A 72,089-nucleotide genomic window follows, 5' to 3' on the forward strand; every position below is an offset into this window, starting at 1 on the left:
TGCCTGGATTTTCCTTCTTCCCTAACTGTGCACGTATTCTTTATGTATTATTATTCACCAAGAAATAATGCTGATCGCCATTATTTATCTAAGAGTCACGCCATACTTCTCCAACCATGCCCTAAGAACTTGCAAAGACTCCCTCCTCCCTGCTTCCCACCATCATCCCCTGCCCCCAGTGCTCCAGACTATACGCTATAAGAACTCACCTGAGAAGCACCAGCAAACGCCATTAAGTGCTTTGAACATATTCTCAGAGAGATTAAAAAGCCTATTCTTTTCTCTTGAGAGCTCTGGCAGACTGTAAATTATCAGAACCTTGCTCCCTTCTCATTAAATATAAGCACTACATGCAGGAAGGGAATCATGCATTAGGTGGGCAGTTGAATTAAATGACCTACAGGTCTTGCCTACCTTTGGAATTCTAAGATCCCAATGGCAATTGTATCTAAGCCACTCAAAATTTCATACCCAGATCATGTATATGGAAATTGATTCTGACTGGTACCTTCACAGACTTTCCAATGAAATAGGCAATAGGGATTAGAGCAACACTTACTATCCTTGTTTGTTGAATATGTAAGTTTCATTTTTATTTGCTCGTCAGTGCCTTCCATGGTCCCCTTTATTTTGCTATGGAAGGGTAGGGTTAAGGTTCATGTAAATGACTCTTTGATGTCTAAAAATGCCTCAGTTACAAATACATACTTTGTAAATGCTTTCTGATACTGCTTAAGAGAGTGGAACTGCAAAAGCTGCTCAATGAAAAAAACCAAGACATCTTTCAAAATGAAGTTAGCTTTACCTTCTTCTGCTACTAAATATGAGATTGTCTCACTCTGAGAAATTTTAAATCATACACACACACACACACACACACACAATTAGGAAAATAATGATTTTCTAATGTATTGAGATATGATTGACATAAGCCACTGTGTAATTTTAAGGTATACGGTGTAATATTTGATATACGTACATATTGCAAAATTATTACCACAGTAAGGGGAGTTAATATATCTGTCACCTTAGTTACAACAGGAAAACATTTTTAGTCATATCAAAATCTACCACCCAGAGATGACCAGACCTAATTTATAAATAGCCTTCTAGATATCTGTCTACACAAATAAATATATATGGATATAAATAGTTATAATTTTACATAAGTGGAATAATTTTATATATGTTATTGTGTCACTAGTATCTTTCCAGGTCAAAAAATAGAGTGCTACATCATCTTTTCCAGCAGGCTCTTGGTATTCCAGCGAATAAAGGTACTATAATTTATTCAGCCAATTCATCTCTCATTATTAAAAATACACTTTCAGGAAAACCTAAACTCATAGATACAGAGAATATACTAGTGGTTACCAGAGGTATGGAATACGGGAGGTTGGTGATATGGGTGAAGGGGGTCAAAAGGTATAAACTTCCAGTTATAAAATCAATGTTGTGGGAATATAATACACAACAGGATGACTATAGGGAATAATACTGCACTGCATATTTGAAAATTGCTTAAGAAAGTAGATCTTAAAAGTCCTCATCACAAGAAATGATGGTTTTTTGCAACTATGTATGGTGATGGATGTTAACTAGACTTATTATGGTGACCATTTTGCAGTTTATGCAAATATCAGATCATGTGGTATACCTGAAACTAATATGATGTTAATATGTCAATGGTACCTCAATAAAAAAAAAATTCAGAAGCTGAATAAATCTAATGGTACATGTGACGCTGCTTCAGCAGGCCCTGAGGTAATCTTGGCATGTTTCACCCCAGACAATGTAAACATTAGCTTTGGAGTCACTTAATCAAAGCAGGAGAAAGTTACTCGGTCATACTCTCAGGCCCCACAGTCCAAAACCAAACCAAATCCACACAGAGTTTAAAAGAATGACGAAGACAGTCAAAGAATAAGCTCATACTTTAGACTCACTGTAGTCAGGACACCTGTCCCCTCTTCCTCCCCGCTGCCCACGGGAACAGGACCTCCAGCTGAACCAGCAGGTTATGGGCTGGTGGCAATGCTTGGTGCCACAAGGAGAGGGGAGCCAGTCCTCGGGCACACACGGTCAGCAGCTCCCTGGCAAGTCTGGCACAAGGGGAAGGGCGGTCACTCTTCCCAGATGGCGCCTTCTATTCCTTCTCATAGCCAAAGCAGGAAATGGCTATGCCAGCATTGGCAAGAACATCATGCAGTTGGCAATGAGAATTAGAATGGTATCAGAGGATTTACCATTTTCAGGTTGTCAGTATCACTCATATGGAAAAGGAAACTAGGACCACAGGTGAACAAACTAGGACACAGTCTCACAGAATGTGCCTTAGAAGTAACGTGGGATAAGAACACCAGAAATCTGTGAAGAAAAGATCTAAAACTTAGATAGACTCTGACTGGGTGCACAGGTGGACTCAGAGAAAAGAAAGAAATTGCCAAGATGACAAAGATCTCTCAGGAAATCCTGATGAGACACATGGCTTTTGACACTCCAGGAGCAATGCAATTTTACTCAATGCCTCTTTTGAACTCTTGCTTCTACTAAAAATTAATGAATGCTCTGATGAAGGCACTGGCCATCTTAGTGGGGAAGCATCTGGTACCACTGACTATGGATGTATCCTTTGAACCATTGGTACCTCCATATGTAGATTATTGTAAGAATAATAACTACCCTATCTCATAAGACTACTGTGGAAATCCAAATTGGAAAAGGTTAAAAAGATGTCAAAACACAATTTTTTTCCTACTCCTATATGACATACTTTGAGATGAAAATATTACCCAGCTAAGGCATGAGGGCAAAGATGGTGGCCATGATTATCTACAAGAAGTAACTTGCCCTGGAACACACACAGGCATGTTCAGATACTCCCAGTCAGATATTCCCTTGAAAATAGCTGTCTAAGCAGAGGTAAATATGGAGATTTCTTTGAACTCCTCTACATGTCCCAAGAGATGGTAGAATGTGATTTAAATAGTCAAGAAGCCCTGAATCCTAAAGGCCAGGGATACCATCTTTTCCTGATGTTGAACTCAATCGAACAGCAAGACAGTAATGTTGAGTTAGGTGTGGGTGTGTGGTGGGGGTAGGGGGTAGAGTGAAGGGGGGGGAGATAAATTCAGTCTTCCAGGCAGATATTAGTTTAAAAAAAAAATGGACATGTTTCAGTGTGTCCCTTTAAATATCCACACTAACTAGGGAGGAATCTGATTTGTTTATTCCACTCTAAGCAGACCCTGGCATCCTGTCGCCAAAAATACCCTCGCCTCCCCCTCCTGCCTTCCTGGCATTGTCTGCAGGTGCCTTCGCCCTGAAAATGAAGTCCTCTGCATGAGGCTGGGACTGGCTCGCTGTGTTTGGCAGGGAAGGCGGCTTGGCCCAATCTGCACATGCATTTGGGAGATTTCCAAACAGATGCATATGCATCTTCACTTTCTTGGCAGGAGGGCTGAGAATTTAAGAATTCTTGTGGGGAATTTAGATTGCTCTGAAACCTTAACCCATCGTGGAAGCGACATGAAAGAGCTCCCATAAAAGACATGACCTTTTGCCTCCTTTTGGAGTCTGTTGCTGGGTCTCCTGCATTCGGTTGCCTTTCATGAAAGCTCAGGCGACTTTCTTTGTGAATGGGTGATTTCCACTGTCCTGAGCTCTCCAGGGTCTATTTTGTTCCTGACAATGATTTCCATTTCATCTGAATCTATTGTCATGGCCAAAGATGTGTTTCTTTATTCAGAAATTACCGTCAGTAGGGATGAAAAAAAAAAAAAAAATATATATATATATATATAGCTCGAAAGCCATGTGGGGGAAATGAAAAAAATTGGAGGTAGATAAATTGGAGTAACCTATCATTTTATTATCTGGAGCTATATGCAAATGAGGACAAAACAAGAAGTCCCAACAATAACTTGGGTGAGCCCGAGATGGATCAGTGGCCTGATTGGCAAATGCTAAACAATAACTCTTATTCCTCTGAGTCATTTAATCCCCAAATGATCACAGAGAACAAAGAAAGCCCTGCAAATCAGGAAGATTTTATAATTTCATATCTGCCTGTATTTGTCTGGGCTAAATACAGTCAAGAGCTTTTTAATATTCTCCCCAAAGGATACTTTGAAAACTCACCAAACAGGAATTACCCTGTAAAAAGGCAGAAATACAATGCTCTGCAAACAATATTTTCTTAGGCTGGGTAAACTGCAAATAAAACAAACACATGGAGAAAATTAAACAGTAGTTGAAAAGAATAAGGAAGGAACGCAGCCTCCTTTATTTGACATTGCGGATGCTCTAAAGCCATATTTCACCCCATCCTTCCTTGATAAAGACGCTCAGGAATGAATTAGGGGTAGTTTTATATCTGCCTGGATGGTCTGGGCCTTGTTCTAAATTTGCCTCGTGGGTTGTGATTTTCGTCCCCCCTGCCATCCTGTCCTGTCCCTCCTCCCTCTTACCTGTGGAACCTGATTACAGCCTGACACTGATACCTCCCAGACCCTCAGACCCTGGGAGCACAGCAGCAGGCCTTTAGACATCTGTACTGACTCACTGAATCTATTCTTCCGCTCAGTAGGATGCCCCGAAGAAAGGTTCTCAAGCAGGGCCTAACAGGATCTTTATGAGTTGGGAGTTTATTTTTCCCTCTTTAGGGGCATCGCTTTGCTAGGAGATAACAGAGATGCTGAGACCCGCAGCAGCCTCCCTCCTGGCACCCGGGATTTCTGATCAGCCAGGCCCAGGGAGTGCCTCCTTCCGTGGAGGGAGGGCTAGCCTGGCCTCATAAAACAAAGGAAGTTTCTTCAAGTAGCTTATCTGCATCAGCAGCACTTGATTCTAGATAGGCTAGTGCACCAACAATTCCTCCTGAAAGAATAACAGTGGCTGAGGAGAACACACTTCCAACTGTGAAGCAATTAGAGAGCTGTTGAATGGCTGATTGCTTGCGTGTGGTCCCCTGGTGGAGCATGCTTATAGTTCTGCAATTGGATAAAATGGATTGGAATGAGCGCTGTCATAGAGAACTGCCAGCTGTTCTACTGTTAATAAAGACACTATTTAGCTATTAATACATCCCATTATTCCACGTTGTGCCCATTCAAACAAAATATCTTTGTTTGCGGAGGGGGTGTGACTGCACCTGTTCTTGATTCGGGAAGCTGTGGCCTATGGAGGACCCCTTGTCACTCTCTGCAGCAACTGTCGTTTCCAGGCAGCATGTGCTGGGGGGAAGAAACAGGGCGACCAGACAGTGGGATTAAAATCAGAAAAAGGAAGGCTCTAAGTTCAATGGAGCTGCCATTTCCCCCCAACAGTTGCCATATAACACACAGCCTGGTGTTCAGGGCCAGTCAGAATTCACTCGTAAGCAGATTCCATGTGGCTAATGAATCCCTCCCTTTCACAGGGAGTTATTATGTTTTAAATATTCCTGGCTGTGAAGCGGGATTCTCATTCTCGATGGTGATACCAGCGGGTGACAAATGCAGCCTTGTCACATCCTCCTGTGGCCTCTCTCTGCGTGGACTGGGTAAGAAAGGAAGGAGAGGGCGAGCTCTCTGGAGTCTCTTCTCAGAAGGACACTAATCTTATCACATCAAGTCCCAGTCCTTAGGACTTCACTGAGTTTAATTACCCGCTTATAGGTCTCATTCCCAAATAGAGTCACATTATGGACTAAGGCCTCGACATAGCAATTTGGGGAAGGAGACGGTCCATAGCATTGGGTGATGATTTCCTTTTGTTTCTCTTGAAGGGATGAGAAGTAGAAACTTGCTGTTCAATCCTACAGAAATAATGAGGGTGACTTCAAAAAGAGGAGACAGCCTCTGGAAGGCTTTGTGTCCCTGACTGGAGCCCACTTGGAGCACAGAACCCCCAAGGTACTCACTCCCCTTAGGGCTGCTTCCTGAGAGGGGAATGGATGGGTAGGAGTTTGGGAAGGAATCTGATGGTCTTCTCAACTGTAAGAGATGCACCTGGAGGTAGAGACTGTGCCCTTTCTGGTCTAGAGATTTGGAAAGGCTGGCTAGAAGTGTGCAAAGGGACAACAGGATGAAGGAATATTAATCATGTTGTTGTTGGTTTTTAAAACTTTTTGGCTTTTATGATGTTTTGACATCTTAAAAATCTTGCTGGCCAGGGAAAGACTGCCCCTTCCAAGGCTAGCCAATTCTTAGAAAGAGAACACATGGGAACATACCTTTCCTATGCAAACCAACCAATTCTAAACACCAATTGCCCAAACACCTCTTTTCTCTAATTCACACACCAAGTTGAGTTCATCCCCTTCTTTTTGTCAACCCAAGGCCAAGAAGCAGATGACTAAGCATCCACCCAGTCCTGAGTTGCTCACCCTGTTCTGCTTTATCTTTCCCACAGAAATACAAGTGAAATTTCTTTTCCAGGCTTTCCCTTACTCCTGCTTCTGCCTCCTGGTCAAACCCTGGTATTTCCCCATGAGGCCCAGCATGGAATGGCGTACCTCCTTCTCTTAGGACATGGAAGCAATAAATTCTTCGTTCAATGACATTGATGCTTCTGTGTTGTTACTCAGTCACCAATATAAACTGAAATCCCGCTGTTCTTTTTGAGATGGGCTGCCATGAGGCACCCTTGACAAAAAAAGACCTTGACAAAAAATGGTCCTTGTCATTTCAGCAGAAGATTGGAGGAAGGCAAGAGGTAGATGAGCCCGTAGGGCATGGAGGCTTAGCTGTGCCTCTTTCAGTTGTCTTTGGTGAGTAGGGTGCTGGATCTGAGCATTGCCCCAAGGCAAATCTATTCACCTACTCAAGTCCACTATGTCAGCAGAAGTCATCAGCAACATCTAGAACTAGATAAAACCAAAGATCTGCAAGCCTGGGGCTCTTCTTGCCATGGACATTTTAAGTGACCAGTAACCGAAGGCTATCTTTGCCTCCTGCATCTATTCTCTTCATTCCTGCAGGAAGAGGTTGGAGGAGAAACCAGCGAGAAGAGAGAAGAGATGTGCTAGATGCATTTCGCCTCCTCTCTTCTTCAGGCTGACTCATTCTAACTTGGTATCTAATCTGTCAAGGAGATATTTAAATTGGAGATTGGAGAATTAAATGTGCTGATCTGAGTTGGAATTTACAGACTGGAGTTACAAGCAGACTGGCCTATATTTTCCTAACCGGAAGGATGGGGAAGTTGTAGAGTCCATCTAATATAAAAATCAGAATTGCACAGAGTTGAAAGTAGGAGCAGGAAAAAGAGTTTTAAACTTATACCATCTTATATTTTACTTATTGTTTCTTAGCAGCCTTACTTCTTTATGAGGGACAAGGTGTATAAATAATTTAGGAAAGACTAAAAAGTGAAGTACCTAGTATAGTACCTAACAGAAAGTAGGCCCTCAATATAAATTTGTTGAATGATCACTAAAATCTCCCCTTTTCTCTTTATGAATTTCTACAAAAGATCAAGGAAATGTGTGTCTTTATTAACTTCTCACCAGGAACTCTAAGTCACCAAAGATACAGAAAAGATGGCAACCAGAAGAATCTGATAACATGTCTGTAGAACAACTCTCTAGCATCATAGCATCTCAATTTAGAGCAATTTGTCCACTCCCAACCTTGCAATCTGCTGCTCTGGCTCTATGGCAGTTTTCTCAGATGGATTAATTTTGGAAGCCAACTGAACATGTGACTTCTCCACAGAGGTGCTTCCTTTCAGGCTTAACTCAGTTTCTTGCTTCATCAAGCTTCTGAGTGATTACCTCCATACTGGTATTTGTAGCTCTTGATGTACTTGTCTCTCTTTTCCCAAAATTATTCCTCAGTTTCAGTTCTATTCTTCTGGATATTTCTTTCCTATCGATTCATGTGGGCTCTTCACAACACGGTGGCATGATTTGTCTTTTAAGACACATGTCTGAAGCATATCAGACCAGGAATCAGGAATCAGATTCGATCCTAAATCTGCCAGAACCATGGACAAGATCACTTGTTTGTTCCTCAATCTATGTACTAACTGCTACATCGACTCTTTCTTGACCGTTGAGTAGAGAGAATGCTTTCCTTTGCTTCTATTTTAATGTTTCTCATTCTACATTTACACCTACTTGTTTATGTATCTATTCCCTCTACTAGAGTGTGAGCTTTGCAGAGTGAGGGTCCTGTGAACGGTTGGGTTCCCAGTCTGTACTATGTATTAGGAGTTCAACAGATGTCTTGAAATAATGAATGGACAATCAATACCGGATGCACGGTATTTGATCTAGTTCTTAGGCTCCTAGCTTCTATTGCCACTGTGACAATACTGTGTTGGGTGGAATAGCATGGACTCGGCTCTCCTGCATCTATAACCATTATCATCATTGGATGAATGTGGCCTCTGACTCCAACACTTGCCAAAGCAAGTTTCATTTTGTATTCCATCTCTCCTCCACTTTCCACTGTGACAGCTAGGCCTCACTAGATGTAAAGAGACAGTGAGAGAAGAAGGATGATACACATCAAATCTCTCTACTCTGACAAGATAAAAGGCTTTTGCTCTCTCAGAGATCAGTGAATTAAAGGAGACCTCAGGGGTGGCCTTGTATTTGGTCCTAGACATCTTTTAATCCAAATGGTATGTAATTCTTCTCCTCAGATATATGGGTTCTAACACAGAAGGTCAAGGTAACCCGATGATCTCAGCACCTAGAGCAGCAATGGGACCAAAAACAGAACAAAATGTCCATAGTAAAAAAGGTGTGGAAGTGGGATAAATGGACTTTGTAGAACAAAAAATGAAGGTAACCTTCTTCCTAGGAGAGATTTTACTTCTTTGTATTCCTCGATACCTATAATATAGAACTTTGAAATATAGTAGGTATTCAATACAGTCTTACTGAGAGGAGAAAAGATATATCATGAATACTTTCTAAAGCAAGTAACTGAAAATCCACAATAAATTGGCTTTCATATTAATTTACTGGACCACAGAAATGAAAAATCCAAAAGGTAAGAACTTCAGAGGGTTTGATCAGCTCTACCACCATTTCCCTAGGATTCTCTTGGGTCTGCCCTCCTCCTACTGTAGTTTTATCTTTGGTTTGGCTTTCTCCTTGGTAGTAAAATGACTTCCTCAGTGCCGGACATTCTATTTGCATAATCTCCCCTTCCAGAGGGTAAAGAAAGGCTATGTGGGTTTAGGTGACTGCCCTCTATTGGGAAAAGGGGAGTAAGATTATATTGACTGGTCTAAGCCAATCAAGATCCATGTCTGGATCAAGAGGTGGCATCAACCCCAACATAACAGCCAATAAGGAAATATCTAGAAATTGAAAGTAGAAAATGGATATTGAAGAGGTATCCAGAAAATTCTGTAAAAGGTAGAAACTCAGAGAGGTAGGGGGGGAAGAAAAGAAGGAAGGAAGAAAGGAAGGAAAGAAAAGAAGGAGGGAAGGAAGGAAGGAAGGAAGGAAGGAAGGAAGGAAGGAAGGAAGGAAGGAAGGAAGGAAGGAAGGAAGGAAGGGAGAGGCTGAAAACAGAAACAAATCTGTTCTTATATCCAGTCTCTAGGTTATTCATAGCTGGGAGGATATAAGTGTATACTGGGAATGGTGAGGGTGGGGTAGGAGGATGCAAGGAATGAAACATTAATTCAACTAATCTGAGGTAGACGCTGATATTCTGTGCCATTTTACTCCACTGATCGTTCCGCGCTAAAATAAAGCAAGTCTGACATTTCCATAAGCAACCTGATTGATAATGATCTAAAAAAAAGACGTAAAACACAAATCTCCTCCCCAATTTGGGTCTCTATCCCTATGTCTTGATCACATACAAACATGATTCCAGTGTTATCAAAGTCAAGAGGAAAGCATGCTATTATAATCAAGAATGCATTAAAAATTTTAAGTGTTCAGTAAAAGGTCCAAGTTCAAATTTCATCTTCCATATCCTGTGTACATTTGATCAAGTTACATAATTTCTCTGAATTTTAACATCTCTGTCAGTAAAATGAAGTTAATATCTACTTCACAGTGTTATTGGGAGGAGTAACTAAAGCAACCACTAACTATTTGTTTCCCTTAAGAATTTCTTCTGAAAATGGATTTTTTTAAAAACCAGTTTTAGGACCTTCAGATATAATTAGTTTCACACATAATATTACTCTATCAATTCCTAAAGGCTCTTGACCCTTTATTCAGAGCTTTCACAATGGCAGAAGAATGTCTATGAATTCTCATGACAAATTGCTGTCAAATGTGCTGCTTTCCAAAACTTAGTTTCTCTCAACAAGTATTTATTCAATATTTCTGAACAGCTATTGCCTGGCATGAATTAGATGGGAGAGGGAGGGGAAGAGGAGAAACAGGAAAGTAGAGAGCAACAGTGTGTGAGTTGAATTATTTACACTTTAGCAGATTCATCACCACAATTATAGATGAATATCATCTAAACCTTGGGTGTAAATTTCTTAGTGAAATATACAAAAAAAAAAAAAAAAAAAAAAAGTCTGCCCTTGCTTTTTTCTCTCTCTTCTCAAACTTCAGGGTTTTTATTGTTTAAGCCCCAACAAAATGCACCAACCTCAACAAAGAATGAAGCGTCCAGACCCATGAGTCACTGTGCTTCCAGAATATCTTAGGGCCACTTTTAGAAATGGCAAGTTTCCAATTTGAAATTCTTTCCATTTTACCCATACAGTCTTAATATTATTGATTGATAAGCTAAATGGATAATCTCACCATTTACCTGCGATTTAGTTTTTTAGCATCTTTTCACATGCCTAAATGAACATGAAGCTCTTGATTTTCACTATTTACCCCTCCACAGCTCTTCAGTTTTTGTGATTTCACTTATTAAGGATGAATTCAGTTACACTGTAATGGTACATTAGTAATATACAAAAAGTTACATGAAGGCTTTCCTTCATTTCCAAGATATATTAGGTATGCTATTTGTTTAGTTCACTTACTCATTAATTCATTTATAAAGATATGCTGGATAAATATACTTCTATATCTAAATTTAAGAAGGAAATCCAGTAGTAGACAGAAAGTCCAATGCTCACTTGTGATTTTCTCACTGAGGGAAAAAACTCTGGAACATGTCTGTCTGGTCCAGGATTTATGAATAAAATGATATAATATGTAAGTCTTAAATCATTGATAAACTTGGTAACTCAATGAAGATTATTCCAAGACAAATATTACTCAAACATAAACTAATCTTTTTAAATGGAAAGAAGAAGAAGAAGAAGAAGAAGAAGAAGAAGAAGAAGAAGAAGAAGAAGAAGAAGAAGAAAAGAAGTAGTAGTAGTAGTAGTAGTAGTAGTAGCAGTAGTAGTAGTTTCTAATCTCTAGCAAATGAATAATAAACCAAGAGTTGGTAAACTCTTTTTCTTGGATCACCTCATTAAGGAGGTGATGGAGAAAAATAAATATGCAAAATGCCGCAATTTCTTATTCTGGGGATTTAAAATGACTACTAGCAGATAGGTCATTTGCAAGTATCTCCTCCTATTCCATGGGTTGTCTTTTAGTTTTGTTGTTTCCTTCACCATGCAGAAGTTTTTATCTTGATGACTTCCCAATAGTTCATTTTTGCTTTTGTTTCCCTTGCCTCAGGAGATGTGTCTAGAAGATGTTGCTGCAGCCGAGGTCAAAGAGGTTGCTGCCTGTGTTCTCCTCTAGGATGTTGATGGTTTCCTGTTTCACATTTAGATCTTTCATCCATTTTGAACTTATTTTTGTGAATGGTATAAGAAAGTGGTCCGATTTCATTCTTCTGCATGTGGCTGTTCAGGTTTCCCAACACCATTTGTTGAAAAGACTGCCTCTTTTCCTCTAGATACTCTTTCCTGCTTTGTCGAAGATGAAGTTGATCATGGAGCTGTGGGTCCATTTCTGGGTTTTATATTCTGTTCCATTGATCTATGTGTCTGTTTTGGTGCCAGTACCAGACTGTCTTGATGATCACAGCTTTGTAAAAGAAGAACTTCAAGTCCAGAACTGTGATGCCTCCTCCAGCTTTTCTTTTTCAAGATTGCTTTGATTAATGGCACCTGGGTGGCTCAGTGGTTGAGCATCTGCCTTTGGCTCAGGACATGATCTCAGGATCCTGGGATCAAGTATCGCATCGGGCTCCCCAGAGGGAGCCTGCTTCCCCCTCTATCTATGTCTCTGCCTCTCTTTGGGTCTCTCATGAATAAATAAATAAAATCTTAAAAGAAAAAAAGATTGCTTTGGTTATTCAGGGTCTTTTGTGGTTTTGTACAAACACTAGGGTTGTTTGTTCTAGCTCTGTAGAAAATACTAGCGCTATTTTGATAGGGATTGCACTAAATGAATAAATCACTTTGAGTAGTATGGACATTTTAACAATATTTGTTCTTTCGATCCACGACCATGGAATGTTTCTCCATTTCTTTGTGTCCTCTTTGATTTCTTTCATGAGCATTCTATAGTTTTCAGAGTACAGATCTTTTACCTGTTTCATTAGGTTTCTTCCTAGGCATCTTGTGGGTTTGGGTGCAATTGTAATTGGGATCAATTCCTTGATTTCTCTCTCTGCTGCTTCATGACTAGTGTATAGAAATTCAACAGATTTCTGTACATTAAGCCTGTATCCTGCAACATTACTGAATTCATGTATCAGTTTTAGCAATTTTTCATTGGAGTCTTTTGAATTTTCTGCATAGAGTATCACATCACCTGTGAAGAATGAAAATTTGACTTCTCCTTTGCCGACTCAGATTCCTTTTATTTATTATTTATTTATTTTTGTCTAATTGCTAAGGCTTGGACTTTCAGTACTATGTTGAACAACAGCGGTGAGAGTGGACACCCTTGTCTTGTTCCTGGCCATGGGGGAAGGGATCTCATTTGTTCCCTTTGAGGAACATGTCTCTCTGTCTGGCTTTTACAACGTAGTGGTAGATACACTCTATCCTTACTTTGAGGAAGGTTTTTCATCAAGAATGGATGCTGTTACTTTGTCAAATGCTTTTCCTGCATCTATTGAGAGGATCATATGGTTCTTATCCTTTCTTTTATTAATGTAGTGTGTCATGTTGATTGATTTGCAAATGCTGAATCACCCTTTCAGCCCAGGAACAAGTTCCACTTGATCATGGTGAATAATTCTTTTAATGTACTGCTAGATTCGATTTGCTAGAATCTTGATGAGAATTTTTTTAATCTGGGTTCACCGGGGCACTGGCCAGTATCTCCTTTTCAGTGAAGTCTTTGTCTGGCTTTAGAATCAAGGTCATGGTGGCCTCATAGAATGAGTTTAGAAGTTTTCCTTCCTTCCTTTTTTTTTTTTTTTTTCCTTTGGAACAGTTTTAGAAAGATAGGTTTTAACTCTTCTTTAAATGTCTGGTAGAGGGAACCCTGGGTGGCGCAGCGGTTTAGCACCTGCCTTTGGCCCAGGGCGCGATCTGGGAGACCCCGGATCGAATCCCATGTCGGGCTCCCAGTGCATGGAGCCTGCTTCTCCCTCTGCCTATGTCTCTGCCTCTCTCTCTCTCTCTCTCTGTGACTATCATAAATAAATAAAAACAAAAAAGAATTTTTTTAAATAAATAAATAAATGTCTGGTAGAACTTCTCTGAGAAGCCATTTGGCTCTTCTGCTTGTTGGGAGATTTTTGATTCAATGGGTGATGGGTATTAAGGAAAACATTTGCTGTGATCAGCACTGGGTATTGTATTTAAGTGATGAGTCACTAAATTGTACTCCTTAAACTAATGTTACACTATATGTTAACTAACTGCAATTGAAATAAAAACTTAAAACATTAAAAATACTACTAGCAAACAAAGCCTCTGAGAAATCCTACAGTTTTAGCAAATAAATAATAGTGGTTGATTTAGTTTTTATTTCCTATACTTGAATACTTTTTTCTAGTAGTACTTATTAACATCCAACACTTAGGAAATACTTTGTTGAGAACATCCTTCTTTTCCAAGAGATATCCAGGAATTTTAGCAACAAAATGGCCTGACTTCTGAAGACATAAGAAAAAATGATCATCTTTCTATTGCCTTGAAGAAACCAAATAAATACTTGTAAATCCTAGCTCTCTTAAAGAAAGGTGATATAATCTTCCTTGTGGCGTTCATTTATTACATCAACCATATTCTTAGCTGCTACTTCTATAACATTACTGTGCACCTAATAAACTTGCAATAAAAACTTATTTAGTGGAAAACACTTCTGAAATTCTATGGATATTCAAATTTTTTTCAATTTTATATCTTACATACAAATACTAATTTTTACAGCTTCATGCCAAGTTAAATCAGTGGAGATATTGGGAAAAAGTATCTGAAATGAAGCAAGAATTAATTAAAAGTTCAGGAAAAGTATGGTAAATATTGAAGAAATACAATATTTTTTATCTTGGTGGTAATAATATTCTTCAAGACAAGAAGAAGGATTATGTGATAAATATTGCAATCACATATTCACTAAAACCTTTGTCAATTCTGTAGTAAATATGATCTCTCCTTTGAAATTTGTTCTTGTTCACCTAAGACATACTACCTGTGTTATAATCATTGCAACTGAATGCAATGGAACACCCTGGAATTTCACAAACCCTGTAAAGAGGACTTCTATAAGCCGGAGGCTAAGGTAAGAGGTTGAAAGGACAGTATCCAACCTGTGAAAAGGGAGAGAAAGATTCATATATGGAAGTCTATGTGCCAGAGTGGTTGACAGTGGAATCAGATGCCCTGAACTTGAATTCTGGCTTTGCTACTTAGAGATACATGATCTTGCACAGTTTACTGAACTCTTTAACATTAAGCTTCCTGTCTGTAAACAGAACTACTAATAAAACCTGCTTTGCACGGAGTTTATGGGAAAGGTAAATGGCAGTGTACAAATATCTGCACTGTGTTATGCACTTCGCATGGCCAACAAATATTTGCGATGTTCATTAGGTGTTAAACGACTGGAAACAATAGCATATAAGAGCTTGAGAGGAGAGGAGCGAACAAATTTCTCTGTGAGCGCAACTGAAAGACCAATTTATTCTGCCTGGAGGGTACATGCTTAGGAAAGGTCTCCCAGAGTCTTTCCCAGGCCATGGAGTCAACAAAAAGAGGTGGACGCAGGAGAGCAGGACACCGCAGATCAGAGGGTGTGAGGCGGCATGACACATTCAAGGAAAAAAAACAAGTCAGGGGGTACATTAACTTCCTAAGGCAGCTGAAATAAAGTACCACAAACTAGGTGACTTAAAGCAAGTGAAATTCATTGCCCTACACTGCTGAAGGCTGAAAGCCCAAGAACGAGATGTCAGCAAGGAGGGCCATGCTCTCTCAGACACCAGTAAGGGAACCACCCTTAGCCTCTTCCTAGCTGCTGGTGGTTTGTGGCAAGCTTTGCCATCCCTTTGCTTTTAGGTGATTTGCTGCAAATCCACATCTTCTAAAGGTTTTCTCTCTGTCTCTGCATCATCTCGCTTTTATGCACGTCTGTCTCTGTGCCCAAATTTTCTCTTTTTATGGGAGCATCAGTCACACCAGATGGGCCCATTCTAACAAGCCTAATTTTACTCGTAAAGAATCTATTTTCAGGGGGACCTGGGTGGCTCAGTGGTTGAACATCTGCCTTCAGCTCAGGTTGTGCCCCTGGGTTCTGGGATCAAGTCCCACATCAGATTCCCTGCGGGGAGCCCGCTTCTCCTTTTGCCTATGTATCTGCCTCTTTCTGTGTGTCTATTATGAATAAGTAAATAATCTTCTAAAAAATAAAGAATCTATTTTCAAATAGGGTCACATTCTGAGGTATTGGGTTAAGACTCCAACAATTCAATCCATAACAGGTGGTACTACTTGAGAATCAGATTCATAGAGAAAGAGGAATGGGTAGCAGGAAGGCAGAAGTGGTCAATGAGGCCGGAAGAAACAAACTATGTGATACTGTGGAGCTTGCACTTTATTTTATAAGAAACAAAGAAACATTGATGGGTTTTACCTGGAGGAGCAATTTGACCAGATCCCTGTTTTAGAAATTACCTCAGTTGTCAGTGATGAAGATGGCTTAGACCAAGAGGAACCTGGTAAGGATATCATGCGTGGTTATGACAATGTTCAATATGACACAGGGATGACAATCATGAAGGGACCATCCTAGAGCACAACCTATAGCTGGAACAGAGGGGGGTAGATACAGGAGAGATATGGGCAGCAGAGCAGACCAAGTACCATTGTGCATACTATCATTTTCTCTAGAGGTCTTTGAGGGCAGAGTCCACATGTTACTCATTTTGGACGCCTTCACAACATCTAAATCACGCCTTCTGTTTTAGTCAGCTCGGGTTGCCATAGACTATGGAGCTTAAATAACAGAAATTTATATGCTTAAAGGTCTGGAAACCGGGAGTCTAAGATCAGGGTGCCAGCATGGCTGGTTTCTATTCCATAGGGCTCTTCTCTTGGCTTATAGGTAGTCACCATCTTGCTGTGTGCTCATGTGGCCTTTCCTTTGTGGTGTGGTGAGGGAGGAAGGGAGACAGGGGGATGGGGGCTTGGGGGAGGGGAGAGAGGCAGCAAAAGAGAGCAAGTGCACAAGTTCTCTGGTGTCTCTTCTAACAAGAGCACTAATCCCAAGGTTGGATCTCATTCTCATGATTTCATCTACCCCTAATCACCTCCCAAAAGTTCCAGCTCCAAATACCATCACATTGGGTGTTAGGGCTTCACAATACAAATTTGGGAGGGGGGCGGTTACACAAACATTCAGCTCATAATACCTTCTACATAATACTTTGTAAGGGATTAAAAAATTAAGATGAAAGAATATACTCTTAGCATTGGGATTTAGGTTGCCACATTAAGGACAGGACACCCCACCCATTCAATAAGAATTTCAAATAAATTTTGAATAAATTTTAGTATATAAGAATGTCTAATAACTAAAAAGTTATTGGTTATTTATGCAATATTCAAATTTTACTGGGCATCCTATATTTTTATTTGCTAAATTTGACAACCCATAGGTATTTTTTTTTAAAGGCATACTTCCTAGTGCGATGAGACTTCTATACATTTGAGACATGCAACATTTGGAACACATTCATACTAAAAAACATTCATTGTTTATCTGAAATTGAAATGTAACTAGCCCTGTATTTTTATTTGCTAAATCTGGCAACCTTCATTGAGATGATTTGCTGATCAGTAGGGTTGGAAGTAATAAAAAATAATAAAGAAAAATTCCAAAGGACATCAACAACAAAAAGAATTTACTTTCACATGCCAGTAAAACTGCAGGCTGTCTATCAGAGTTGCTGTTGGTAGAAAGGGTATCTTGCCCTCTTCCCATAGTATCCATAAACCTATTTGATAAATATCATCAAAAAACATTTATTGGTGTTCCAAAGGACTCTCAATTATGAGAAGTTCCAACAGATAGGAAGAGAATCATACCACCACTCAACTCCAACTTTCCAGGTTCTGGCCAACTCAAGACCTGCAATCTGAATTTGATCCAAAGGACCTGTACTTTTGCAAATTAACACTGAAACAAACACATCTTAAACCCTGGAGGCTCCCAGCCCAGCCAGACAGCCCACCGGGTCAGTGCTCTGAGGCACAGTTCCTCTGGGGCACACTGTCTGCTGTTGGCACACATGGTTTGCAGAGGAGGACGTGGTCTGCCTTTGACTCTCCAGCTCTCTAAAGAGCCTGCTGCCCCATCTTGCTCTTGCCCATGCTCTGGCCCCAGCCTCCTGCCACATATGCTCATGTTGCTGCCTACCTTGCACATGGGAAACTCCTTATGGGAAGCACCCCCAGGAGATTCTTTGCCTTCAGCTGGAGGACTGGGGCTGGGGCTGGCACCTGCTAGTATCTGACATATGCATAATTGCTTTCTCTCCCTTCCCCATGCTTACCCTCCTCCTCTATGTGCACTGCCACATTGTCACTTGACACATTTCTTACTATCACTTAAGCCTCTGAGATCCAGTCAGATCCTAATCCTGGAGCTTAATGCATTAGATGCAATGTTTGTTTTGGATGAGATTTGAGATTTGAATTGGAACCGTGAAAAAGCCAACAGAAACCTTTCCTTGGCCATCACTTAAAGTGATCCTGCTCTGCACTGAGATTTCATATATTAAGATAAGTATTGATGAGGCTTTTAGGACTTAACTCTTAAATTAGGCTCATGAAAATCTCACAGGTGACCTAGATTTCTCATTTATCTACTTCCATGCCTACGAACACAGGATGGTGAGAAGGTTCTAAGAGTAAAAATGCCCACTCTGTCATTTGGTTTCTTGAATGCTACATTTTCACCCTTCTCCCTCTATTCTGGTATTTTTAAGCAGAGTACTTTCTGAATACCTGCCACACACTAGGTTTCCAGGTTTTGTTTCCACCCTGGAAAGTGGTACCTGATGGATGCATATTCAGTTTCCAGATGGGTGTAAGTTGAGTTTCAAATGAGTTTCAAAATGGGGAGTCCCTGAGAAGGGGCTGGCAAGGATTCTTCTCATTCTAAGTTTCCCATAAGTTCTCGGAATTATTTTCTGAGGATAATGATATGACACCCCCAAAATGAGATCAGTGCCAGTCAAGATGATGTACTTTGTACTGACAGGACAGCCTAGCGATCAATACAATCATAGAATGTACATGGACAACATCGGTATACTTCCTACTCCACTAAGAGTTGAGTCTTCAAAGCAGGATTATGAAAATATAATTTTCCTAATGGATTGTGGGGAGAGGTAACAGACTAAATCACTATGGGAAAAATTATGGATTCCCTTCCTTGAGTTGGTGTCTTTTTCATTGAACTATTCCTCTAAATAGAAATCTGAAGGAGAGCTCTCCTTAAAACCAGAATAATACATCTGTTGACCTTTTGAGGACTTCTCCCAGGAACCCATGAAACTTTTCTATTTTCTATTCTTACATTCAACTCCTTCAGCTTGCTCCTTATCACTGAGAATTTTTTTTTTTTATATATCATCAGGCCCAAATCACCTCTATCTGTAAATTATTCATGTAAGGCAAAAGCTTCTAAACAGCTTTGACAAGACAACATGTTTAACAAAGTCATTAAGATAAGACATCTCAGCAGGGTTGGATGTTGCTCAGATTAGACAACAAGCCTTGCTGTATGAGCCATTAGTTTTTCGCTTCTTCTCTCCCTTTCCACCTCACCTTTTTTTTTTTTTTTTTTTTTTGGTGTGTGTGAGGGTATCTTCAACTAAATGTCATTCACTGTAACAAATCACCACTTTCCCACAAGTAACGTAGGTTTCCGGCAGTGTGCAAAGCTGTTTTCATTTGCAGTATTATAAAACACTGAACATGGAAATGTGGCTTGAGGAGAAAAATTCATTCCAAGTTCAGAGGTGATGTTAGAGACAGCACATATTACACAGAATCTCTTTCTGGACATCCAGAGGACAGCAGTAATGGAAGGGTTAAGATGGGGTGCTGTATGTGTGTTTGCCCAAGATGAACACATGAATGACATCCTCTAAAAGCACATATGTGCTTATTTAGACAATATTTCGTGGCTGCAGAATTTTCATGCTAACCGAAGACATATGTTCAAACTTCAGTTTACCAGTTGATGACCTCAAAACCCACTGTCAGTGTGAACACAGAAGCATCAACATCGTTTATCACGTGGGGTTTCCAGGCAATGAAGTTCCAGGAGCAATCTGAGTCAGGAGAAAAGTACATCAGCCAAATTCTGATATTATTTAGGAAGCAAAACACAAAAGGGAACCGAAAGCTTCCAAGTTTCTGCCCAGCTGTTCAGAGCTTCTTCTCCGTATACAATTTATTAATTCAACTCCACACATAATTAGAGGCAATTTGCATGAAACCTGGTGTTAATGATTCAACCAATGCTGACTGTACGATTTTCCACTCTCCATTTTTGTTTATTAAACTGGAAAAGTAATCCAGGTTTGAGAAAATACCTTCTTTGTTCAGGACTCATCCATCTTATTGTTACAGTCTCTGGAGTGCTTGAACGTGTCAAAAACCGTCTTCGTTCTCTTAGGAAGAAAAAGATTCAGGATGTGGAAAACTAAGAGAATTTTTCCTGGATGACATGGTTCCCCTGCTTCAGAAAGACTCCTTTCTGGGGTGACCTTGTACTGAGGATGAATGTTACAGACCCACAGACCCATATCAGGGGCAAAACATGTCCAGAAGGAGGAAGCAAGGACCCACCGAGGCAAACAGGGCGTTCCTCAGTGGATTCATTAGATGCTCTTCTGGTGGTTTCATATCACCATTGTCCACAAGGACAGGAGGCATTATGGCACTTGAAAGATGGCATAACTGTTTTGTTTTTGTTTTTGTTTTTGTTTTTTTGTGACATTTTATACCTTGGAAGCATTTTAAGTGTTCTATATCCAAAGATCACAGAAAGTCAGTCCACAGCCCAATATAACTCCACATATATTTTATTGAGCTCATTAAACCATTTTTTTAGTAAGTATTCATTGTAAACTTGAAAAATGATGAGATTTTATGTATAAACACCTATGTCTGACTCCCTTGGACTATCTAGGGTAGGAGTAAATATTTGGAGTCCTTTATAATATCCCCTTTAGATTTAGTGCATCAGTTTGCTAAAAATTTTGATCCAGCCTGCAAACTATTTGACTTTCTCCACTTGAGCCCAGCCCAGTAATTTTTCAGAGGAGACTGCCAAGGCTCAGAGGTGACCTGTCTAAAAATCAATAGCTAATAGTAGAGCCAGGCCTAGAACCTAGTCATTTCCACTGTACCTCTGTACCTGTCCTTTTTCATAGCCTACCTGGTCCTGAGTCCAGAAAACTGATACAATGGCACACTGTAATTACAATATCCCTAACTATGATACACACCTTTTGCAATGCACAAATTCAAGGGGTTATAATAAGCTAAAAAATGTAGGATAGAAATAAGCCTCAAGATCAGGGACACTTATTGACTGGTGATTTTTAGGGTTTTTCACAATATTTTTAAGCAATGCAGTATTCTTGTGAAAGCCTTATTTAAGCCTAACATAGGTAGAAAAATGTAGCCACCAAATTATGGTATTGTTTAGTAAGCAAGACTCAAAAGAAACTAAGAACTGCAATGTTTCTACCCAACTGTTCAGAGCTTCATCCTTCTATATATGTATGTTCGATAGAATTTGGAAAATATGGAAACTAGTTTTTGGTTTGAATCCAGTTTGCTTTTGGCAAATAGGGCAGATCATACCCCTGTCACAGTTTTGGACTGGCTCCTGTGAACAAGAGGTGTTAAACCAGGAGACTGAGGAATCTAAGATTCTTTGATTATTGGAATGTGATTAAATTTTTATTCAGACCACTATAGTTGTTAGATGGAGATCACTGTTTACAATGGACTGTTTAGGGATTCTTTATAAAGCTGTGAGTCCCTGGTTAAAACATCCCCAGCTGCAACTGCATACCTCAACACTTCCACAGCCTGAGGTAACCACAGATGGAATCATAGCATGCTGCTGGGTCTCTGAAGTCCAAGCCGATCGATGATCACTGAATCCTTCGAACTCTGAGAAGCCCTATTCTGCTTTTATTTCCACACAGAGCATCACCACAATGGGGTCGCCATAGGTACTGACTGACCAACAGATGGTACCATGGTTCTGAGGCTTTCCTAATTCAAAACCAACAAGCTACATTAAGTAGGTGTCTCCGGCTCTCCTCTGTGACATAGTCCTAAACTGTCAGGGATGTGGTCAGATCACTGAAATGTTGCCATAAAATTCATATTTTACTGCTTGCTTCCTTTTGCCAAGACTTGGGGTCACACCCCCTTCTCTATGTGTTGTCAATAGGAAATATTGGAATGCCAGTGGAATTATGGGAACACAGGGTCAGAGATTCAGAGGGAAGCAGGAGGTTGGCACATAGGCACAGACTCCACAGTAAGAGTTAGCCCTCAACAGATTTCTACTTTCCAGTCCCAACCATCACAACCATGTGAACCCAACCCCATTTTTCTGTTAACTCAGAAATTACACTCCTACTATGATAATCATGTAGGTGCTACAGCCTCAGATGCTGTAATCAGAATATCATAGTTTTCTCATTTATAACATGAGGACCTTGGCCTAGTATCTGAGATCAAAAGACAAAAGTTTTGAGATCTTGTGAGTAACTAGTTACTTAGCAAAATCCTACTAATTCAGAAACATTATGCCTTGACATTGTAGGGAAGATCCAGCTGCATGGATAATACTCCCCGGAAGAAAGGCTATAGATTCTTGTTTTGGCAGCAGGTTTCGGAGATCATGGCACTCTTTCAGATTAGTTCAACAAACATTTCTTTAGTTCTGTTAGGCGCTGAGGCCACAGATATGCAATCGACCATTCCACAAATATTTGAGGAGATAACATTAAATTGACATGCAAATATTGTGTTGAGGCAAAGAAAAGACCAAATGCAAGGACCCGAAGACCTAAGTTTGGCATGTTGCCAGAATGGGAAGACCATAAAGAAGACCAATATTTATAGGGAAGAGAGTGGGAGGCAAGGCCCACAGGAGACCAGGATCAGAGTATACAGCCCAGGGAAAGACCAGATTTCATTCTGAGTGCAACATAGATTTTATGCTATGTGCTGCTGGAAAGCTAAGAAGAGCAGCATCTTAACTCAACAAGATTGGTGGGCCAAGCAACCCGAATGCACTGCAAAGTTTACAGCTAAGCTGAATCTTAAACTTTGGATTAACAAGTTTTGGCAGGACAAAGGAGAGCAAGAAAAAAAGCTGCAAAGCCAAAAAATAAAAAATAAAAAATAGGAAAGAGAAAAGACAGCTGAGGTTGAAGAAACACCATGAATAAAGACAGGCAGTTTTTACAGTGTTTTGGAGAAGCCCTAAGGGGTTGAGAGTAGCTAAAGCCTAAAACAGGAGAGAGGATAGGAAGTGTCTGAGACCGGGAAAATGGGCAAGTGGCAGAAATGCTGATATTACAATCATGACTACCCAGATCTATAAAGTACATTTGCATTATGTACGCTAAGATTCTGTATTTTATTAGACTACGCTTGTGGCCAAGGGCTTTCAATCTCATGCAATTTGCTTTTCCTCTCAGCATCTAGACATCCAATAAATATTTGTGGCTTGAGGACCATTAGGTAAGCCTCACTGACAGTTTCTGCTCATTGCTGCCAAAGCTATCACCGGGGTTTTCACCAAGTCAGGGAGATCAAGAATACTTGTATGCACTGATAATTGCTGCTTAGAATTCGTGGTGGAACAGTGTTCAAAGGGGCCCATCACCTCCCATATTTCTGGCCTATGAAATTAACAAGGCATCCAATTTGTTAGGCTGACTTGTCCTGCTTGAGTGATGCTTTATTACCTTACCTGAAGTGCGAAGCACTTCCTTAGGGAAGAAGAGTTCACAGGAAATAATAATGCACATCTAAGAGCTTTATAGTTTTCAAAATGTTTATATATATATAATGTTTTACCCCCATAGTGGCTCTCTGAGTTAGGCGAGATCAACATCATCATCTTTACTTAACTTTTATGAAAAGCGAGACCTGGAGAGGTCACGCAGCTAAGGGACTGGTTAGAAATTAGGTCTTTGAAGTTCATAGTTTTCCATCAACTGACAAATGCATCACAATTTTATTATTTAAGTAGAAAATGGACAGTTTGCTGTAAGGTAATCTTTTGTGTACAAAGATCTGCATCTGTTCTTTCCTGCATTCCTTTTCTAAACAAATATGAACCCAGTGCCTACTACGTGCCAGACATTTTTTTAGTCACTGGGGCTATAATAAAAACAACAATCTCTGGCCTCATGTAGTTTACAGTCTGGCGGGAGAAAGACAATAATCAATCACACAGAATGTTGAATCATAACAAGTGTCATGGGGACCAATAAAGTAGGGAAGGGAGATGGGAAAGGTAGGGTAAGTTTTTAATAGAATGGTTGTGAAAGGGATTGCTGAGCCAATGGCATTTAAGTAAAGGTCTGTGGAAGGTAATGCAGGGAGCCAAGCAGATAGCTGGGGAAGGAGATTCCAGGCAGGTAAGACAGCAACTGCCAAAGCCCTGATGTGGCAGGATGCCTGGCTTGTGGAGAATCACAAGGGGTTCTGCAAGGGGGGAGGGGGCTGTTGGGGGTCGGGGGGAAGATTGCACAAAGATGCAGGGAGTGTCAATGATGCATGTGTTGGGGCTGAGTCCAGGGCAGTGGTAGCAGTGCAGGTGAGAAGTGGCTGGGTTAAGAACGTATTTTGAAAGGGGGCCATAAGGATTTGCAAAGGGATTAAATGTAGGTTATGGGAGACAAATGTTTTTGTTGAGTCCCCACTATGTGCCAAGACCTTGGTTAAGCAATGGGGACGCAATATGCACGTCTGTAGACAGACGGGGTTCTCATCTTGTTGAGGAGCCACCTCCTGATGTGGCAAGTGCCTGTACCAACCCAAACGGCCTCCGGTTTCAGTGTTTCCTGCTGACCATGTTCTTCCCGTCACCCATCATGCCATATCTGAACAAGACAACTATTCATTGGGCCTCAATGTCCTCATAGGGAGTTGATAAAACAAGCAAACAAATCAACTGAAGTTTCAATACTCTCAGGTTGGGTGCATCAAAAAAAAGAGGAGAGGTGTCTGTTTCATTTTCTTCTAAGAAAAAACACTGCATTTTGGGGGAACACAAGATCTCTCCCAAGATCAGAAATACTGGGACCAAGGGATATGAGTAAGCCTCCCCTACGTCAGTGCCCTTCCCCTGACAGCATGTGATTGCCAACACATGTGTCACAGACTCTGAACCACAGTCAAGAACCTGCTATAGCACTACCTCCAGTGGATGGAAAAATGAGATTCAGGGAGGTCTACCTTTGGGGAAACCCCTGCCTGCTTTCTTCTGATGCCAAGGAGAGAACTGAAGCAGGATGCCTGGCTCTGCTGTCTGCCAACCCATGCTTAGAGAGCCAGGCATACAGCCCAACCCTGAATTCAACCTATCTGTGTCCTAGCTTGATTTCTCCACGCTGGTGAAAGGCCTTGTTAATATCTAGAGGTCTCTATATTCACCACTTCTCCTTCTTTTCCTGTATCTCCAGTGGAGAAAGCTGTAAAGACTTTGGGTGGGGCACCTGGGTGGCTCAGTTGGTGAAGCATCTGCCTTCGGCTCAGGTCATGATCCTGAGGTCCTGGGATGGAGCCCCACACCAGGCTCCCTGATAAGCTCTCCCTCTGCTGCTCCCCCCGCTTGTGTGTGCTTGCTCACTCTCTCCCTCACTCCCTGCCAAATAAATAAAATCTTAAAAAATAATCATAATAATTTAAAAAAGACTTTGGGTCATACACGGTACTCTCTAGCCCCCATTCCCTCTTGGTACCGCCACTGTCCAGGCGGGTAAACAAGAGTAGAACAATGACCCAGGCAGAGCCCAGGGGAAGGATAGTGACTCAGTGACTTCCAAAACCAGAGTGACTACCCCTCACAGATGCAGACCCTGCCCCCGGAGATGCGTGGGAACCCAACGGCTTCCTCCGCCTCCTACATTGCTCCCCGCTGATCGCGTCTCTCACTGCTTCACTTCTTACAGCTGGGACCCATCTGTCACTCAGGCCCCCACCTTCTCCCTCCAGAGTCATGGATGATTTCCTTCTCTGAGGTTGGAGCTAACCTTATTCAACTAACCGTCTCAGCCACTGGAGCTTTTCCCTGCTCATCTGCTCTCCCACTGGTGCTCGGACACAGGACCTAGGCCAGGGTCAGAGATAAAAATCAATCAATCCATCAATCAGTCAAGCTTCAATTTCTGTATACAGAATCCTGTGAGGTCACCCCACTTGGTTTCCAAGAAGATTCTTTGCTAGGGGGAAAATTTTGCCCCAGGGTGCAACAAATCCCAAGACCAATAGCGGGCTTGGTCCTGTGGCACCCTGGTCCACTGGACCTCCAGGAGGTGGTGTTTTTTAATCCCATGCCTTTGGCCTTTGTCTTATCTGTCCCTATTCTCAGGCAGCCTGCAGTATTTTCTTCTCTTTCCCCAACCCTGCAAATTCATAACCGCTCTGAACCTCCACCTCTGTCTCTTCCTGTAGGTTCTGTGCTTAAAATGTGAGGACGGGTAGATGGAGATCCCTGGTTACTTTCCACACAGTTCTGCGTTTCTTCCCATAGCTGGGAGGGTTTTTCTGGAGATGCTTATAAATGTTTGTTTGTGTGTGGGAGGAGGTTGTTATTACTTTAAAAGCAAAAATCTTCCACAGCGCTCTGCAGCCCTTGCCAGAGGAAGTCACAATCTGGCCGCCTCTCTTCTAGAAAAAAAATCCACCCCGCCATTCCTTGAGCCCTGGCCAGAGTCAGCATGTGGCAGTGGCCTGAGGCCAAGAGGGCTCTGCTACTGGCAGGGAGGCGGCGACAGGCTGAGGGGGCTCAGAATCCTCTCCTCACACTTTCTCAGGGAACCTGGGCCAAGTTCATTTCCCTGGTTCATACGTTCCATTATAGCCCCTGCCAGCGAACGCCACATAAAATGGAGATTTGTAAATACACTGAGACTACGGGGTTGGTTTCTCACAATCGGGTTCAGTGAATTACAGGGGAGGCGAGGTCCTGGGAGCTTTTCCCACGCGCAGAAACGCGGTCCTGCCTCGGCCATGAGGGAAGCCGGGTCTGCCTCGGCCATGAGGGAAGCCGGTCCTGCCTCGGCCATGAGGGAAGTCGGTCCTGCCTCAGCGACGAGGGAAGCCGGTCCTGCCGCGGCCATGAGCGAAGCCGGTCCTGCCTCAGCGACGAGGGAAGCGGGTCCTGCCGCGGCCATGAGGGAAGCCGGGTCTGCCTCGGCCATGAGGGAAGCCGGGTCTGCCTCGGTCATGAGGGAAGTCGGTCCTGCCTCAGCGACGAGGGAAGCGGGTCCTGCCTCGGCCATAAGCGAAGCCGGTCCTGCCGCGGCCATGAGCGAAGCCGGTCCTGCCGCGGCCATGAGCGAAGCCGGTCCTGCCTCGGCCATGAGCGAAGCCGGTCCTGCCTCGGCCATGAGCAAAGCCGGTCCTGCCTCGGCCATGAGGGAAGTCGGTCCTGCCTCAGCGACGAGGGAAGCCGGTCCTGCCGCGGCCATGAGCGAAGCCGGTCCTGCCTCAGCGACGAGGGAAGCGGGTCCTGCAGCGGCCATGAGGGAAGCCGGTCCTGCCGCGGCCATGAGCGAAGCCGGGTCTGCCTCGGCCATGAGGGAAGCCGGGTCTGCCTCGGTCATGAGGGAAGCCGGGTCTGCCTCGGTCATGAGGGAAGTCGGTCCTGCCTCAGCGACGAGGGAAGCGGGTCCTGCCTCGGCCATGAGGGAAGCCGGTCCTGCCTCGGTCACGAGGGAAGTCGGTCCTGCCTCAGCGACGAGGGAAGCGGGTCCTGCCGCGGCCATGAGCGAAGCCGGGTCTGCCTCGGCCATGAGGGAAGCCGGGTCTGCCTCGGCCATGAGCGAAGCCGGTCCTGCCGCGGCCATGAGCGAAGCCGGGTCTGCCTCGGCCATGAGGGAAGCCGGGTCTGCCTCGGCCATGAGCGAAGTCGGTCCTGCCTCGGCCATGAGGGAAGTCGGTCCTGCCTCAGCGACGAGGGAAGCGGGTCCTGCCGCGGCCATGAGCGAAGCCGGTCCTGCCTCGGCCATGAGGGAAGCTGGTCCTGCCTCAGCGACAAGGGGAGCCGGTCCTGCCTCGGCCATGAGCGAAGCCGCTGAGGCTGGGAGCCGCGCCTGAGGGGGCGCCGGGCGGGCGTGGCTGGGCCTTTGCGCTCTCCCCAGCGGGACGGGACGCCAGCCGGCCCCGCGCGGCCCCAGCCAGACCCAGGCAGCCCCAACCTGCGCACAGCCCCTCCTGCGGCTGGGAAGTGGGCCGGGGAGCCCACCTGGCCCGGTGAAAACAAAGAGGCCCTTCTCTCTGCCCCGAGCTTTACGGGTTGGCAGCTCCGGCGAGGCCTCCCTTTGATCTTGAGCTTTGAAGGGATCAAACGAGCGGCTTTCATGGGTGGGAATGCGGCGCAGAAAATTCTACCTTTTGTCAGTGTCAAGTGCGTCTCCTTCTCCTCCTGGGGCAGGTGCAATGGCAGGATCCCGTCTGCTCTCCAGGCTCGGAGCCAGATGTTCCTTCTTGCAACAAGTAGAACAAAGAAGTGAACGTGAGCTCGGGCGCGGCAGGCCTGACCAGGCCTCGCCCCAGTCGGGCGCTGCTGGGGTCGGGAGGGAGGTCTCGAAGGGCTCCTTCCTGAAACCCACGCTAAGGACACGGCGTTTTACAAAGGCCAGAAACCAGCGACTCTGGTGGCAACTGGGCCTATCGCGACCTCTCAGAGCTTTTAGAGTTTGTTGGCAGGAGGGCTCACCTTTAAGCGCTGGGGTTTGGGCTGACATCCTTTGATTTATGAGATATGTCTCAAACCCTTGGCAGCCTAGGATTCCAGACTCCTTCCGAAAGCCAAAATGGCCTTGAACTAACCACTTTTATTCCCTCAGCCTATACTTCTATGACGACAGCAGAAATCGAAAAAGAAAAATGGGATCACCGCTTACTTCTGGAGGACCGTTCCTGCATGACTCTAGGGAGACGCCGTTAAAATCTCACATCAGATAAATATTTAATACAGTTCTCAAGCTCACCTGAAATGAGCAAAGGCAGCACACTCTAATTTCGGGATACATGTGTCACTGTTTCCTTATATATGTTTTCCCAGAAACTGTCTTAAACCACCTTCGGGGAAGAGATACTGGCTAACTGTGCCCCCAGATGATTCCATAACTGTTCAAGCTAGCAGTTGAAGTGTTTTGGGTGATGCTTTTATTTCATTAAGCTCCTCCAGACCTAGACCCCCCAGGGTATACTCTGCAAATCCCTAGTCCCGGGAAAGAGTCCATAAGGAGAGAGATCCACAGTGAGAGGATTTAGGCAAGCATGTGACTACCAGTTTCTCCTCAAAATTCTCACTAGGCATCAAATTTGAAGTCTCTTAGAAGAGATTCCTTAAATATCTTTTAATCCATATATCCCGAGATTATCTGAGCAGGGGAAGTATTTTCCATATAATGATTCAAATCTCATGAGACAAACTCCTAAGGGAATACACCATGAGATATGCTGCCTTAGAGCATGGTCATAGGATATACCTGGCACGGGATCCCTGGGTGGCTCAGCGGTTTAGCGAGCCTGCTTCTCCCTCTGCCTGTGTCTCTGCCTCTCTCTGTGTGTCTTCCATGAATGAATAAATAAATAAAATCTTAAAAAAAAAAAAAAAAGGATATACCTGGCATACTTTCTTGACAGTTTTCCTAGGCTTTCCTGAAGGATCTGAATAGGTAGATCTGGAATCAGGCCCTGGGAACCTAATTTTTAACAAGTACCCTAGGTGATTCATATGGATGAGGTGAATTTCAGCAATTCTGTTTTTTTTATATATCTACCCTTTCAACTCCCTGCTACCCACGTGCACAAATACATGCGCATTATGGAAGCAAGCCCCTGATGGTAATAGAGTGATTCCTTTTTGGAATACGAAGGCAGAGATAATGCAAACAGTGGAGATAATGCAGGCAGTGGCGTTGTAGCTCAAGTTGAGGCATATAACATACGTCTACCTTTTTACTGCTAGACCTCTAAGAATCAGGAGCAATCACCTAAGAGCGCAGGAGGTGGTGGTATGGGACGGAAGTTAAGCAGGTAGACGTGGAAAGGAGTTTGCTCTATTGGTTTGGGATCCTTGCTCTACTGCCCTACCTGTTCCAAGACTCAAATTCCCCACCCATAAAATCAGAGATGATAAAAATTATGAAACTCCCCAATACAAAGTGTTACAGAGGAATTAATCAGACAACATAGATAAATCGCTTAATATAATACCTGGCAGGCTTTCAGGGTTCGATAAATAGCTATTATTTTTAAGCAAAGATCTTAGGAGTCATGAAAACACCTGGAAGGAGGAAAAAGAGAGACTGGAGAGAAGAAGGCGTGTCTTCAGATCCCTGAAGAATCACCCCAACAGAAGGCTCTTCTGAGCAAAACACAGAAAAGGAAGAGGTGAGTCTGCTCCTCATCTTGGGGCTCTTGCAGAGACAGCAGGGTCCCTTTCCTGGATGCCTGCCCTGTTCTCTGGGCTTTGAAACCTTCCAAGCTCCCTTCCACGGGCGCCCAAGGCGCACACCTCCACTTCCTCAGCGAACAAATGCGAGGCAGCACCAAAAGGGTTACAGCCGTGTTTCTAAACAAATAAGAACTGCCAAGGCTTGGTGCTGATATGAAATTATAATCAACGCATTCACGGATTGGTAGTATTTATCATGTTGTTAGCATTGTAAATTTGTACTATTGTAGATAGGAGTCACACAGCTTGGGGCCCTGTACCTTCACCTATTGTTTCCCTGTGTTATGATAAATTTCCAGCAACACTTGATTAAAACTGCCAATTTGTTGGGAATAAAAAGAATCTCTCGACACCACCAGGACTAATTACGTTGTCCTTGCCAAAGGGGTAGTTGAATAATTGCATGCGATTATTGCACAGGCATGGCGCTTTTCACGTCAGTAGCAAAGCAATGAAGATTGATTCCCTTTAATTAATCATTCAGAAATAGCCCCCTTGTATCATTCCCCAAATAGGAGGGAGCATGTTCCTACATCCTTCTTCCAAAAGGCGCCTGGATGCAGTTGGTTCCCTGATGAGCTATCAAAATGTGTGTGCCTGTCCGAGATAGGAGGACCTTCTCTGTAATTGATTGTGGATCCTATTCTCCCGATTCTTTATCCCCAGCCCTGAACTCTCTTTGTAATCTTAACAGCCGGGAGCACATTTACATAGCTTTCATTAATTGTACTCTGGCTTCTCATTAGAAAGGGAGGCAACAGCTCTTATCTGATCCAATCGAGGCTTTATTTTGCATTTCTACTAACATGATATATTGGGCTGAAGTATTCCCAGTGTTTGTTTGGAGGATCAAAGTCTCCACTGGACAATACCTTATTAGAAGGCAGTGATAGACACTATCATATATTATTGGCATTATCTGTTCCTTGCTTTTTACAACAATATCCCAATTCAGCCTTATCTATGCTTTGACAACACTGATGTCTACTTTCTCAATTCAAACCTTTAAATTTTAAGATACAGCAAGCCAGTATCTTCCAAAGGTAGCTTGTTATTTTTTTTTCCATTTACTCTTGTCATTAACGTGAGGAATGGTCTTTGCTCTGGAAAAAAGATTCAATCAGCAATATTTGCCGATGATCTTCTGCAAGAGTTGCACTGGATTTTTTCATATGATGCCTCAGAAGGAGAAGTGAACTGCTTCCTAATTGGAAAGCACAATTGTGAAACAGGAAATGTCCAATTTGGGCACATCTCCACTTCCCATATCTTGTTCTCACCAACTGTTCCTTTCTCTTCCATTTTCAGAAGACACTCTATCAATGAGCTGTTGTTGTTGTTTTTTTTTTTAATAATCTAGTTTTCAACTTTTGAAGTCACTAGAAGACTAAGAAATGCACCCATGTTCTGTTTTTGCCCTGCACTTTCCTCTCTCAAGCTCCTCCTTTGCCACCTCCTTCCTGCCCATGCCCACTCTGTGCCCCAAAACCCTCCCCTGCCTTCGTTCAAGGCTTAGCCCATGCAGCAGGGACAAAGAATGATGAGAAAAGGGAGATGCAGCACCTGGCTTTGTTCTTTACGTACCTGGGTGCCCATCACGGTTATTTTTCTTTCTTTGCATTTAAAGATGTGCTATTTGAACTAACTTTGGCTGAATGTGGCTTGTGCGGGATTGCCTTTTGGGGGAGGGGGGTGGGAGAGAGCAAGTGGAGGGAGAGAAGGAGAGAGACAGAAAAAATCTTAAGCAGGATCCACATTGAGCTTGAACTGATGACCCTGAGATCAAGACCTGAGCCTAAACCAAGAATCAGACACTTAAATGACTGAGCCACCCGGGCACCTCATGGGTTACCTTTTGAGTAAATTACAGAAACTTGGAGTTAGACAGTATCTCAAAGAGCATCCTTTCCAACATGTAGGGATGGTAAAACCAGAGCTGTGAAAGAAGTGGCTGTCATAGTGGATGTGCTGCAGGACATTCTAAAAGGAAAAAGGGCAGGGATGTCTGGGTGGGTCAGTGCTTGAGCTTCTGCCTTCAGCTCAGGTCATGATCCTGGGGTCCTGGGATCAAGTCCCACATCAGGCTCCCTGCAGGGAGCCTACTTCTCCCTCTGCCTGTGTCTCTCCCTCTCCCTGTGTCTCTCATGAATAAATAAATAAAATATTTTTTAAAAATTAAAAATATAAAATATAAAAGGAAGGAGGATAGAGGAGAAAGAAAGAAGATCAGATGGTCAGAAATAGAGCTTAGGAAAGGCACTACAGTCTCTGGAATGTGCCATTAGAATCCCAACTCTGGCACTGTACACGTCAGCCCTTGAACTTCAGTTTCCCCAGTGGACATGTCAAAATGGCAACAACTATAGGGTTGTTGTAAGAGTACAAAGTCATACAAACAAGCAACTGGACTCCAAAGAGATTCTCATTTAAAGATAGTTGAACAGGAAAATGGTGACACTCAAGTGCAGGGCCCACCACCATGTTTTCCAGTCCTCAGCATGTGGAGTTTTGGAAAGAAAACTTCATTAATCAAATGTTCTTCATTCTCCTCTAAGGAATTTATTTTTATTCTGAGGTCAATCAGAAATGAAATAATGTAAGGAAAGCATCCCTTGAAGCTCCAAGTGTCTCTTCCATCACTCATCACACTCTCACATCCCATTCCAGAGAGCAGAGCTGGACAAGAGATGTATACAGGCAACCCTTGTGAACAATGCAGGGTTAGGGTACCACCCTCCCACGCAGTCAAAAATCTGCATATCACTTTTGACATATCCCAAAACCTTAACTAGTAATAGCCTACTCTTGCCTGGAAGACTTACCAATAACAAAGAGTCAGTGAACATGTTGGTGTACTATATTCTTACAATAAAGTAAACTAGAGGAAAGATGTTAAGAAAATCATAAGGGAAAATACATTTACAGTACTGTATTTATTGGAAAAAATCACTCATAATGGACCCATGCAGTTTGTATCTATGTTGTTCAACACTGTATATTAGGAATAGCTGGGAACTGGCAAATTTCAGTCCTTATGACTGACTCCATGGGAAGGTGGATGGATCACTAGAACACTCAAGAAACTCCTGGAAGGAAGTTTCTATTGATCTGCCCCATTTTGGAGAAATATCTTAGTGACAAAAAGAAGCTTAAACTATGGGCCCCAGCTCTTGAACCCAGTACCTTAGATGGGACTTAGGTGTGCCAGTTGCCTTATGAGACCGTCCTACTCATCATCTCCATACGATGGGGTCTCTCCCTTGATAGATGTTTCTTACCTAATACTATGCATTAATAATGATCAAATTTTAATCTGTATTACTTAGAGATGCTCTTAAAATGCAAATTCTGGTTCAGTAGTTCTAAGGTAGGACCCAAGATTGTGCATTTCAAAAGAATGTCAAAGGGATGCTGGTACTGCTGATCTGTGGACCTTCATATGAGTAGCAAGGGTGTCTAGACATCACTGTCTTCTGAGCACAGTGTCAACATCCAACTTAAATCTCAATCTCATATCAGTTTTAGCTAAGTTATTGCTCCATCTTCTTAATAGGTTTACAAGAGTTCTCTCACATATGTAGTTACCGTACATTGTGATATGGCTATAATACCAATAGTCCACTATTTTCTCCCATAATCCAAACTCATAACCACCAGGTAATAGATGGGAAGGGTAGAGGGAAATGTGACTCCTAAGACAGTGAAATTTTTCTCCCAAACCTTTCCCCACCTTCCCTAGCAATCACTTGTATTGCGCTGCTGGTAAGGCTCCTCCCATCCCTGAACCAGTGCCTTCTCCCCATTGCCTAATTATATTCCAGCCAAAAAGTAAATTAAAAAATAAAATAAAAATGAAGGTAGTCTTTCAAAGTGCAATAACAATAGACACATAAAGGAGGGCTCAGATATGAGAATCACAGTAAAAGGTCAAACGTCATATAAAATAGTTTTAAATTAAGCTAATATACTCTTGAAACTCATTATAATAGTTTGCTAGGGCTGCCATAATAACGTACCACAGACTAGGTGGATTAGCCGAAAGAAATGTATTTTCTTAGAGTTCTGGAAGACAGAAGTCAGTGAGCAAGGGGTCAGCAAGGCTGGTTTCTTCTGAGGCCTCTCTCCTTGGCTTGGAGATGGCTGTCTTCTCCCGGTGGTCCTTCTCCTATGCCTGTCTGTGTCCTAATTTCCTCTTAAATAAGGACATCAGTCATATTGGATTAGGGCCTACCATAGGACCTCCCTGTATCTTAATTACTTCTTTAAAGGCCTTATCTCCAAACACAGTCACCTTCTGAAGTGATGGGGGTTAGCACTTCAACACATGAATTTTGAGGGGATGCAAGTGAGCCCATGAAATTACTGTTTCAGTCCCCAGTGGTTCCACACCTGATACAGGCAGGCAGCGAAAATGTGCTTCCAAATGCATATGCCAGGTTACAGCAGCTGAGTTAGGAACCCTGGAGCAGTGCACTGATTCCATTAGGTCCCCCAAATTTAAAAAGGGGGACAAAATAAAGATGTAAATAAAAGCTTTCACATTTGTGCATTTCTGGAAGAGTAGCTCTTGTTTTTACAAGAGCGGGGGTCAGACAGAGCAGGTGCACACAGGCTAGACTGAAGACCTAACATGAGCACCTCCCCTGCAGTCTGAGAGGTATGCAGGGTCCCCATGTCTATAGGTCAGAGCAAAATGGACAGGTGAAGACTCCCCTGCCTCTGTTTTAGCTGTTCTTTTATAGCCCAACCTCAACGAAAACCATTTTTACACTTGCTGGTCTTTTTACTAAAGAAATACAAATCTCTCTCTCTCTCTCTCTCTCTCTCTCTCTCTCTCTGACTCTCTTCCCACCTACCCACCCTGTCTCTCTCTCTCCCTCTCTATCTCAGACACAGACACACACCTCAACCACATATACTATCAGGAACCACCAGCTCTTTGCCTCCAAGTAATGTGCCATCATGAAGGCACCTGACTGCATTACCATGTTTTTAAGTCCTAAGGTAGCGACAGCTGATAATCAATATTCTAGGTGTAATCTCAAATTCTGTGCTATTTTCCAAAACAGCACCAGCCTCGAAGGTTTGCATCAGGCAATGTAAACTTCCTTTTGATTTGTCAGTCACTATCACCTCTAGGTCTCCTCCTGCCTTTCTGCTTGCGACGTCTCTCCCACCTACAAGGTCTGGACGATGCTATGTCATGTTATAAAGGAAAATAAAGTACTTTCCAGCTTCCCAATTGTCTCTTCTGGGAGCCTATTTATCAGAAGGCGCAATACAAAAGAGAGGAAGTGCTGTAGGTAGATATTATAAATTCCATTGGGGTTTCAGAAGTTGAACCATCTATTTTATTCTAGCAGGAGATGTTTTCTATATATCTGCTGATTGCACATTCATTCTTTAATCTTTATACATGAAAAGCTAAAAGCAGAAAGCCATGGACTAAAATTTTCTCTGTAAATTGTTGAACATTTGCAACAGATATAGAAAATCACAGTGTGAAAGCTGTTAAAGCTGTGGAAAAATAAATTGGAGCCACCACAGGAAATGAAGGTTTTACATAAGGACAAGGAGCCAGCCAGAGTTTTCAAGTCCATTTTGTAATAAAGGAAATTATGAGCCACATAAAGCCCTCTTTGGGAAATTTACATTTTGATGGATAATACGCTTATAACAATTAGTATGAAATGTTTCTGGTTTACCTACGACGTGTTTCTAATAGATAGTCCACATGCGTCTTTAGCAGAATGTAACTGCTAATATTTGAAGTGCAGGTAATTCCTTGGTTCTCATTTAAAGTACCATAATGCTCTCCTTGCTCCAGGCAGGCGAAAATAAAATCTCAATTAAAATAAAAGCAGGCATGGTTCCAGTTAAGCAATGATCATTTAGAGAATTAATGCAATAAAGCTTTTTCCATAAAGTGCACAGTCAGCATGACGTGGGAGCCATAACACCAGATTGGGATTCCAGTCCCCTAGACCCAGAATTGTTTCACTTTTCCCAGGTTGTTTCATTTCAAATACTTCACTTAACCTCTCTGGGCAGCAGCTTCATCGTTCAAAAATGAGATGGTTGTGCCTATCATCTCTCAGGCCTCATCCAGCTTTGAAACGCTGGGCTATACGATCTAAGCAACCTGTGGAAACCCTCATGACATTGAGAAATAAAGAGTACTCAAAGGGGCTTGGTTTTACCATAATCTAAATTCACGAATTACAAAAATACTACAGTGACCATGTACAGAGATCACAGAATGGCTGCTCTGTGCCAAATGTGGTCTTCAACACTTTGCCTAACATGGCATTTTAGTAAAATATAAAAGACAAGAAATAAAGAACACATACATATAGGATTCTTGATGTCCAGAGCATCCTGCTACTCAGTCATTTTTCATCCTGCCTGAACCCCCTGGGGGAATCTGGCTTTATGACTTGGATCTGATATTCATTCATTCATTAAACAAATAATCTGCTGAGCTCCAACTCTGTGTGTCAAGGGATGTTCTAAGTACTGGGTTTATGACACTAAATAAAATAGATAAAATTGCTACAGCATCAACATCTAGTTGGATTATTTACTTGGAATATTCATCTTATTTGGAAGTCAAAGTAGTCGGGTAAAACTTTTCTAAGGCTACCTTTGTTTCTAATGTACAGAATGCAGATGATTCGAGACACCGTACCAGCTGTCACAGTGCCTTAGAAAATGTAGAAAATGTGCTATCATCATCAACTCTCTCAGCACTTGAGCTTCATAAATCAATGCCCCTGCCTCCCTCTGCTTCTGGCAAAGGTTTCCCTCCCCCCACATCTCAGGGTTTAAGAGGGCTTCACTACATTGGCAAGGAGCAAGAAACTCTAAGGCAGAAGGAAGTGGATCCTTCTGGTATATGCTCTAGCTCTGCTGTCGCCTTGTCCCCATGTCTTGTTCCATTTCTTCCCTCATCCATCTGTTTCCCATCCCACGTCTCTTTTCAATCCACTGCCAATCTCTGAGAAAGAAAAGGAGGGCAGAACTTCAAGAATCAATGAAAATGTACAATAAATATTTAGATTTCTAGGTCTGTCTGCTTATCTTTACATGTGGCGAGGACGTTGACGGGGGTGGGGGGATATTAAGGCAAAGCGTTGACAGGACAGTTACAGCAGGAAAGGAACTAGAAAAAGAATGAATGTAATCATGAAACCAACTGCTCACCAACATGAAGAGGAAAAGGTGGCCTTCAAAGCCAGGGAAATGGTCCTCAAGTCTTCCTGCCCATGATTCCATGAGAAAGCAAGCTAGGCCAACTATCAGGACGCCTGAGCATTTACCTAAGCTCCCAAGTTCAGAGTCATTGCCCAGGCTTAGCTTCTACTTCTAGAGATGAAAAAAAAAAAAAAAAAAAAAAAATGGATTAACTGGTTTTCAACTGTGGCTGCACATTAGAAATGACTAAGAAGTTGCTTTTGTTTTTGTTTTAATATTGATGCATATGCTTCACCCAGACCAGTTAAATCAAATTCCTTGGAAGGAGGGCCCAGACAACAGAAAAACGGACCGTTTCTCAAGAGACTCTAATGTCTAGCCAAAGCTGAGAACCACTGGCTTCAAAGATCCATCCAAAGACCATCTTTGTTAATTCACTGTGCAGCAGTGAATTAACATTGGTTAAATCAAACTGAATGAACTAAAACTCCAAAATTTTACTATTCTTATATTTTCTAGTAACTTCCATTTTGCTATAAAACCTCTTTCAGCTAAAATAGCTTTACAGTTTTCACTAAAACCTCAGTTTCGGGACGCCTCGGTGGCTCAGCAGTGGAGCGTCTGCCTTCGGCCCAGGGTGTGATCCCAGGATCCAGGATCGAGTCCCACATCTGGCTCCCTGCAGGGAGCCTGCTTCTCCCTCCGCCTGTGTCTCTGCCTCTCTCTATGTCTCTTATGAATAAATAAATAAATCTTTAAAAAATAAATAAATAAATAAAACCTCAGTTTCAACAGAACTGAAACCAAACTCAACCCAATCAAAACAAAAATGTATATTACTCTCTAATTTCAGGATACTGCAGTGTCATTGTACAGAAATTAATAAATAAAGCATAAGAGGAATTTAGAATAAATGCTCAGAGATTTGGATACAAAAAATACATAAAAATTCTGCATTCTGAAACTGGCAAAAATGTGTGTACATGCATGAGATAAAAAGGGGTGTTTTCCTTACTATATAAAGTGTTCTCACAAGCTAATAAATAAAATATAAATAACCTAAGAGACAAATAAAAGCAGAATGTGAACAAACCACACATGATACAAGAAGTAAAAAGTAGATAAACACTAAATAGTTTAAGCTGGGTAATCATTCTATTTTGTTAGAGAGTCTTTTCCAAAGAAATGTAATGTATATTAGTAAGATGGTATTTTTATCTCACAAATATGATGGATTAATTTTTTTTTTTATCTTCTCAGAAATAGTCAAACAACATATTATAGTGTCAGGGCTCCTGTCTTTGTCTTATGATCAGGACAATGTTCTTGCTAAAATAATCACTCCCCAAGTTTGCAAACATACAATGTGTGCATGCTCGCTTCTTAAATGTCTTTAAGAACCTGAAAAACTTGTTTCATGTGAACAGTATCCATGTCATCTTTTTTTTTTTCAAACAATTAGGAAAATAAAGAATTGAAGGTTGAAGATTCCAGTGCAAGAGCAGATTGAGACCCACATCAGGCTCCCTGCTCAGCAAGGAATCTGCTTATCCCTCTACCCTTCTCCTCATTCTTGTGCTCTCTCTTACTATCTCTCTCTCAAATTAATATTTTTTTCTAAATGAAGCTACAAGGGAAAAGATGCATCCACTGAATTAAGTTTAAGTTAAAATTAATAACTCTGGGTTCTTGTGGTTTGTTGAACTGTCACTTTGTTTTGTTGGATGCGTAAGCAATTTACTTACATTCTTTTTCCTCCTTGAAATGTTTTAGACTTGCCTGTCTGGGATTTTTTTCCTCAATAGGCTTTCTTTTATAGCCTGCAAGGCAGGCAAGCCTTCTCCTGGAAGTTTACCGATCTCACACTGCTTCCAGGTCCATTCCAAGCTTTGATTTCTGTAGTGAAGAGGAGACCCCTTCTGAATCTTCCAGAACTATCAAGTCCCATTTATTCATGCTATATATTTTTCTCCTAACCACAAAATGATGCTAGCCACACTGAGACCAGTTTTCTACCTAGAGTACTGACTGAGAATCGGGAAGTATTACTGAATAGCATCACTAAAGGATCCTCTTCAATAACCATCTCCTTATTTAAGTTTGAAACTGTTGGCAGTTTTTGGTTTTAAAAAATGGTTTAACTGATAAAATGATAGAGAGGGTGATAGATGATAGATAGATAGATAGATAGATAGATAGATAGATAGATACAGAGAATGTTGAACATTGGCTCCCCAGTTATCACCCACAAAGAACACAGCTGAATCTATTGTTTACCACACTCTTTCAATGTGTATCCTCAATAGGATTGAGGAGAATCATGATAAAACAGTTTAGCATGAGTGTATAAGGAGGAAATATCTTTTCCTCTACTCTCTTAAACTTAGTGATGGGGTTCTATGAATTAAACTGAAAAGAGAGATTAACAGGAGAAAGATGTTTGTTTGCACATGGAAGCCAGCAACAGAAGGAAATGACTCACTACATAATTAAAGTTAAAGGCTTATGTACCCAACTTAGTCAGAGAAAAGGGAGAAAAGGCTTCTTTAAGGGAAAAACAGATATGTTTCTTTAAGAAAGACAAAGGGGTTTTTAGGAAAACAACCAAGAGATAAGAAAGTTTGGATAATGGCTATCTACACATTATGAGAGGTCTTTCTTTATCATTCAGGGTCATAAAATTCCCCCAGAGAAGGAATTTGGGTGAGTTTTGTTCGCATTCTCTTTTCTGGGAGTGAATCTACCCAAAAGAAGGAATTTATGGCAGCCTTATTTTCCAGAGGTTGCCGCTCTTAGTTAGATAAGAGAAGCTCTGAGATGGCTTCTCTCTGCTTCTGTTGAATCTCAATTATGTTCACTCAGAATAATCCTTATGCCAAAGTGGCAAGTCTGGGGTGGCCTATTTTGATCTCCTTGAAGTGGAAATGGCAAGACAAGACTTTTTGAGGCAAGGAATTCAAAGAATTTGGGGTCTCTGTAAACTGTTGATCCTTTCCACTGAAGAGTTGAAGTCTTTCTAGAAAGCTCCTATAATGAATAATCAAGTTATCTGCCTGTGCAAGATTCTCCTGGATTAGTAGACATGCTGTTAAAGACAACAGAAAAGTAAAGTCCTGTTGATATAAGCTCTGTGGGTTTAATTAAAGTTGTGTGTGTGTGTGTAGCTGAGATGCAAGGGACACTCAACAACTGTTTTTCTTTTCAAATCTGTAAACAGTGCAGAAAACATAATAATTGCCTCCTATTATACATTCATCTGGATAAAGTTCAAATGTTGCACCTGCATTCAAGACTTTTCATCTTGCCCATGCTTCCGTCCACCAGATTCTTCTGCCAACCTGGAATACTCAAGTCCCACCTCCTCTCAATTTTCTATTTTTCATTTTAAATTTTTCCTTTTCCTCATATGTGTAACATATTTTTTTTGTGGATTAATTATCACCCAAAATTTGTCATTAAACAAGTAGAGGAGAAGTTGAGTAAAGAGATGGTTAGCAAATTTCTTTATTAAAGGACTTCTCAGGGCCTTCTGTGATTTTTTTAAAAGTAAGTTTATAGTATGGCATATTCACCAAATTTATTTGACCCTGAGACACTTTTTTGAAGCCCATGTGTTAGGATAAATGCTCTAAGAAATATCTGAAGAAACACTGCTCTACATCCAACCTTTCTATCAAGACCCAGTTCAAACATCTACCCAATGGGGTCTTCCTCCATCTTCTATGAGGCAGTGGCTGTGAGACAGACCAATGATTCACAGGGATTTCCCTCTAATGATAACTTAGTTTTAATTTCAAATTTATGTCTTGACTAATATTAGGAAAACAAAATTATTCTTCTTGCTGCCTAATGAGTATTAATGGATATTCTAGACCAGACCAGAACATGAAGAGAACAATCAGAAAGGCCTGGGTGTTCCATGAGCTTTTGAATGAGTGTCTGGGAGCTACTAGAATAGTAGAATTACACAGTGGAGTCCAAGGACTGCTCTATACACCAACACTGACTGATCCTGCACACACAACAACCACAATAGCCATCAGATCAATATCAACTGTATTGAAAATAAAAGCATACTGACATAACAAGATATCAAGTGTTAACCACAAATACCCACCACACCTCTTCCTATTCTCTTCATTTCTTTAAAAAAAAAAAAAAAAGTGCTTCCTCCGTCTTTCTGTCTCTTCTTTCCTCAAAAAGGTATTAGGCAAGCTTGAACAAGGAGGTCACCAGACTAAGCAGGTCTGAGCCTGGACTGGGGTGGAGAGGGGGAGGGAGGAGCAGAGAATGGGAACAGAGAAGGGTAGAGTGACCAACTAAATACAGGAATGTTAAAATAAAGAGAGACAGGATTCTCCCCATCGGAAAAGATAGATACAAGCACAGAAAGGAGAAGGCTACAATGAATCTTGTGGTGTTGGCTTGGAATAGAAGGCATTGATGTTAATTCAAGGTTTTCTATGAATAAAGATAGGTAAATATAAAATAGAACTGCACACGTACACGTATGTTCATATACGTGCGCAGACTTAATATAAACACCAACTCTTCACACTGAAAGGGGGAAGGAGCTGTGATAGTCTAGGCGCCCAAACCTTGGCTTCCAAAGACCACCCTAAATGTGCCAGAACCCCTGGGAAAACAGATGATTCCTGTAGCACAGATGGTTGTGGTACAAAGGAACCTGAAGTATCATGTGTTACCAAAAAGTAAGGAAATGCTCCAAGAATAATGAAGTCATATCAAGAAGACACAGAAGCAAACTTGAGGGAGCTTCCACTGGTCAAAGCTGTGAATCAAGGGGGATCCCTGGAAGGCTCAGTGGTTTGGCGCCTGCCTTCAGCCCAGAGCATGATCCTGGAGTCCACGGATCGAGTCCCACATCAGGCTTCCAGCATGGAGCCTACTTCTCCCTCTGCCAGTGTCTCTGCCTCTCTCTCTCTCTCTCTCTCTCTCTCATAAATAAATAAAACCTTTAAAAAAAAAAAAGCTGTGAATCAAGATAAACAATAGTGGGAATGGATTCTAATCTACTGAAGAACAGAAATAAAAAATAAGAGTCTCTATGTTGACACTGACATAAATAAGTGAAAAGATATTTAAATAAGAAGAGAGAGCTATTCCTCATAACACAAAGCCACCTAGTAAGGATACATACTAAATATAGAGGGAATAATGGCATTAGAAAACCATCTTTGGACAACCATTATAGTAAAAATTAATTGAGGCAGGAAACATCCAAAGATATTAAAATGTGAGGGAACACGAGCAAGGAATAGATTTTTTTTAAAAGATTTTATTTATTTATTCATAAGAGACAGAGAGAGAGAGAGAGAGAGAGGCAAAGACACAGGCAGAGGGAGAAGCAGGCTCAATGCAGGGGGTACTCAATCCCGGGTCTCCAGGATCACACCCTGGGCTGAAGACGGCGCTAAACCGCTAAGCCATCGGGGCTGCCCAAGGAAAAGAATGTTATGTGGTCTCAAAATACCTGCCTACGAAATATTTATTAATCTGGATTTTCTTTAAAAAGTTAACTCACAGTGGAAAATCTTAGAGGATGATATATAAGTCAAATGCCAGTGTAACCACCACCACCAGTGGGAAGAAGAGACATCATGGCCCACCCAACAGGATATAATAAAAAGAGCCCAGTACCTGTAATATCACAACTAAGAATGTATTATCAGGATCTAATCATCAGCAGAAACATAGAACAATCCCAAATCAAGAGATAGCTTATAACATGACCAACCTATAATCTTAAAAAATGATTAACACCATGAAAAATTGAAGACATCATGAAGAATTGTTTCACATCAAAGAGACTCCAGGGAGGTGACAACTGGGACCAACCCATGATCCTGAAATGGATCTTTTGCTGCTACAAAGATGTTGCTGGAAGAAGTTGGCAGAATTTGAATCCGATCTCCAGGCACAGGGGATGCAGAAGTTCTATATACCATTCTTACAACTCTTTTGTCCTTAAAACATGTTCCTTTTCTTCCCTGGATTAGAGTTAGCTTATGTGTTGTCTTCTGGTCTGGTTCATCAGCTGCCTGACTTCCAGATCCACAGCTGTCTCAGTGTGCTAGCCCCTCATAGTACTTGGAGCATGGAAATCTTCATAAATGTTGACGGAAGACAGGCAGGGAGGGTCCGGGAGAGAGAGAGAGAGGAGGAGGGAGGGAGAGAAGCCAAAAGTAGACATGTTACCTCCTCTGCCACACAGTTCAGTTGGGCTAAGTTCCTAGATGACACTGGGTTCCATAATGATGGTGGAATATTCTATCCTTGCTTTACTTAAAGTGTCTCTGGAGGAAAGAAAAATCATTGAAGTGTGTTTTTGGACCAGCTTGTCATTAAGCTGGAAAAGGCTATTTTGTTGCCTTAATTAGTTTTATTGTTTTGACATTTTAGCTTTTTAAAGGCTTTGTGCTGGAATTCAAGTGCAGTATTTCATTGCCTCAGAGCCTATTTTAATGAATGATTATTATACAAATGAACCTGCTAATAGGATCTTTTTTTTTTTTTCCAGAAAACAAACAAAATCCACATAGAAATGCTCAAGGGCGCTTACTTTATATTAAACCTGTTTATTGCTGTCTTCCTTAAAAACAAGACCCCCCTACACACACACACACACACACAAATACTTGATTCTGCTAGAAAAATCTAAATGGAAGTTATGATAAACTGACACATTAGTAATGAAAAGCATTTAACGATGAGGCCTTCTCTATCTTATTGTGTTTTTTCTCAGATTCGAAAAATAAGAAAATAATGCATTCATCGAGGATCCTCAGTTTGGTCAGAGCTCCCTTTTAAGGACAGGAATCTCGGCTTCCCATCTGCAAACCTAGACTTTTCTGTGTGAATGTGTCATCTGCCCTTGGTGGCCATGCCCTGAATAAGCTGCCAGCCCCATAAAACACAAGATCTCACTCCTGACAGAGATGCCCCGCCTATTTGCTCATAAACAATGATAGCATTTATCAGAGCCAAACCTCCCCGGACTTCAGCAACGTGGCATTACCACTTCCTAAGGGATGCTGTGGCATATTACCCAGCAGGATTCCAGTTACAAGAGCATGGTAAACAATTAGACCGCATTTACATTTTACAATTAGGTTTCACTTACATTTTACTGTGATTTTTACACGCATCAAAGGCTTTATTCCACATCTTTACTGAATCCACAAACTGTGAATTTAAGCATCCCATATTTCTGACATGTTATTCCACATGCTAAATGTCGGTCGTCTACATTTGGTTGAACAAAGGCTAAGAATTATACAAGAGTGCGCCCAAATTGAAATGAAATGACTCTGAAATCTAAAAGCGAAGCTAAATCATTTACAGCAGCTTTGTAAAAGCCGGAGAGATGAAATGCAAATTTCCTCTCATGTTAAATAAAATATGGTGAACGCATGTCATGGATTCTAAAGGTCTTCCTGGATAGATTTCTGAAGGTCTGTCAGTTTATTAGGGCACAGATGATATCCATCAATTGGAAATCAATACTTACTGCTGAGTTCTAATTATAAATTATTGGGAAAATGCAGGTGGTAAATAGGCAGGGCATTTCTTGCTAATAGTTGGAAATAAAATTGGTTTGATTTCTAGTATGTGAGTTGGGAAAGAATGTTTTTGTTCACACGTATTTGCTTTTAATCCCAGTTTTTTGTTTTTTGGTTTTTTTTTTTCCTTCAAGGTTTGGCTGCCAGAGGAATAGTTTCTCTCTGTGGATTGTTGCATTTTAAATTCCAGGAAGCAGTGCTCTACAAATCCAATATGATGATGTTCGCAGGGAAATAACAGACATTTACATTTTATTGGTACAAATAGGAAGGAGGTTTCTGTCTCTTTTCTTTCCTTTTCATGGTCACTTTACTCCCAAATATACAACAGCATGCATGCACTCGCTTTTTAGAACATTTTCTATGCAGAATTTCAACTGCTTTTCTTTTTCAAAGTTCCTCATTCTGCATTCATGCCTCTATAATAAAGCCAGCCTCCTTCCTTCGATTTGAAGTATATAAAAGAATTTTACACTCAGCAAAATAAGCTGAAACTTCACATAGAAAAAAGAGGTTCTTTTTCACGTGGGCTGTCTCACTTCTCCACTAAATTCTGCCACTAATGTTATTTACCATGTAGTTATTTTAAAAATTGGCTTTGTTTGCCACGTCAGCAGAGGAGAAGGATTCCACGTTCAGGACTAATTCTTTATACTCAGCATTTGCATGAGATCCTGGGAGCTTTCCCCATTACCTGCTGTTGATTCATCTGTGCCTTCAGGCCAGTATTTAGTGGGTGGCCACGTACCATGCACCAAGTACAAATACAACAGCCTCAGTCCTTACTGTATCAGAGTCTAGCAGTGAAACAAGACAACAAAGAGTGACACTCATTGTGGCAAGCATTGGAAAAGAGGTATTTGGCAAATACCATGGGAATGACATACAGGATGCACTCACTATATTGGGGGAAAGTCTTTCCATGATGCAAGTTGTGAAAGTCAAGGGAGGTAGGAAAATCCAGAGCATCTCCAATCCAATTTCCCTGCTGTTCTATTAAAAAGAGGTGAACACCAAACAAACAAATAAAAATGAGCAAATGAAGAAACCCAGAGCCTCCAGTTACAGGGGTGGTTATGCACAAACTCATGAGAATTGAAGACAAGTTGATTCAAGTTCTGCCAACCTATGATCCTCAAGTCAGAGATCAGGCCAGAGCTAGAATATCCTCAAATGCAAGCAAGTTACCTAAGATCCCACCTCTCCTCTTTGGCAAAGACTTCATAGAAGAGCATATGCCTCAGGAAGTTATTAATAATTTACTTTTAGTAATGTGCAAATGATAATACTACTCAAAAAGTCAAATATTACAAAGATGTCTCACATGCAAAAAATAAAAATACCAGGAGAACTATTCAGGCCATGAGTTCACAGCTCTAACCAATTTTCCGAACGTCCTATCATGTAATATATGATATCCACACATACTCTTACATGCGCTACATACATCTACATATGTCTACATATCAAACACACAGACATGTACACATAGGCACAATACACACAGAGACACATGGAAACACATCAAATGCAAGCACAAATATACCTACATAGAATATTATTTAAAAATAGTATAATGGTCATAGCACAACAAAAAATTATGCTCTCACTACTTGAACTTCAATACAGTTTCACAAATATTTTCCCAATAATCTTTAGCAACTTCCATCTTGGTTGACGTCCTCAATAGTAGTGACAGCCCAAACACGGTACCTAGACCTGCAAAGTCTACCTCGGCTCTCCGACTCTACTGTCTGCTTTGATATTGAGTGTCACTCAGTAGGACCTGAACTAAATTAAGTAGGTAATAAAAGTTGAGGGATAGGCAAACAAATGCTAGAACATAAAGTACCACAATGGTCAAAAAAAAACAAATCACAAAGTGCCTCTTGGAACCATTTTAGACACATGTATTCTGACCAAAAGCCCATGTAAGCCATCTTTGGCAAATGGACCATCTCTGCCAGCTACCTCTGTAAGTCAGAGTCATGGAAGCTCTACCTTCAAAGCCCTTGTATGAGTGCCTTGAGGCTAAGTTTAGGATTTTGTCTGTGTACAAAAGTACGGTAGAAAGACAGGAAGTGAGAAAACCTGTTATCAATCTCAGACCCATTTCTTCCTGGCTATGAAATATTATATGTGAATCTTATTTGAGTTTCCTCCTCTATAAATATTCATGTCTATCCACCTCTGAGTTTTGTAATGTGTATGTGTGTGTGTGTGTGTGTGTGCACATCAAAATAATAATAATGATAATAGATGTGAGCACTTTGCAGGCAAGGGAAAAATCTTTTTCTTTTCCTGTTCTCTGGCCAGAGTCCCCATAAGTTAAAGTGATAAAAGAAAGATGAATAACAGACACCTGGGTGGCTCAGTGGTTGAGTATCTGCCTTTGGCTTGGGGCATGATCCCAGGGTCCTGGGATCGAGTCTCATATCGTGTTCCCTGCAGGTAGCCTACTTCCCCCTATGCCTATGTCTCTGTGTCTCTCATGAATAAATAAATAAAATCTTAAAAAAAAATAACAGAGACACAAAGATAAGCATATTGACATGTGCATCTCTCTCTCTCTCTCTCTCACATGCGCGCACACACACACACACACACACGGGAGTACCCAGTGATGAGTAGATCAAAGCGGGAGCCAAAACTTGGACTGATACAGCATCATGGCAAAAGAATAATAATGTTTTAGTGAATGAACAAGACAAAAGGAAAGAGCTTTGTGCTTTTAGAATGAGCAAATTATAGGAAGGCAAATATATAGGGGGGAACGGATGGTAGATGTTGGCTCATTTGAGCAATGTTTGTTATGTAGTTTCCTGGATTCTGTTCTGGACTGTCTCTGGTAAGTAACTGTTGTCCTTCCTAGTAAAAGGGAACCCTTGGCTCAGTGGTTTAATGCCTGCCTTCAGCTAGGGCATGATCCTGGAGTCCCGGGATTGAGTCCCACATCGGGCTCCCTGCATGGAGCCTGCTTCTCCCTCTACCTGTGTCTCTGCCTCTCTCTCTCTTTCTCTCTCTCTCTCTCTCTCTCCCTCTCTGTGTCTCTCATGAGTAAATAAATAAAACTTTTTTTTAATAAAGGGAACCTTTGACAAATGCATACTCTGCTTTTAGTCAAATAGAGGGAGGGCAGAGAGCTTGACTTTTCTCTGCTTCTCCTCAATTGACTTCAGCTCCAAATAGTCATGCTAAAATGACATATTCTGGGTTGGCATACTGTGCTACACTTCAACTCCATTGGCTATCAGGTCCTATAAAAATTCAAAATGTTATTATTGCTACCCCAATCATATTATCATCACACAGTAAAAACAGTGCCTAAATATGTATGATTCTATGCCAGATCTAAACAAATAAAAATGAGCAGAGTCTTACCCTGTGCAGATTTACATTCTAAAATATTTACACTTTGATCAGAGTAATTCCCTCATCCGTAGTATATTTTCCCTTCCTGTGACCCATTTGCAGAGCCTTGGAAAGCTCACTTACCAAATGGTTTGGGGTATAGCAATTTTGCAGAATTGAGAAATACTTTCTAGAGCACACCCAGTTTCATTAAAATATTGCTTTTATATGTTTACATGAATACTCATTAGCCATGTCTGGCAAGAGGTAGATTGTGTTGTTAGCTTACATGTCCTGCTTTTTTATTCTTCCTCCATAAGTTCACCATTCATAGATCATCACATGGTTCTTTCCATTCTTGATCACAAGAATAATGATTTTTCCCCCTCTGATCAGATACTCAAGCTTTCAAATTGGCTATGGTGGCAGTTTTCTTCCATCTGGCATGCAAGCAAGAGACTTGGCAAATGCAGGTTTTATATTATTCAGCGGTGAGATTGACAGTCTTGCCGAGTCAGAAATGGATACAGTAGATTCAGCTGCCATGTCGAATCAGATGGAAAGTCTATCATTGTTTGTGATCTGATGAGGACGGAGGAGTCAGCATTGTGGTATTACATTCTCCAGTTGAAATCAAGTGATAGAAATTTATAACTTTCCCAAGGTATCATTTATCTAGCTGTGGTAGTATCTGTGGAAAGAGTTACTCACCCTTAAAGCGTTGCATTTCTACAACGCCTGAAGCAATGAATCTCTAATCACAGTAACCACAACTCAACAACACTTCACATGGGCCACCAGATCGGCTCTGCGTCTTACATGTGTGGCTGATGAGGTTGAAGGAAGAATGAGTTTTGTAAATTATGTAGTATGCATTTGATATGCTCACTGGTGAATCATAGAATTAAAGTGAGAAATAAGGTCAAGAATTTGTCCATGGAGGGCTCCATCTTTGGAACACACTCATCTGATAGCTATGTTTTCCCCCAAAGAGACGCATCATTTTTTAAAAAAGATCTTTGGGATAATCATTAAAAAATAGTCAGAAATTTTAACCATGTTCTTAATTCAAGGATCTCTATCACAGATAAATAATAACAACCAAAAAAGCCAATGTCCCACAACACAGGAATGAATAAATGCAGTATAGATAGGAGTATGGTGAAATATAATGGTGCCATTACAAATGGTTTTATTTTTTTTTTAAGAGTTTATTTACTTATTCATGGGAGACACAGAGATGAAGGCAGAGACATAGGAAGAGGGAGAAGCATGGCTCCCTGTGAGAAGCTTGATGCAGGACTTGATCCCAGGACCCTGGGATCATGCCCTGAGCCTAAGGCAGACACTCAACCACTGAGCCACCCAGGGGCCCCACAAATGATTTTAATGACAAAAATGCCTATCACTAAATTAAATAAGTCAGTGTGTAAGACTGTATGTACACTATAGCTTTAATTCTGGAAGAAGTATGTATGTGTAGAAAAACAATGGACACAAAATACATCCAAGTATGATTTATAGTTATATTGGTAGCAGAAATATCAGTGGATACTTCTCTTCTTCCATTTTTCTTTTTTAATTTTTTCTTCAATGGAAATCAATTACTTCTATGTTTGGAAAAATAAATGAACAACAATAAAATAAAGTCCTTTATGCTGACATAGTATTGTGACTGGCTGGTGGAACCCTGTATCTAAACCTGCATGGCGATATTTACCTTTAAAAAAAAAAAAACAACTCTGCAGGGCACCTGGGTAGCTCGGTGGTTGAGCGTCTGCCTTCGGCTCAGGTCATGATCCTGGGGTCCTGAGATGGAGTCTTGTGTTGGGCTCCCCATGGGGAGCCTGCTTCTCCCTCTGCCTATGTCTCTGCCTCTCTCTCTGTGGCTCTCATTAATAAATAAATAAAAGCTTTTAAAATAAATAAAAATAAAATATAAAAACATACTCTTCAATGAATCTTAAAAAGGTAACCTTCTCTTTGAGGGAGTTCTTAAAATTATAAAAATAAAGAGGACATGAACAGCAGATGTATACATTTCCACTTTTTCCAGTTTTAGGGCTGAAAAAGGACCATTTCCCTTGCAATGACCCATATTTCCCTCTTCACCATGTGTCTCTGGATGGTGGGCTCCAGGCTGGCCCCTAGGCAGCCGGCAATTCTGCTGTGCTCTGATTGACTCTACTATTCACTGACCTGAGGTAGCTAAGGGAATTTCTGACTTGTTCTATTCATTTTATTAATCATCAAAACTCTGGCCATAAGACACGTTGCTATTGAAATAATTTCACCTATGGGGTTCATTTGGCTTTAATCATTCACTTCAGCTTTCAATCTCTTCCCCTCTATCCCCATCAGAAAACTTCTCAAGCCTCCAGTCTGGCATGGAGATTAGCAGTGAGGGCTGTTGGTTCAATCAGGCTCTGTGCTTCATTATGATCCATGACATGATGACAGTATGTGATTTGCCCCAGTGCACTCTGAAGTGACTTGCTGTTGTGGTTCAGCAAGGCAGCAAGAATTTTTGAGAAGCTGCGTTCTTGTTGATAGCACACTTTTTAAAACACCAGATTTCTCACAGATTTTGTAGAGAACTCAGTTTATATATGACTAGCTCCACCACCAGACAAACATACACACTTGTTCATATAGTCACACTGGCTTAAATTGGAAATCTTAATTATCCTTTGATTTTGTAGGGATTGTTTAATAAATTTTCGGGTATCTTTTTGTCTGATTCAATAGTGTGTGTGTGTGTGTGTGTGTGTGTGTGTGTGTGTGTGTGTGTATCTGTGTAGGTGCCAAAGATAAAGAAGGCGGATGAGAAAATAATTTTTCAAACTAATGCTGAACTATGTGAACTGTATTTATTGCTTTCTAGTTTTTGTTGTACATGTCTGGCTACCTGACACTGTGAATTCCTTTACAGGAATTAGAGATATGCCTTCAGCACTTAAGGTGAAACCAAAGAATCTGACCTTAAGTTTTTGTTCCTATAGGTCACCTACAGCCAGTGAAAACACATTATATGTTCAGCCTATTTACCTTAGCTTCTCAGAGATCCACTCATGACCTCTAAACAGATCTTGGAAAGGTGAGATCCTACGTGATCTCAAGGATATGCTGCCATTTATAGGACTTTCTCTTGGATCTAATGGCACCGAGCTCTCTTTAAACCCAGATTCATATAGAGCAATATAGAGCAATAGAAATGATTGATATATAATTTTGCAGGACATCAGATCACTATTCCTTCGTTAATTGCCTTTTTTCTGTGCTTCAAACCTAAGCAGCTTTTCCTCAGTTGTTTTCATGACTTCACTGTGTATTTTTCATAAGTGGTCACTGGCCAGACACAGCCATAAGAGCATATAGATTTATTACTCTTCTTTCTGTGGTTACTTGTTCTTTATTCCTCATCTTAATCTTGTAACTTAAAGCTGTGTCCTGTTGGAATTAAAATTATTGAAGAAACAGAAAATAATATACCTACATCTTTTCTGCATTGGTAACATTTTTTACATTGAAAAATGTATTTTTAACATTGAAAAATGCTAGAAAATAAGAGTGCATGGGTGGCTCAGTTGGTTAAACATCTGCCTTATGATCCTGGGGTCCTAGGATGCAGAAGAGAGTCTGCTTCTCCCTCTGCCCCTCACCCCATTTGTATTCTGTCTCTCTCTCCTAAATAAATAAAACCTTTTTTAAAAAAGGAAAATACTAGAAAATGGGTCACCATTTTGGGCATCAAACTTTTCTGTAGACATATTAAGCATAGTATCCTTTATGAAATTGAATATATTGCTAGTATAGAACTTGGTTTTGGCCATGAGGAGGTTTCTTATGTCCTGTCCCATCTCAGTCACCAAGAAACCTTGTACACTTTTGTTTGCTACTGGACTTACTGCTGACAGTGAAGAAGGATAAAACTTGTGGACTGAGGGCCCATGGGGGCTCAGTCAGTCCAACTCTTGATCTCAGCTCAGGTTTTGATCTCAGGGTCATGAATTCAAGCCCCACTGGGCTCTACATGGAGCCTACTTTAGAAAAATAATGTGTGGACCAGCCTATCCCCTATTTGCCCAACAACAGAGCCAACTTTTAGATAAAATAAATAATAGTAATAATTTATATTAGGTGGCGATGGACTACAACTCTATTGCGAAACTTAGACCAAATGCTGAGAAACAAATAAAGTTCATTATCTAAACTTTTCTGGAAGATGAACTACTTAATTCTAAATCAATTCAATTGTAAAGTTTCATGGAACTAGATGTAATGCATTTGAAATCGATACTAAGCAAAATGTGCCTTTGGAAAGTAACTAAGCTTGGAAAAGGAGAAAATCTGATGAAATGCTTAAGAATCAATGCCTAGCTCTTGAGAGCAGTCACACAGTTTAGTGTTTATGGGAGAGCTTCAGGCGGTGTCCTGGAGCCAAACTGCTTGGATTCAAATCCTGTTTCTGTCTCCTACCCCAAGAATCTGGATAACTGGTTTAATCTCTCTTAGCCTTAGGTCCTCCCTGGTAGAATGGGACCAATCACCTCTCTTATCTCCAAGGGCTGTGCAGATAAAATTAACACAAGTAGAGCAACTAGACAACTACCTAATACATGGTAAGTACCTCTAAATACCATTAACTATTCCAGATTGGATAAAATTCCATGACTAAAACAGATAAATGGTTTCAATATGATGGGGGAAAAATAAATTCTATGGTTATTTTGATTTATAGCAAGTGTTGTTCTCTGCTTGACAAAATGGGAGAACCACTTGATGCTTAATAGATGTATTTTATGCTATTCAAAGACACAATCATGTTAACATTTGTAGTTGAAACCTCTCCCAAAGCAAGTAAGTTTTTAGATACTACTATGTGAAACCAAATGTACAGGTGGTTCTAAATCTGTAACTTAAATTTTCACTGAGGGACAAACATCTCCCTCTAACTGGCAGACAAGAGATGGCAGCTTTTATTTTTGGCTACCAGAACTAATTTGCTGATACACTGAGCTTTGTGCATCTCAACAAGAAAATCTTGTGGGAAAGCAAAAAGAGAATATGACCAAGGAGATCATCAAAAGCAACCTAGAGAGAAAAATTTGGTGACTAGAACCATTCAGCCCCAAAGCAAAGAAACACGATTATTGTGAATAAATGCATACAATAATAATAGGACTTTCTTTTACCAGGAAAGGTTCTAAGGAATAAGTTGAGGAGAAACTGCTCAGAGTATAATGTGCCTCTAAAAAATTCAAGGTAAATTGTAGAGTGCCCACGTCATGGATATTCTTCAACCTGTGTAAGGTCATGAATACTCTTTGTGTAAAATTACGCAACCAAAAATAAATACTTTCAAGACAAATGACCCATGAGAAATAATCATGATGGAAGAGTGCCAAATGGTTTAAACCAACCTAGGAGACATGACAAAAGATGATAGCCTATATTCATGAAATGCTATGTACATCTGAATACATAGCATGAATGGAGGGATTATTGGAAGGCCAAGTGCTCAGAGGCAAAAGAACAGGAGAGTTACAAGATGACTCTGGCAGACATGGGAAATCAACCCCCTAAGACTTCTGTAGGTTAATGGCCCTCAACTTTTCCTTTCTCGGTAGAGAAAGGTAAGTCAACTGTTTTAGTTGGATCATCTTCTACCAGGGAATCTCACTGAGGATCAGGCAGGTAATACAACAAAAAGTAATTTTGCAGTTCACTGACCACAAACAAGTCACAAATGAGATACTTCCGAACAATGAGGATACTGAAGAACATTCAGTTCATTATCAATGTAGAAAGAACAAATTTCATCACCATACACTCTGGTAGGCAAATGTGTACACTTCAGTGATTGTCGACAACTCAACTTTTCTTTGCTTCTTCTCTTCTACCCAACCAAATAGCAAAAGACATAATATCGCCAATTCAAGGTCATCTTAGTCACTTCCCGGTTTTTTTGGGGGGAGAGGGCATACAGAAAAATTCAGGAATTTCACTCCTCTTGTCCTCTTTCTTTTCTCTCCAAGAGAAAGTTACAGGAGGAGCTTCTAAGAGCATCTCACCAGCAGAAAGTTTTCCCTTCCATCATCACTGTCCATTGTCCACACTGGTTTTAACTGAGATACAAAGGCTCCAGTGGGGGTAGAGTGTTGCCATCCATTCTCATTGGGATATGTTGAGATGGCCCCAGGGGCAAAACTGAGAACTATAAATACTCTGAATCTTCCTCATTCCAAATATTAACCTCCCTGGGTTCACCTGCCTCTTGAGAGAAAAATCTGTACCCACCTGAAGGAATAAGGAGTTCAGATTCCTCTAACACAGCATTCCTTGGGGGCAATCCCTCTTACCACACTTCCTTTCAATACTGTAATATTGGTGTAACAAATACAAGTCTCCTCATTTAGACCTTACCATATTAAACAGTTATGTAGCTATGCATTAATTTTAGAAATAATCTGAAAGCATACAATACTCCAAGCACACATTTAGCCAACTGCATAAATCAGAAATTTCCTATAGTTAGATATGCATACATATACACATCTCTACTCAACAATGCATGGCATCTATATATTTCTACTCATGAGTGTATAATAGACATATCTATAAATATACATATGTAAATTGTGCCATATATTATATTCTGTTACCACCTCCAAAGTGTTGTTCAACTTGCATTTAAATATTAAATATTTAAATAAGATGGCTTAATACCACAACCACATTTGTGTATAGAGTTGATTTTTGGAAATGGGTGCAAGTGGCAGTGTGGTGTGGTGGTATAGAGACTGCTGTGGAACCAGATTCCTGGATTTTAAACCCAGCTCCACCACACTATCACTGAAATTTCAGGCATACTACTTAATTTCTCTGTGCATAGTCTCATTAATTAGAAATGAAGAATAATAATGTCTATCTTGTAAGCTTATTGTGTAAATTAAAGGGGCTAACATACATGAAGTGCTTGGAGTAGTGTCTGATGCAAAGTAACTATAATCAAAGTTTACTGTTTACTGTTTATACTAACTAACTAACAGTTTACTGTTAGTATTATTCTGGAAGCACAAAAGACACACTGTGACTCAGTAAAAGTATATATCCTTTAAGACTAAACATAGTCTTGTCCAGGTAAATATCACTTGAGGTCTAAACTGCAGGGGATGTCTTAAAGGCAAATCAGTCATCCCTTCTGGTAGGTTCATAAGTGACAATTCTGTGTATAAGCACAGGTATAAGCAAGGATGAGGTCATCTTGACGTTCATGATCTTTGAGATCTTTTCCAACACAGCAACAAGGAAAAAAGGGCTTTTGAAAGGATGGCAATTTTTCAAAGACTTATGCCATTCTCAATAGCAAACTTAGAAAGATATCCTAATAGTAATTGCTTATGTTCATATACATCTTTTTTTTTTAATTTATTTATTTATGATAGTCACAGAGAGAGAGAGAGAGAGAGGCAGAGACATAGGCAGAGGGAGAAGCAGGCTCCATGCACCGGGAGCCTGATGTGGGATTAGATCCCGGGTCTCCAGGATCGCGCCCTGGGCCAAAGGCAGGCGCCAAACTGCTGCGCCACCCAGGGATCCCCATATACATCTTTAAGTCCTATAAAGCACATACACCAGTTTCCTAGGGGCGCAATAACAAAGTACCACCAGCTGGGCAGATTAGAACAACACAAGTTTTTTCCATCATACTTCTGGAGGCCAGGTGTCCAAAATCAAGGTGTTGGCAGCGTTAGTTCCTTCTGAGAACTGAGAGAGAATCTGTGCCCCTCTCCTATCTTCTGGTGGTGATCTACAAGGCTTGGCATTTATCAGCTTGCAGATAAATCCCTCCAATCTCTGCCTCATGTTCACAAGCATTCTCTCTATATTTCCATGTATTCACATAGCCATCTTCTTCTAAGAAGGCCACTCATATCAGATCAGGGGTCCGGCTTACTCCAGTATGATGTCATCTGAACACTTCTATCTGTGGTGACCCTATTTCCAAATAAAGTCACATTCTGAGGTACTAAGGGCTCAGACATCAACCTATCTTTTTTGGGGAGAGATAATCCAACCCCTAAAAGTAGCTTAACAGCAATTTATAAAGTAAGAACTATTATCCCCACTTTATATATATGAAACCTAGGGCTTCAGTAAGACATGTCATATGCCATGTGACACAGTGATCTCTTGGGTTAAACTCGGGTCTTAGGATTCCACAGGTATTGTCTTTGCAACTACATCACCATCCCACAAGAGCTTTCATACATTGTTTACCTACTATTTATTGTGAACTTCATATATTGTTTAACAAGTTTTGGTTTGCAAGTAACAGCAGACACAAACAAACCAATCCCCATATTGAATGAAACTGCAAAGGTCAATTGGCTGTGACAACAAAAATCAACAGGTATGATGGCTGTTAAGGTTTGACTCTTCTTCCTATTCTTTTGCTTATCACCTTTGCTTTTTTTTCTTGCTCCTTTCCTCTCCATTCCTATAGTCAGCCCTAAAGTGAATAGGTGGGGCCTGGGACAAGTAGGCATTGGTGTGGGGAGGGGAAGGTGGGAGCTGTCGCAGGCCAGAGCTGAGTGTCAAAGCCCACGCAAGGTAAGAAGGGTTATTCTCGGGAGGGGATGGAGTGACCTGATGTGGAAAGTGAAATGTGGTCGAGGTGAGGGGAGCATCCATGCAGATATCGTGAACCACTCACAAGATGCATCACATTCTTGCCAAAGATGCACAACGTAATCCTAATCATGAGCAGAGGATCCCTGGGTGGCTCAGCGGTTTAGTGCCTGCCTTTGGCCCAGGGCATGATCCTGGAGTCCCGGGATCAGGTCCCATGTCAGGCTCCCTGCATGGAGTCTGCTTCTCTCTCTCTGCCTGTGTCTCTGCCTTTCTCTCTCTCTCTCTCTCTCTCTCTCTCTCTCTCTCTGTGTGTGTGTCATGAATGAATAAATAAAATCTTTAAAAAAAAAGTCCGAATCATGAGCAAACACCAGACAAACTCAAATGGAGGTATATTTCACATAACAATGACCATGTTATCTTCTAAAGTGTCAAGAAGATGGACGTGAAGAAGGACTGGAGGACTGTTCAAGTTTGAGAGAGGCAGAAAGACATGAAAACTAGAAGCAAAGCAACATTCTGGGCTGTACTGTTTTGCTTAAAAGTCAGTAATTAGACAACTGACAAAATCTGAATGTGATTTGCAAATAAAATGAAAGTAATGAATAAATGTCAATATCCTAATTTTGAGAGTTTTGTTTTGCTCAGGACAGTATTATCATACACAGGAAATATGTCCTCATTTGCAGAAAGCAAATTCTAAAGTACAAAGTGGCTATGCATATAAATTTCACATGAAGAAGGTTTAAATAACTGAATAAAGATCTAGGTAGTTATCACAAGATGGGAACGGGATGATGGGCAGGAAATTACGATACCCACATTGATGGTCAATAGAACACTGACATGAAGAGCCTGGGTTCTACTGCCAGACTGTTTAGGAAAAATCTCGGTTTTGTTCATTTCTAGCTATGTGATTTTGGGCAATTTCTTTAACTCTCTTTTTGCCCACATGTGGGCATCTACACAATGAAGATAACCTTACCTCCCTCACAGGACGATTGGGAGAAATCAAAGATTAGCACGTGTAAAGCACTCAGAATAGTGCCTGGTCCACTGCAAGCATTCAAATACCATTAACTATTATTATTATTATTATTATTATTATCATCTCATTTAATTTTTACAAAGGCCAATTTTATAGATACACTGACTCAAGAGATAACTACTGCTTGCTTGCTATATACTTGCCATGCTCTGTTCTACACATCAAGAATATAGTAATGATCCAGACAGACCATATCCTTTCTAAGATATGGTTACATAAACAGCTTGTTTAAAATCAGCCAGCAATTACGAGAGCTTGGACCTGAGGTCAGGTTTCTTATATGCTCACTTCCCCTTCAAGAACCAACACTGGTTTAAGTGGACGAGGTCAGAGTACAATGAAACCAGGCAGAAAGTTCCAAAAATGATAATGCTTAAGGTGGCATTTTTTTCTCCAAATTTCACAGGCTACAGCATATATTTGTCAGCTATGTGAACTGCTAAAACTCTGACTGATGGTAGTTTCAAAGGCCATATTGGAAACTGAGGGTTTGTTCTTGTTTTTAGCTAACACATATTGAGCACTTACTATCTATGGCATACTGTGTATCAACTCCTGTGGTCCTTGGTGCAATCCTTAGAGTCCCTGATATTATATTGCCCACATTCCAGAGGGGAAAAAGCAAGGATCTTAGAAAGAAAGTAATTTACCTAAAGTCACAGAGCAGTGGCTGATGGATGAACAGTTCAAATCCAACTGTTTTTTTTCTCCTCCAGCTAACTGTGGTATTGAAGCAGGAGCAAATGGTTAACACTTAATTCATTAGCATTTTTTGAGCAACCACTATTTCCAAGACACTATCTTCAATACTCTAGGTGCAAGAAAGGTAGATGATTCCTACCTTCAAAGCAGTCCTCTGCTGGTCTAGTGTATGCCATATACATATGAAGTCTTCCTTACAGCTAGTCATGAATGAAGAGTACAGCCATACTTGAGTACGGTACCTCTTGGTGTGCTTGCTGAACAGGCTGGAAGAAAAAGCTGCAGCAAAAAGAAAGAAAAACACAAAAGCCAGAATTGCCAGGCCTCGTGGATTCTAAGCACAACCCCTAGGGCTCCCTTGGCTCTCCAAAGACTGATTTTAGTGTTCATCGTGCATTCAGTCAATACAGCTTCAACCAACAAGTGCTGTAAGTTTTACCATTGAGGTCTCAATGGTAAAGAAAATCTCCCAAGGCTGCTTTGTGCTGTAGCATCTGAGGGCAGGTGCAGCCTATGTGCCAAATGTAGGTGAATGTTGATTTTTTAAAATATAGCAAAATTCTATGTCTCTACTCCAAGGACAATGGCAAAAGGGGCAATCATTTAAATGAGGGCAGCAGACAATGTGAAACAGACACAAGTGGAATTCTCTGGTTTTATCACATCTCCCCAGGAGGCTCTCAGCCACGGTAGGAAACCAGTCTTTAGAGAGTATATCATGTATGTGAGCTCTGCATCCACTCTCACCTTATATACCTCCTCTCATTCTTTTTCTCTGTCTCAATTCCTCCTTTTCTATGCTCTTATACATCCCCTTCCTTCCTTTCCTTATCTTTCTGTACCTTTCAATTCTCCTCTGCCTTTGCCTTAAACCCTGCAGTGGTCCTTGAGAGCTCTGCCCATCCTGCTGCTGACATTTGGAGCAAAGTGTTTGCCAAACCTGTGTTCTGGGTGATAGGGCATCAAACAGAGTCCCTGATTTGTGGCAACTATTAAAGATCCTGTGGGACTTCTCACTGTGGTGTTAACTGGGTGATCTGGCCCTCTGCCCTCAGAGCTATTGCTTTGGACTCCTGCAGACTCTTGTTTGCAGTTTCAAGTCAAGAGTCATCTCTTACATCTTCAAAGACTCTTCCACTGATTTGCCACAGTCAAGGCCATCCCTGGGCACAAATTTCCCATTGGCTGTTGACCTCTGGAGTCTCTCTCCTTAACGTCAGCCATTTCAGCATTTCCCCAATGAACTCACGCCATCCCCTGTTTGCCTGAGTCCCTAACTTGAGAGGTGCACCCAAGCTTATCTTCTGAGTGACATCACATGCTCTGGACCTGTTCTTTGTTCTGTTCTCCTTTTTCTACCCAAACATGCTGGTTCTCCATCCTATTTTCCTGGGGTCTCCCTGTCTGTTGAGGGACAGCTATTTAGGCTGAGAAACGAATCCATGTTAAAAGGATAGTACTTGCAAATGATGGAAAGTTTTCTTCTCATCTCTCCAAAAATTCTCAATTCTCTCCCCACATTTTTACTTCTAAAGCACAGATAATAATCCTCTACTGGGCAATTAGCATGTATCCAGCACTTATGAGGTGTTTTACATTTGAATTATTTAATATTGTTAACAAATCTGTAAGTGCTATTGGTGCTATTAATATCAGCCCCATTTAACAGACAAAGAAAGTGAGGCCAAAAGAGGTTAAAAAGTCATCGAAAGTTATCTAGAGAGTAAATGACTGAGCCAGAATTTGCTTCCAGGTATTTTGGTCCTTGAGCATCTGCTTTTCCCAACATGCCTCCTGGCAAGCCTACCTCACCCCTACAGTGGGATCATGTTGCTCTGCTACTTACCCTCCAAATATCCTCTAAGACTACTAGATGATGAAACTGGAACCAAATGGATAGTAAACAACCCCTACATAGTGTGGCCCCCACACTACCTTTCAGGAATTAGTCTCTATTTCTCTGCCTTCCTTGCTGATATTTGGAATGTCTATTCTCTTCATATAATACACACTCTTATAAGTCTACCTTCAATCACGCTACTGCCCCTGCAAAAAAGATTTTTCCCATGCTCTCTGACTGGGAAACCTTTGCTCATTCTTCAAAACCCATCTCAAAAGTCTTGTCCTCTTTGAAGCTATCCTCCAGGCAGATAATTAAGTATTTATACTTTTTGCTCCCAACTACAATGTAATGTATGTGACAGTGTGCAAACTAGCTTGGGGGAAGAAAAGATGACTTTACATTTGGAGATGGCTCCAAATACATAAGCAGGGTTCCTGCTTGCTTGTTTGCTCTTTTTCTCTCTGTTTCCCATACAGGCTCTCTGGGCATGACAGGCTGGTGGCTACAGGCAGCCGGAGACTCAAGCTTATTTTTTTTAGCAATTCTAGAGAAGAAAATGCTTTTTCTCTAATAGCGTTAACAGAAATGTCACAGAGAGGGCTCTGATTAGCCTGACTTAAGATACCTGTCCAATCCTTAACCAGTCACTGTAATGGGGGGGGGGGCAGGGAATTGAATATTTAACACCTGTTTTATATGACCATTCCATTTGTAGAAGGGGTACCAGGAGAGGATACAATGGTCAGCCTATACAAAATAAATGAAAAGTTTACACTACAGGAAACTGGGTTCTTTCTTTAGATGAGGGAGCAAAAGATGCTGGGAAGATCAAAGATTTCCATTATATTATACCTATAATCTGGCTAACATTCATAGTACTTTTTTTTATACATACTATTTCCAAAACACTTTCACTATGAACTCTTCCACTGATGATCAAAGGCACATTATCCAAAACAAACAATCAGAAAGTCTGACTGATTATCACATCCACCTTCATGTTCAGGACCTCTGCTCTCAGTCCAAGCAAGTGAGGCTCTTAATAGGAGCCTGTGAATTTAACCACCCAACACACTCCACATAGAGTGGTGAAGTAAAACAAGTTAAATACACGAATAACTACTATTTAGAAACTAACTATGGTGGTTACTGCTCTCAAATCTGTATCTTATCCAGACAGGCAGGGATTGCAGATTCCCTACCCATCAGTAAAGTGGCTTCCTAGATCCATTAATTCAAATGCCCTTGTTCTATCTCTGGGAAGATGATCCATGTCCATTGCTCTTCAAAATCACATGAGAAAATATTCAAGAATATTTTTTCCTGGAGACTTAACTGCTATAGTACTCTAATTTTTGTTCATGAAATTTTAAGAGATGAGAAATTACAGACCTAGATCTTACAAAATGAATACCTTAAAATTTCACTTGGCTACTGAACAGTAAACTTTCAAAAAAAAAAAAAAGCCACAGATTAGTCACTCAAGTCAGAGGGTTTGTCAAGGCATGGTTTCTGAATCTGGGTTAGGGTTATGTGTTGTCTGTCTCTTAGTGAGAGGTCCCCTCAACCTCAACTTAAATTGTTCTCACAGGGGTGCCTGGCCGGCTCAGTTGGTTGAGCATCCAACTCTTGGTTTCAGTTCAGGTCATGATCTCTCACTTGTGAGATCGAACCCCCCATTGTGCTCTGCACTCAGCGAGTAATCTGCTTGAGATTCTCTCTCTCCCTCTCCCCTTGACAGTCCTCACCTCTCCCTTTCTAAAATAAGTAAATGAATCTTTTAAAAAAATTTTTTCTCAAAGCAGAGCTCTCTCCTCTGTGCTCTGAGATGATCCAACTTATACCAAAGCCAGGACCTTTCTTACAACATCTTTCAAGAACTTTGAAAAGGGATCAAGAGGGGGAGGTTGTAGGTGTGTAGAGATAAGGAGTGTATGGGGACTCTTTCTACCTTTCCTTCAATTTTGCTTTAAACCTAAAATTTCTTTAAGGATTTTTTAAAACTCAAAAACTTACTGATTTTTTAAAACTCAAAAAAATTCCAAAATGCTCATGGTTTTCCATAAAACCTTCCAAATTACATTTTTTTGTAGGCATATTCTTGTATCAAGAAACAACAAGCAATGACCTCATAAGAGCCTGCTCTGCGGTCACTTAACAAGTATTGTCAAGTTCTTGGTCAGAGGCGAGAGAATCTTCATTGTCCCATGTCCTACCAGGATTCAGCCAATCCCATCTTTTAGTTTTGTTTATCTGCTACACCCCACTCCTGGCATCAATTTCTGTATCAGTTGGGATCTTATGATTATAAGCAACTGGAGGAGACTCTAGCTAACAAAAACCAATAAAAAATAACAATAACAACAACTAAAGTCACAATTATACAAGAGAAATTCATTGATGAACTCAAAGTCAGCCACAGAATTTTAAGAGGAACTGGATCATCAGGCCTCAGGAAACAAAGAAACAGGATAGTTCTATGAAACTAGATGGTGGGGAGTAATGGTCCATTTCTCCAGAGGGTTACCATCAGAAGAAAACAGCTTCTGTTATCTGTCCTGTACCATTTAGCTTATGACTCAAACCCCTGGCAAAGAATGTGATTGACTTGAATCACAGATTTGTTACTGAAGAAATCCAGGATGTGGCAAGATGTGGGGGAATGTGATACTTTCTCTCCGATTGCCTAAGTCTCATGCTTGAGCCTGAATTGGAGGGTGATAAAATGCAAGGTCATGGTCAGAATTGATTTCCTACCACAAAGAGAATTTGTGACACCAGAGAAGAGGGAGATGATGACGGCAGAGCCAACTTAATAAATTTCCACTATAATATCAAGTATAATCCTTATTTCTTTGCCTTTCATTTTGATATTTAAATGTCTAGCACTCTTACAGATTTGGTATTGTTTTAAACAGTGTCCCAATGTCTATTTGAAAATTAGACACATAGAGCTTTCTCCATACATGTTTTCTAATTGCTAGCTTAAAGTATTATTCATTAAAAGCATATTAACAGGGATCTTCTAGTAACACTGTCACCCCCACACCTTTTAAGAGGTGATATAAATGGCAGATAATACTTTTGCATAAGTGGTTCATCTGAGCACATCTATTCACACCAAATGGTAACTCTAAACTTAGAGTAGAAAGGAAACTCAAGAGTTTAGTTTCCAGGGGCACCTGGGTGGCTCAGTTGGTTAAGCAATCACCTCTTGATTTCGACTTAGGTCATGATCTCAGGTCCTGGGATCAAGCCCCACATCGGGCTCCATGCTCAACAGGAAGTCTGCTTGCCCCTCTGCCCCTCCCCCTGCTTGTACACTCTGTCAAATAAATAAATAAATAAAATCTTCAAACAAGAAAGAGAGAGAGTTTAGCTTCCAGTCCCTTCCCTCATCTTCACATCTACCCTAGGCTGCCTTGTACATGTCACATTGAGAAAAGGACTTTTCCACTGTCTAGAGAGGAAGAATAGCTGGATAGCATAGCCATTCAGAAAACAGGCTGTAGAGTCATAAACCCCAGGCCTACATATGGACTAAAGTCAGTGCATGAAATGGGAATAACATCATCTACTTCATGCTTGACATGAAGACTAAATTCAATAATGTTTATAATGTCTTAGCACAGTTTACCACGTATGGCAAAACCCAATAAATAGTATAGCTTTTATTAAATCTGACCTGCCACTAGATTTGATATGTGAATATTTCCAGGGGATTTTTTTTTACAATAACCACAGATTATAAATAACCTAATAGAATAATCATGTTGGAATCTTTGCTACTTTGCTAGCTCTGATCCCATTAATGATACATTATCGGTCTTATTAATGATCGTCAACCTATCCCTTACACAAATATTAAGTTTTTCCTTTTAGCCCTAGGCCCTTTATTCCTATGCTCATTAACACTGTACTGTTATACAGTCATTCTCTGTCACTCTTTATTCTTGCTCCTCTAGGTAATTTTATACTAATAAGAACTACTTGCATTTAGCAACCTTGCCATGAATGTTGCTTTATCTTTTGTCATAGGTTGGACGTGCTAGTCCCATTAGGCTTTGAATGAAAGCTCAAAATTGAAAATGTACAGTTTGCAGAACCCCTACGATCACTAAATTTATCTGCATTCCCTTTCTATTTTTCTTTTTTTTTTTTTTTTCTCTTTCTGTTCTCACACACCTGAGGGAGTAGCTGGACATCATGCCCACATAAGGTCAATTCCCTGAGTCTTTAGAACCTAGTGTTGGAGAACAAGGAGGCTGGCATGTGCTGTGGACTAATTTGGGGTCCTCTGCAGACATTTCTAAGTATGCCAGGCCAACAATTTAATCTTACCTTTCTATTATGCTATGTTCTAAAACTCTCTGGGATGAAAGGATGAAATTTAAACATAAGTTCTCTTCACTCTTTGAGTGTTAGGTGCATGTCTTCTTATTATTAGTTTAGCATACAGTGCACATTCTTTTTCAAACTTTAAAAGTATTCGCTCATCTATTCATTCAGTTATTACTGACTAAGCCTCTCCTTTGTCCTTAACAATAGAGACATAGAGTGAACAACACAGATAATGGTCTGTACCTTAATGTCAGACAATCTAGTGTCAAAGACTAGTAATTAAATAAATAGGAAAGAAAGCAGTAAGCACTGACATGGAATATATTCAAGGCACTCTAGAGTCATACAGCAGGAACCTTTAATATGAAGGATCAGAGAAAACTAGGCTAATGAGGGAGATTTAACTACATTAAAAGGAGCATGGAAAAGAGTGAAGGCAGAGTCAACAGTGAAGGTACATACATGGACCTACAAGTGATTGTTTTACATGGTGCTTAGCACACAGTAAATGTTCAGTAAATGCTTGTTGACTGGAAGAGACAGAAAAATCAAGGCATACTGGTGGAAATGAAATAAGTTTACTATACTAAAGAGTAGAAGTGGAGAAAACAAATGAGATAAAAAAGGACTAGATAGGTAGAGGGCAGACCATGTAACTCAAATAAAAGTAAAGTATTGTGGGGTTCTTTTACACACAACAGACAGCAAGACTAAGAAACATGAAACAAGATTTTGTTTTAGGAATATCATTTCGGGTGCAGTAGAGACTATACACTAGGAACAATACAGGACAAAAATAGACCATTTTTAGAAGTACATGGAGCAATCCAAGCAAGAGCGAACAGTGGCTAGAACTAGGGTATGTAGAAAACTGGAGAGATCTGAGAAATATTTAAGGCTGTGTCAAAATGTCTTTGAGACACTGGATGAGAAGGACTGACTAGGGAAAGGGATCAAGGAGGAATCTCAAGTTATTAGTCCAAACTATGGTGTCATTCACTGACATATGTAACATGTGAGAAAGAGCAGGTTTGGAACAAAAGACAATTTGCTCTGTACTGAGCTGGAAATGTCTGTATAACAACCAAACAAAGATGTCTAGTAGGCAGCTCGACAAGTGGATGTGAAGTCCAGAAAAGACACATCTGTTGGAAATAAATATTTGGAAGGTGTGCAAGTATGGATGGAAAATTAAACACACTTGAAATGGATGGGATCATACATTTAGGGGGGAATCTAACCATGGCCAATCCTAAAGACCTAGGCAGATAAAAAATGAGAATGCAAAAAAATCCAAGAGGAAGTGGCCAGAGAATAATGGGGAAACCAGGAGTCTACAATGCCAGGTACGTCAGTGAGAAGAGTGTTTTAAGATAAACAAAGTTATCATCAGTATCAAATGTTGCTCATGGGTTAAATATGATTATGCCGAGAAAGTATATATCCAGAGAATTTTGCAACAAGTCAATCTCTTCTGACCCACAAGAGTAGCATCAGAAAGGTAGTGGCAGTAAAACCCAGATTACTTTAAGTTGAAGAATATGGGAAAAAGAAGAGACAGAGGGAGAGAAAGAGAGAGAGAGAGAACAAACAGCAATATACACTTATTTCAGGAAGATTTGCTGTTAAGAAAAAAGAAAAAGGTAAGTCAGTAGTCAAAGGGCAATATGGGGTCAGTGGGAGTGGTTCAAGCCTAGATTGGAAAGAAATCACCAAATGGAGCAAAGTGAAAGATGTGAAAAAGACATGGAATGAATAGATGAAGACCTCTGGAAAAGTGAAAACTAAAGGAATAAAGGGAAGGAATATTTGTCTGGGAAATAGGAGAACAAAATGGGCAGAGATCCAAGTGTGGGCTTAGGGGTAAGAGTTTATGGGTGATGTGGCTGATGGCTTCCAATTTTCTCTGTAGAAGACATGGGAGGCTCTTCTGACAAGAGTTAACAGGAAGGTGAGGAGGACAGAAGTTAAAGGAGAATGAAAGTTTGAAGAAAAAGAGTACATTAGGGGAACAGAGAAGGACAAGGTGACACTGGGAACCCAGAAGAAGTGGGGTATCTTAAAGACATGTTGTAATGGTTTTCATACCATCCAGCACTTTACCAATGCCGAGAGCATGAGCAGAGCGAGGCAACTAAGATAGACCCACTTGGATTACTCTCCAAACTTCAGAAGTCAAACAGTCAGCTCTCTCCTGTGCTTGCAGGAAGGAGTCAACTCTATTCATTTAGAGAGATTCATGTAAAATGGATATATTACTTAAAATTACTATGGCTCTCAACAACATGAAAGAGGAAGAAAAGAAGCAGTGGTGGGTAGGCTAACAGCGAAGACCTGAATTCTAACCGAAACTCTGCCCCAAACAGCTCTGCCTCCTTCATCCAATCACTGTGTCTCTGTTTCAAATGAAAGGACTATATGAGACATGATCCTCCAAGTCAGTGATCTAAGTTTCTGGGAAAACACTGCAGCTCCTCCACAGCCGGTGGAAGAAGGTCTCCCTCCAACATCACGATAAAAAGCCCTTTTCACAAACAGCACAACTGAGGGGGAAACTTCTAGAAACCCTCTTATATTAGAGAATAGGGATCCCCTAACTATCTCCAAACCCATACCTCATCCCTAGTCAAAAACACCCTCAGATTAGGCTTGCAGAATGAAAGATCTATAGACTCTGTGGAACTGTCTAGAAAGCAGTTTGATTTGTCAGCTTATCAGAGAACACAGCATCTCCTGAACAGTGTGATGTCACTTCCCAGATCCATAATAAAAATCCACGTGGACAGGGAAAGATGTGTTGGGAGGGACACAGTTACCAAACCTTTGTGTAAGTCCAAAATGGACACAGTTTCAAGCCAAAAAAGAAACAACAAAAAACAAAAACAAAAATACGCTTTTTAAAAAAGAACTTTCCTAAAAACTCAGAGAGTAGAAGCGGGTTTTTGGGTTTTTTTTTTCATTTTCTTTCTCTGCCAGATGAGTAATTTCAGAACAACTGCTGAGTGCTGAACAATAAGACATTCAAGGACCAAAACGAGAGAGTCATTTTTTTCACAACACCCTCGGGTAGCTGTTCACTGTCTCTGGCAGACAAAATTATTTTCCAGCCGGCTCCTGGAGGACCATCTATAAACAAATTAGAAATTTCAAAGGGTTTGTTTTCTGCCTTCTGGCTGCCAGTAGGGGCCGTTCCCTTTGTGTCCTTCATATGAAAAAGTAATTTAACAAAGAAAAAAGAGAGAGTGCACCTCAGTTCAAAACAGACAAGCATGTACACTCCCTCCCCCTCCCTTCCGTCATCTCCCTCTGTCCATTGTCATGTTTGGTCAGTTTGCTGTCAAAACAACTTTTATTGTATGCAGCTTTCAGGGCTGCGGGGCTCCAGGAGCTTGAGAGACGGCTGTTTTCCTACAGCAATTTCATCAATAAGAAGAAAATGGAAAATGAGCACTGATTTATGGCTGATTCTCCTTAACACATAATAGCAGCAGGCAACGCCCACCCGAGTTGGAAGTGTGTCTGTTCGCTACTGGGCTCGGATGCAGACCCAAGAAAGCACAGCCTCAAAATAAAGAGAGATCTCTGAACATGCTACGACAGCTTGTCAAGCAAGGCACAAAGCCATATTTCAAAGGAAAGAAAAAAATATCAAGTCTGCCTCACACCAACTCTGAAGAGGAGTTAAGCTTGGTATCTGGTACTATGAAAAAGCCCTTCCCTACAAAATATCCTGGCCGACTACAAGGACCAGCTACTCAGAAAAAAAGCAGCACATTATATCCCACATGCAAAAGCTAACAAAATTGGCCCTCGGTTTACCAATAAGGAAACTGACCTAAGGGAGTAGGGAAGTTCTAGGTACAGGGACCGAGCCAACTGTCCTGGAGACGGGGCCAGGAGGCCAGGGTCTCCACTCCACATTTCCCGTGGCCCAAAGTCACCATATGGGGAATATGATTCTTTCCTGAGTTTTGGCATGCAAAGTCCATTTTCTCATTATTATCTGAGTTCTGATTCTTTGGGATTGATTAGGGACTTGGCTGGTGATCAAGAGTTGAAGAACAGGAGGTTAAGAAAGGCAGCTATTTCTAGCATACTGATATGCTCTACTAATCATAGTTTAATTGGCATGCCGAATCTAGACTGCTTTCTAGAGTCCCATTCAGAGGTCTGCCCTCTAAGATGAAAATGTCTTAAAAGCCTTCCTAGCATGGTACATTTTGTTTAAGGAAATTCTTGGTTCAGGAAAACCAATTTGAAGCCATGGGAGTATGCCAAAAGTCAGAAAAATACTGTGGGGCTTAATGTGACTCTGTGTATTTTTTTTCTCTATACTTTGCATACATCTATTTCCAATTCTATAGGGATTCCAAGTCTATAGGGATTCTGCAGGTAGATTTCCAGCAGCAATTCTCATCTTGGGGTCAAAGGAGTAATGAAAATTGGCTCGTAGGAGCCAAAGGGTAGGTGCAGTTGAGCTCAAGGTTGAAGTGCTTGTGTGTGCATGTGTGTCTGGACATGTACACTTGCTGGTGGGGGAGACAGAGGGTGAGTGCAGGACACAAACATGATACCCCCACCTGGGCAGAAACTCAAGTACCACCCCATTGCCTTGACTAAGCAAAATTCTCAGAACAACATTCAAGTTGTGAGAAACAACACCCTCTCACTACCCGCCGACAATGCTTTCCCTTACCCTCAAATATGATCTTCCATACATACCCCCAAATGCACGAGTGGCTGCCCATTAAGAAACAACCACCATTTTCAATTCATTTACTTTTAAAAATCCCTTCACATAAGGTGCATTCCTCATCTGGTACCCTCAAGTAAGAGGAAGGTCATCCCTTTCTGCACATGTTAAAGAAAAGCATAATCTTGGAAGTACAGAAAAGGAGTCAGATTTCAACAAGAGTATTTATAGTACTTGGGCTGAGATGGTTGACCTAGGTTCAAACGAGTAATAGAGAACAGACAAATACCCCTTCCTTTCCCCTAAGGACATAAAGGAACACAGTATTGTGCTGAAGACAAGATTAATAAGGGTAAACACACCCATAATCTAAGGAAGATGAAATGTAAACCACAGAGGGAGCCTAGGCAGTATATTCAATACCATACAGCAGTTTTACAAATTGTTTATTTCCTTTACCAGATGGGCCTTTGAAAATTTCCTCTCTGTGTGCCTTAGTTCTAATAGCAAACCCACCTGAATGGCTTTGGTGCCTGCATGGCCCATTCCTGGATCTTGGCCAGGCACAGTGTATTCAGGGTTAATGCCAGCCTCAAGCAGCCCTCTGCCCTGAGTCAGGTTATTAAACAGGAACATTTGACTCATAATTTGTTCTCCTCATGTTAAGTAGATTGCAATAACTCAACTGTCCAGGATCTGTTTATCAATGCTCTGTGGCTTTCAGCAGCAAATATTTTATAACCACTAAGTGGATGTTCAGACCACTCATCAAATGAAAATCTCCTGTACGCAGAGCTGGTTTTATCATCACAACCCACCAACTGGAAAGCCCTGGAGAGGTAGTAACCCTGCCCCAGAGCCTATCAGGCTTAGCCAGATCCTCATCCGTGGGAATTCTCTTCCACTAAATGACCTTAATAGAAACTGGCCCACTCCCACAAGAGGCTATAACATTTCAGGGATTCTTCACTGGCCTATCCTGTCCTAGTAAATTGTCATGTTATCTAGGTTTACTGTTTCCTTTATATACATTCAAAGAAATGTGAAATGTGTGTGTAATAAAGAGGCGTAGAAATGAGTAAAGATAAGAAGAAGGCCAAGGAAGGAATGGAATAAGGGAGAAAAAAAGAGATTAAGAGGGAGAAGTAAAAAAAGATAAAAGCAGATAAACAGGTCCTACTACAGGCTACACTAAGTTGACACAGTATCCATAAAACTATACTATTTGAAACAAATGGAAGAAGTTGGTATTGCCACCAATAGGCTTTCTCATAATAATCTGGTTTTTATTAATGAGCTGCAGTGGTTCTGGTATTTCTCACTTAGTATCTAAGATATTATCTCCAAAATGAAGGTATGTAACAGTTTAACTGTAGGATATTGATATTGGCCAATTGTCAGAGAATTAGTAATGAAAGCAGATACATTGACTTATCATGCCCATAAGGAACCTGTGAGATAATATAATGTCTAAAATAATGCAAGAACTGAAAGTTAACATTCTTCCTTTCATTAGTAAATGAAATGAAGCATGGTGAAAAAAAATGCTTGTGATTCAGTTTTTGAAACAAGCTCCTTAAATTTCTTGGTTGTGTAAACAAATGAATTATCTGTACTGGTTAAGTGTCTTTAAGTTGGGATACTATTGCTTGTAACTGAGGAATACTGAATGATATCTATATTGTACTAGGAGTAGGATACTGTGGTTGGCTCAGCCTAAATCACTTGCCCACCAAGAATAGGAGAGAGGTATAGCTCAGAATCTATAGAGTAACAGCCTCAGAGGTCCCACAACCTGAGACAATCATTTCTCCAAAGAAATAGGGGTCACTGATAGAAAATAACAAAAGAAATCCAAGGCATATGAAACAGACAACTACTGTCCTGAAAAACTTTCTCCTTCACTCCATCCCTATTTTCTGTGAGTTGTAATAGGCACATTAATTACAGAGTATTAATCTTAGCACTGACAACTATTGAGTCTCACAGAGAAAATGATTTGCAATTAGAAGCTAAATAAAAAGATGATGAGAGGAAGTCTCTCATAAGCAAATGATTTTTAAGTTGAAACCTGAAGGATAAATAGGAGTAAGACAACTTGGAGGGCAAAAGCCTTTGAGGATGAAGGAACCCTAAGTGTGAAGTCTCTTAAATCTAAAGAATTTGGAAAAATGCTACTCTAATTCACATATAGAAAGAAATAAGAGGATCACAGTGGCTCTGTCAGATAAGTATCCAACTCTTGGTTTCAGCTCAGGTCTTGATCTCATAGTTTATGGGATTGAGCACCACATCAGGCTCAACACTCAGTGAGGAGTCGCTTGAGATTTTCTCTCTTTCCTCTCCTTCTACCCCTCCTCCCACTCATGCTAGGTCTCTCTCTCTCTCTCTCTCTCTCTCTCTCTCTCAAATAGAAAAGAAAGAAAGAAAGAAAGAAAGAAAGAAAGAAAGAAAGAAAGAAAGAAAGAAAGAAAAGCAGCTCCCCCACTAGAAGTAACAAAAAGTTGAAAAAGCTCCAGAATCGGAGTTTAAAAAAAAAAAAAAAAAAAAAAAAAAACCCCAAAGAAGAGTATACAAAGAAACCCAAATGGACTCAAATCCAAAGTAGGAGCCTTTGT

General features: G+C 40.9%; 1 protein-coding gene and 3 non-coding genes across 4 annotated transcripts; 1 reads left to right on the forward strand and 3 right to left on the reverse strand.

Moving 5' to 3' along the window:
- The first annotated feature begins 26,205 nt into the window (after positions 1–26,205).
- On the forward strand, positions 26,206–30,371 carry LOC119873871 (collagen alpha-1(I) chain-like). The gene is made up of 2 exons (XM_038551993.1): positions 26,206–28,126; positions 28,461–30,371. The coding sequence occupies exon 1, from the start codon at positions 26,620–26,622 to the stop codon at positions 27,706–27,708; it is 1,089 nt and encodes a 362-aa protein (XP_038407921.1). The 5' UTR covers positions 26,206–26,619; the 3' UTR covers positions 27,709–28,126; positions 28,461–30,371.
- Positions 26,630–26,714, reverse strand: MIR8830-2 (microRNA mir-8830-2). The gene has a single exon (NR_128775.1). It is a non-coding gene; the product is annotated as a microRNA mir-8830-2 (primary transcript).
- MIR8830-1 (microRNA mir-8830-1) lies at positions 26,976–27,070 on the reverse strand. The gene has a single exon (NR_128774.1). It is a non-coding gene; the product is annotated as a microRNA mir-8830-1 (primary transcript).
- On the reverse strand, positions 27,167–27,311 carry MIR8830-3 (microRNA mir-8830-3). Its single transcript, NR_128777.1, has one exon. It is a non-coding gene; the product is annotated as a microRNA mir-8830-3 (primary transcript).
- Positions 30,372–72,089: the final 41,718 nt, after the last annotated feature.

Source organism: Canis lupus, chromosome 11, assembly GCF_011100685.1.
Source record: "Canis lupus familiaris isolate Mischka breed German Shepherd chromosome 11, alternate assembly UU_Cfam_GSD_1.0, whole genome shotgun sequence".
NCBI lineage: Eukaryota > Metazoa > Chordata > Mammalia > Carnivora > Canidae > Canis > Canis lupus.

Excerpts from the sequence above, each read along its gene's own strand:
- LOC119873871 (XM_038551993.1), top strand. The coding sequence starts at position 26,620 with ATGAGGGAAGCCGGGTCTGCCTCGGCCATGAGGGAAGCCGGTCCTGCC.